We start from the raw sequence: 72,089 nt of genomic DNA, 5'->3' as shown, positions 1-72,089 counted from the left end.
TTGACGCACATCCCTTGCCTGGCGCATGTGCTGAATTTGGTGGTGCAGAAGTTCATTCACAACTACCCCGACATGTCAGAGCTGCTGCATAAAGTGCGGGCCGTCTGTTCGCGCTTCCGGCGTTCACATCCTGCCGCTGCTCGCCTGTCTGAGCTACAGCGTAACTTCGGCCTTCCCGCTCACCGCCTCATATGCGACGTGCCCACCAGGTGGAACTCCACCTTGCACATGCTGGACAGACTGTGCGAGCAGCAGCAGGCCATAGTGGAGTTTCAGCTGCAGCACGCACGGGTCAGTCGCACTGCGAACAGCACCACTTCACCACCAATGACTGTGCCTCCATGTGAGACCTGTGTGCCCTGTTGCGCTGTTTCGAGTACTCCACCAACATGGCCAGTGGCGATGACGCCGTTATCAGCGTTACAATACCACTTCTATGTCTCCTTGAGAAAACACTTAGGGCGATGATGGAAGAGGAGGTGGCCCAGGAGGAGGATTAGGAAGAGGGGTCATTTTTAGCACTTTCAGGCCAGTCTCTTCGAAGTGACTCAGAGGGAGGTTTTTTGCAACAGCAGAGGCCAGGTACAAATGTGGCCAGACAGGGCCCACTACTGGAGGACGAGGAGGACGAGGATGAGGAGGAGGTGGAGGAGGATGAGGATGAAGCATGTTCACAGCGGGCTGGCACCCAACGCAGCTCGGGCCTATCACTGGTGCGTGGCTGGGGGGGAAACACAGGACGATGACGATACGCCTCCCACAGAGGACAGCTTGTCCTTACCTCTGGGCAGCCTGGCACACATGAGCGACTACATGCTGCAGTGCCTGCGCAACGACAGCAGAGTTGCCCACATTTTAACGTGTGCGGACTACTGGGTTGCCACCCTGCTTGATCAACGGTACAAAGACAATGTGCCCACCTTACTTCATGCACTGGAGCGTGATAGTAAGATGCGCGAGTACAAGCGCACGTTGGTAGACGCGCTACTGAGAGCATTCCCAAATGTCACAGGGGAACAAGTGGAAGCCCAAGGCGAAGGCAGAGGAGGAGCAAGAGGTCGCCAACGCAGCTCCTCTGAGGGCAGGGTTAGCATGGCAGAGTTGTGGAAAAGTTTTGTCACCACGCCACAGCTAACTGCACCACCACCTGATACGGAACGTGTTAGCAGGAGGCAACATTTCAATAACATGGTGGAACAGTACCTGTGCACACCCCTCCATGTACTGACTAATGGTTCGGCCCCATTTAACTTCTGGGTCTCCAAATAGTCCACGTGGCCAGAGCTAGCCTTTTATGCCTTGGAGGTGCTGGCCTGCCCGGCGGCCAGCGTTTTGTCTGAACGTGTATTCAGCACGGCAGGGGGCGTCATTACAGACAAACGCAGCCGCCTGTCTACAGCCAATGTGGACAAGCTGACGTTCATAAAAATGAACCAGGCATGGATCCCACAGGACCTATCCATCCCTTGTGCAGATTAGACATTAACTACCTCCCCTTAACAATATATTATTCTACTCCAGGGCACTTCCTCATTCAATCCTATTTTTATTTTCATTTTACTATTATATTGCGGGGCAACCCAAGGTTGAATGAACCTCTCCTCTGTCTGGGTGCCGGGGCCTAAAAATATCTGGCAGTGGCCTGTTCCAGTGGTGGGTGACGTGAAGCCTGATTCTCTGCTGACATGAAGCCTGAATCTCTGTTATGGGACCTCTCTCCTCTGCCTGGGTGCCTGGGCCTAAATATCTGACAATGGACTGTTCCAGTGTTGGGTGACGTAAAGCATGATTCTCTGCTATGACATGCAGACTGATTCTCTGCTGACATGAAGCCAGATTCTCTGCTATGGGACCTCTCTCCTCGGTCTGGGTGCCGGGGCCTAAAAATATCTGATAGTGGCCTGTTCCAGTGGTGGGTGACGTGAAGCCTGATTCTATGCTGACATGAAGCATGAATCTCTGTTATGGGACCTCTCTCCTCTGCCTGGGTGCCTGGGCCTAAATATCTGACAATGGACTGTTCCAGTGTTGGGTGACGTAAAGCATGATTCTCTGCTATGACATGCAGACTGATTCTCTGCTGACATGAAGCCAGATTCTCTGCTATGGGACCTCTCTCCTCTGCCTGGGTGCCTGGGCCTAAATATCTGACAATGGACTGTTCCAGTGTTGGGTGACGTGAAGCCTGATTCTCTGCTATGATATGAAGACTGATTCTCTGCTGACATGAAGCCAGATTCTCTGTTACGGGACCTCTCTCCTCTGACTGGGTGCCTGGGCCTAAATATATGACAATAAACTGTTACAGTGGTGGGTGACGTGAAGCCTGATTCGCTGCTATGACATGCAGACTGATTCTTTGCTGACATGAAGCCAGATTCTCTGTTACGGGACCTCTCTCCTCTGCCTGGGTGCCTGGGCCTAAATATCTGACAATGGACTGTTACAGTGGTGGGTGACGTAAAGCATGATTCTCTGCTATGACATGCAGACTGATTCTCTGCTGACATGAAGCCTGAATCTCTGTTATGGGACCTCTCTCCTCTGCCTGGGTGCCGGGGCCTAAATATATGACAATGGACTGTTATAGTGGTGGGTGACGTGAAGCCAGATTCTCTGCTATGGCATGAAGACTGATTCTCTGCTGACGTGAAGCCAGATTCTCTGCTATGGGACCTCTCTCCAATTGATATTGGTTAATTTTTATTTATTTTATTTTAATTTCTATTCATTTCCCTATCCTCTTTTGTTTGCAGGGGATTTACCTACATTTTGCTGCCTTTTGCAGCCCTCTTGCTCTTTCCTGGGCTGTTTTACAGCCTTTTTAGTGCTGAAAAGTTCGGGTCCCCATTGACTTCAATGGGGTTCGGGTTCGAGACGAAGTTCGGGTCGGGTTCGGATCCCGAACCCAAACATTTCCGGGAAGTTCGGCCGAACTTCTCGAACCCGAACATCCAGGTGTTCGCTCAACTCTAGTCCTGATCTCAACCCGATTGAGATGCTGTGGCATGACCTCAAGAAAGCGATTCCCACCAGACATCCTAAGAATATTGCTGCACTGAAACAGTTCTGTAAAGAGGAATGGTCAAGAATTTCTCCTGACCGTTGTGCACGTCTAATCTGCAACTACTGCCAAAGGAGGTTCACATCCAAGGGTTATTAAATCCAAGGGTTCACATTCTCTTTCCACCTGCACTGTGAATGTTTTCATGGTGTGTTCAATAAAAACATGGTAATATTTAATTATTTGTGTGTTATTAGTTTAAGCAGACTGTGATTGTCTATTGTTGTGGCTTAGATGAAGATCAGATCTCATTTTATGACCAATTTGTGCAGATATCCATATCATTCCAAAGGGTTCACATACTTTTTCTTGCAACTGTGTGTGTGTGTATATATATACACTCACCTAAGGAATTATTAGGAAAACCATACTAATACGGTGTTGGACCCCCTTTTGCCTTCAGAACTGCCTTAATTCTACGTGGCATTGATTCAACAAGGTGCTGATAGCATTCTTTAGAAATGTTGGCCCATCTTGATAGGATAGAATCTTGCAGTTGATGGAGATTTGAGGGATGCACATCCAGGACACGAAGCTCCCGTTCCACCACATCCCAAAGATGCTCTATTGGGTTGAGATCTGGTGACTGTGGGGGCCATTTTAGTACAGTGAACTCATTGTCATGTTCAAGAAACCAATTTGAAATGATTCGAGCTTTGCGACATGGTGCATTGTCCTGCTGGAAGTAGCCATCAGAGGATGGATACATGTTCTCATTCTGCTTACGCCAAATTCGGACTCTACCATTTGAATGTCTCAACAGAAATCGAGACTCATCAGACCAGGCAACATTTTTCCAGTCTTCATCAGTCCAATTTTGGTGAGCTCGTGAAAATTGTAGCCTCTTTTTCCTATTTGTAGTGGAGATGAGTGGTACCCGGTGGGGTCTTCTGCTGTTGTAGCCCATCCGCCTCAAGGTTGTGCGTGTTGTGGCTTCACAAATGCTTTGCTGCATACCTCAGTTGTAACGAGTGGTTATTTCAGTCAACGTTGCTCTTCTATCAGCTTGAATCAGTCGGCCCATTCTCCTCTGACCTCTAGCATCCACAAGTCATTTTTGCCCACAGGACTGCCGCATACTGGATGTTTTTCCCTTTTCACACCATTCTTTGTAAACCCTAGAAATGGTTGTGCGTGAAAATCCGAGTAACTGAGCAGATTCTGAAATACTCAGACCAGCCCGTCTGGCACCAACAACCATGCCACGCTCAAAATTGCTTAAATCACCTTTCTTTCCCATTCTGACATTCAGTTTGGAGTTCAGGAGATTGTCTTGACCAGGACCACCCCCCTAAATTCATTGAAGCAACTGCCATGTGATTGGTTGACTAGATAATTGCATTAATGAGAAATAGAACAGGTGTTCCTAATAATTCTTTAGGTGAGTGTATATATGTATATATATATATATATATATATACAGTACAGACCAAAAGTTTGGACACACCTTCTCATTCAAAGAGTTTTCTTTATTTTCATGACTATGAAGGCATCAAAACTATGAATTAACACGTGGAATTATATACATAACAAACAAGTGTGAAACAACTGAACATATGTCATATTCTAGGTTCTTCAAAGTAGCCACCTTTTGCTTTGATTACTGCTTTGCACACTCTTGGCATTCTCTTGATGAGCTTCAAGAGGTAGTCACCTGAAATGGTCTTCCAACAGTCTTGAAGGAGTTCCCAGAGATGCTTAGCACTTGTTGGCCCTTTTGCCTTCACTTTGCGGTCCAGCTCACCTCAAACCATCTCGATTGGGTTCAAGTCTGGTGACTGTGGAGGCCAGGTCATTTGGCGCAGCACCCCATCACTCTCCTTCATGGTCAAATAGCCCTTACTTTTAAAGTTTTCACAATGTTTCAGTTTACTGACTGACCTTCATTTCTTAAAGGGCTTCTGTCACCCCACTAAAGTCTTTTTTTTTTTTTTGGGCTAGTTAATTTACTTATATTGCGATATATGAAAATATAATGGTCTTACTTACTTTGATTCAGCAGTTTCTTCTAAAAACGAAGTTTTATAATATGTAAATTAGGTCTCTACCAGCAAGTAGGGCGGCTACTTGCTGGTAGCAGCGCCGGAAAACCGCCCACTCGTCGTGTTGATTGACAGGGCCAGCCGGGATCTCCTCCTCCGGCCAGCCCTGTCGGCATTTCAAAAATCGCGCGCCTGTGTTCATTCGGCGCAGGCGCTCTGAGAGGAGGAGGCTCGCCTCCTCAGCACTCCCTCAGTGCGCCTGCGCCGATGACGTCTTCTATTTTGGTGATGTCATCGGCGCAGGCGCACTGAGGGAGTTCTGAGGAGGCGAGCCTCCTCATCTCAGAGCGCCTGCGCCGAATGAACACAGGCGCGCGATTTTTGAAATGCCGACAGGGCTGGCCGGAGGAGAAGATCCCGGCTGGCCCTGTCAATCAACACGACGAGGGGGCGGTTTTCTGCAGCTGCTACCAGCAAGTAGCCGCCCTACTTGCTGGTAGAGACCTAATTTATATATTATAAAACTTTGTTTTTAGAAGAAACTGCTGAATCAAAGTAAGTAAGACCATTATATTTTCATATCGCATTATAAGTAATTTAACTAGCCCAAAAAAAAAAAATGACTTTAGTGGGGTGACAGAAGCCCTTTAAAGTAATGATGGCCACTCGTTTTTCTTTATTTAGCTGCTTTTTTCTTGCCATAATACAAATTCTAACAGTCTATTCAGTAGGACTATCAGCTGTGTATCCACCTGACTTCTCCTCAACGCCACTGATGGTCCCAACCCCATTTATAAGGCAAGAAATCCCACTTATTAAACCTGACAGGGCACACCTATGAAGTGAAAACCATTTCAGGGGACTACCTCTTGAAGCTCATCAAGAGAATGCCAAGAGTGTGCAAAGCAGTAATCAAAGCAAAAGGTGGCTACTTTGAAGAACCTAGAAAATGACATATTTTCAGTTGTTTCACACTTGTTTGTTATGTATATAATTCCACATGTGTTAGTTCATAGTATTGATGCCTTCAGTGTGAATCTATAATTTTCATAGTCATGAAAATAAAGAAAACTCTTTGAATGAGAAGGTGTGTCCAAACTTTTGGTCTGTAATAAATAAATAAATATATATATATATATATATATATATACAGTTGCAAGAAAAAGTATGTGAACCCTTTGGAATGATATGGATATCTGCACAAATTGGTCATAAAATGTGATCTGATCTCCATCTAAGTCACAACAACAGACAATCACAGTCGGCTTAAACTAATAACACACAAAGAATTAAATGTTACCATATTTTTATTGAACACACCATGTAAACATTCACAGTGCAGGTGGAAAAAGTATGTGAACCCTTGGATTTAATAACTGGTTGAACCTCCTTTGGCAGCAATAACTTCAACCAAACGTTTCCTGTAGTTGCAGATCAGACGTGCACAACGGTCAGGAGTAATTCTTGACCATTCCTCTTTACAAAACTGTTTCAGTTCAGCAATATTCTGGGGATGTCTGGTGTGAATCGCTTTCTTGAGGTCATGCCACAGCATCTCAGTCGGGTTGAGGTCAGGACTCTGACCGGGCCACTCCAGAAGGCGCATTTTCTTCTGTTTAAGCCATTCTGTTGTTGATTTACTTCTATGCTTTGGGTCGTTGTCCTGTTGCAACACCCATCTTCTGTTGAGCTTCAGCTGGTGGACAGATGGCCTCAAGTTCTGTTGCAAAATGTCTTGATAAACTTGGGAATTCATTTTTCCTTCGATGATAGCAATCCGTCCAGACCCTGACGCAGCAAAGCAGCCCCAAACCATGATGCCCCCACCACCATACTTCACAGTTGGGATGAGGTTTTGATGTTGGTGTACTGTGCCTCTTTTTCTCCACACATAGTGTTGTGTGTTTCTTCCAAACAACTCAACTTTGGTTTTATCTGTCCACAGAGTATTTTGCCAGTACTTCTGTGGAACATCCATGTGCTCTTGTGCAAACTGTAAACGTGCAGCAATAGGTTTTTTTTGGACAGCAGTGGCTTCCTCTGTGGTATCCTCCCATGAAATCCATTTTTGTTTAGTGTTTTACGTATCGTAGATTTGCTAACAGGGATGTTAACATATGCCAGAGACTTTTGTAAGTCTTTAGCTGACACTCTAGGATTCTTCTTCACCTCATTGAGCAGTCTGCGCTGTGCTCTTGCAGTCATCTTTACAGGATGGCCACTCCTAGGGAGAGTAGCAGCAGTGCTGAACTTTCTCCATTTATAGACACTTTGTCTTACCATGGACTGATGAACAGCAAGGCTTTTGGAGATACTATTATAACCCTTTCCAGCTTTATGCAAGTCAACAATACTTAATAGTAGGTCTTCTGAGAGCTCTTTTGTGCGAGGCATCATTCACATCAGGCAATGCTTCTTGTGAAAAGCAAACCCAGAACTGGTGTGTGTTTTTTATAGGGCAGGGCAGTTGTAACCAACACCGCCAATCTCATCTCATTGATTGGACTCCAGTTAGCTAACACCTCACTCCAATTAGCTATTGGAGATGTCATTAGTCTAGGGGTTCACATACTTTTTCCACCTGAACTGTGAATGTTTACATGGTGTGTTCAATAAAAACATGGTAACATTTAACTCTTTGTGTGTTATTAGTTTAAGCAGACTGTGATTGTCTATTGTTGTGACGTAGATGAAGATCAGATCACATTTTATGACCAATTTGTGCAGAAATCCATGTCATTCCAAAGGGTTCACATACTTTTTCTTGCAACTGTATATACTGTGACTAGTAATGCTTTCTAGTGCAATGTGTTTCTTTTTTTCTATTGTAATACTTTAATTTAAATGTCAGTTCTTTGTTCCTCTGTCCATTGCATCTAGGATTTGCTCCAAACAGCATTTCATTGTATTGTAAATTGTATTCATTGTATTGTACAGTGACAATAAAGGCAACTTATCTTATCTTATCTATACATAGCTATTGGGAAAAGTAACCTCTGTGAGATCCTTTGGAGCTGTGCCTTTTGCTGCTATATGTACTACTACTCGTATCATTAATCCAGGAAAGAAAGACAATTTGTTGCAACCATTGAGCATGGTTATTGACTCCACCATCCATCTTTCAGCCTCTGCATCCCTGTCTTGCACCCAGCCAAACTGTTTACCATCAAAGGCACCACAACTACAGTACAATCAGGCAGGAGCTTTTGACACCAGGGTGTGCCTCGAGTGAAGAAAGGATGCACCCTCTAGTAACTGCAGAGCCCTAGTGGGTGAAAGGGTTAAGCTAGTCACTGTGAACTATGAGTGCTACTACCACCATTTTAGCCACTACCACGTCTTCCATCGCTGTCCCTCTCCGGTTCATTAAACAGTACAGAACTAGTAATATGACTCTGTCCTTGGGCCTTCATCAGGAGTTGTTTTAATCTTAATTGTATCCTCTCTCTACATTTATATTGGAAGTGAGATTACGGTTCCAAGAACGTCTTTTGTCCTCCATACTTGAAATTTCAAAGGCTTTTCCAATGCTAATCACAAAGTTCATTAGAAAAGTATTATTCTGCTGAGGATTAATATTGCATTACATTTCAATTCAATTTGAAGTTTTAGTTTTTGAAAGTTATGGATTTTTGTCATGCTATGAAATTTTCATAAATGCTTCATTATGCACACATTAAAAGAGGAATGAGAGTGATCAGGTGAAGCACATGCATGGAATGCAAAAAAATCTGTAAAAAATAACCAGCGGATTAATTAGGTTTCATACACGGCAGAGCCATGTGCATGAAGCCTGTCTGGAGGTTTGAGATTTATGAGGAGGATTTGAAAATGAAGTAATAAGCAGTAATAAGGCAAATTTTACCATTGTGTACCCAATTTTATTTAATGTTTTTCAGGACTAATACAAATTCTTTGGTTGACTTTGGCTTTATATATTTTTATATATTTTTCATTCAATATCTAAGATCTGTTTTATTTTGCCCAAACATTTTGAAAATCAATTGATGAATGGACAGAAATATGGATGACATCATATTGTGAGATCTTCTTCGTATAATAAGTGCTAAGCTACATGACTTTAGCATGTCATCCTGACATGAGTTATAACAACATGACCCAACAGCTTAAGATGATGCATCTTTACTGAAAAATTGATCATATTATATTCTAGAAGCAAAGCCAAATTAAGGGTGGTGGAGAGCCCTGGGCAAAAAATCTGGTGGGAATATCCTCCATAATTTTAATTTTCATTGAAGGCAACAGTAGCTCAAAAATGGCAAGGGCTACCTGGAGGTTTTCCTACAAGAAACCCAAAATGTATTCAGACCCCTTCAGACTCCAAAACAAATTTAGTCTCTATTACAACAATATTATTTCAGAACCCAGACACCAAAGAGAATTCAGACACTAGGAGATGAGAAGTGCTGCAGAGAAACAGTTGCGGGTACCAATCCTACAGCGCATGCAAGAAGAGGACGGTTTGAAGATGTGTTGGTCACTTCAGATATGAGATCATTCTTGCAGCCAACCCATCGACAGCCGTCTTCCAGATCCAGCCTCAGCGAACGCCTAGACCGACAGATGTCTGACTACATCGGGTTAATGGCCGATGTGAACACTCTGGGAAAGGAGGAACCCCTTGACTACTGGGTGTATAAGCCTGACCTGTGGCCAGAGCTGGCACAATTTGTCTCGGAACTCTTGGCTTGCCCCTCGTCGAGTGTTCTGTCTGAAAGGACGGTCAGCGCAGCAGGGGGGATCATGACCGATAAGCGCACTCGCCTAGCTCACGACAGCGTGGACTAAAAATGAATGAGGCATGGACCTCGGAGTAATTAAACACCTGTGACGACCACGTTTAAATGAATTTCCTCATGCCAGCCCACACATATACGCCACCACCCCGAACAAATAATGGTCCCTGTCTTAGGTAAATACAGCGGCATAAAAGGCCTTTTCTGTCCGTTGAATGCCTAATGTTTTGGGCCTCTGAGGAATTCAACACCTGTGATGACCACATATTTCAACTATTATCATAAAAAAATTTTTTAAAGAGGGGTGATTTCATTAGCAATGTTTTTAATCCAATTTTATATTTTTAGTTCTTTTAAACATATGTATTTGACATGTATTTGTACTGGCCTGTAATAAAATTGATATCCAATGACCGTCTAATACACCTCCAACCACATAATCACTTGATCTTTTATGTACGCTGAATGCCGAATGTTTGGTGCCTGTAATCTAACTGGCCAACAGTAAACTTGTTATACGGTGACCACCTAATGTACCTCCAGCTACATAATCACTTGATGTTTTCTATCCGGTGAATGCATAATTTCTGGGGCCTGTAGTTCACAGGCCTGCAGTAAAATTGATATCCTATGACCATCTAATATACCTCCCGCCACATAATCACTTTATATTTTCTGTCTGTTGAATGCCTAATGTTTGGGGCCTGTACTCCACTGGCCTGCATTAAAATTGATATCCAATGACTATCTAATATACCTCCAGCCACATAATCACTTGATGTTTCCTGTCTACAGTAGTGAATGCCTAATGTTTGGGGCCTGTAGTCCACTGGCCTGCAGTAACATTGATATCCAATGACTGTCTAATATATCTCCAGCCACATAATCACTTGATGTTTTCTGTCCAGTAAATGAATAATTTTGGGGGCCTATAGTCCAATGGCCTGCAGTAAAATTGATATCCATCGACCGTCTAATATACCTTCAACCACATAATCACTTGATTTTTTTCTGTACGGTGAATGCATCATTTTTGGGGCCTGTAATCTAACTGGCCAACATTAAAATTGTTATACGGTGACCGACTAATGTACCTCCAGCCACATTATCAATTGTTCTTTTCTGTACGGTGAATGAATAATTTTTGGGGCCTGTAGTCCACCAGCCTGCAGTAAAATTGATATCTATTGACCGTCTAATATACCTCCAGCCACATAATGACTTGATGTTTTCTGTTCGGTGAATTAATAATTTTTGGGGCCTGTAGTCCACTGGCCTGCAGTATAATTGATATCCATCGACTGTCTAATATACCTCCAGCCACATAAACACTTGATCTTTTATGTACGGTGAATGCATAATGTTTGGGGCCTGTAATCTAACTGGCCAAAAGTAAAAATTTTATACGGGGACCGCCTAATGTACCTGCAGCCACATTATCAATTGTTCATTTCTGTACATTGAATGAATAATTTTTGGGTCCTGTAGTCCACTGGCCTGCATTAAAATTGATATCCATTGACCGTCTAATATACCTCCAGCCACATAATCACTTGATGTTTTCTGTCCAGTGATTGCCTAATGTTTGGGGCCTGTACTTCTGTGGTCTAAAATAAATTTTTTCTAGACTCAAGCAGGGCACATTTTTGACAGTTTCCCTTTAAGACGCATAAAAATGACCCCTGATTAAAATACATATTTTTTGTGGGAATTTTTGCCATTGATCCTCCTCTGGTATGTCAGTGTCCATGTTGTGGGACGATTTGACATGGATGGGGTCGCCTTTGCAGCAGCATCCAATGATTGTCGTCAGCTGGGCCACATGCTGTTTGAGGACATATCACTACTGAGGCCTTCCATTGGCTGCAGCATCACATGCAACCTTGTCCATGTGAAAGGTGACAAATGGAAATTTTTATCCCAATGTTGCTCCTGGTGTAGCAATAAACCTAAAAGGTCAACAGATTTATTTCTAAGAAAATATAACGTGCCTTTCCTTTGAGCTAAGGAGTTTGTTTTGAAGAGCTGAAATTTGCTTTCCAGTTGGAGCTTCTTAAAGGGAACCTGTCACCAGGATTTTGGGACTAGAGCTGAGGACATGGGCTGCTAGATCGCCGCTAGCACATCCACAAAATCCAGTCCCATAGCTCTGTGTGCTTTTATTGTGTCAAGATTTGATAGATATGCAAATTAAACTTAGATGAGTCCTGTCCCTGAGATGAGTCCAGCGTGAAGGAGCCCAGCACCGCCCCGCATCCTCTGAATTTCCTCCTTGCTCCCCGACGTGAAAAAACTAGAGCGGCGTAATCTCGCGATGCGCGAGCTAGCGCATGTGCAGTTCGTTCCCTGAGGCTGATGCCAGCACAGGGAAGGAACACTATGCTGACACTGTGCATGCGATAGCTCACGCATCGCGAGATTACGGCGCTCTAGCTTTGTGACGTCGGGGAGCAAGGAGGAGATTCGGAGGATGCGGGGCGGTTCTGGGCTCCTTCATGCTGGACTCATCTCAGGAACAGGACTCATCTAAGGTTAATTTGCATATCTATTAAATTGTTTTTTTGACACAATAAAAGAACAGAGAGCTACGGTATAGGGACTGGATGTTGTGGATGTGCTAGCGGCGATCTAGCAGCCCATGTCCTCAGCTCTATACCCAAAATCCAGGTGACAGGTTCCCTTTAAAAAGGGCCAATGAGGCAATGATTTGATGATAAATGAACAGGATGGAAGCATCTGGATAGGTAACGTAATCAAGACAGAAAATCATTGAAAGCTAAAAAGTTCATGATCTGTGTGAGATGAGTTGCAGATCCAATTAACAGAAGTAACAAAACACTTCAGATAGACACCTTTAAATGAGACACACTGATGGATACATTAACATGGGATATTCCAGTTTGGAATAATAATACTAACATGGAGCTTGTTCAGTGGAGGTAGCTCTGCAGTTACAAGCTCTGTCTACTACACAATGGGTGGAGCTGTGTAGTTCTGGCAGTCAAATTCTAGTACTGGAGCTTCAACTAAACAGCTAATAGGCAGGGCTGTGGTGTCAGACCCTCAATGATTAGATGTCGATGGCCTATCTAGAGGATAGTCCATCAATATTAAGTTCCTGGACAACCCCTTTAAAGGGAGTCTGTCACCATGAAACTCACTGTTACGCCCTGTGCTATGCCTTGTAGGGCTAGCTCAGCATAATGTAATGATACATCTCACTTAGTGATCTGATGCTTCATTCTGTACAAAAAGTACTTTTAATACATATGCAAATGTAAAATTATGTGCACTGAGGGTGGACCAAATCCAGCATGCTCCTCCTGCTTCCTCTGACATCCCCTCCCCTCGAGGCACACCCCTATGCAGGTTCCTGCATAGTCATTCCCCTGTTCATGTTAATCAGGAATGAGAGGGAGGGACTTTCAGAGGAAGTACTGTAGGAAGATTAAGGGTGCAAAGAGTGGTTTGGACCTTCCCTATGTGCACTTAACTGTTCATTGCCATTAAAATTAAAATTACTGGATTCAAATTACTTTTTTTCCAGAATGAAGCAAGTGAAAGGTTTCATTACATTCAGCTGAGCTAGCCCTACATGACATTGTGTCTGGTTTATCAGTGCATTTGCTGGTGACAGATTTATTTTACTAAAGTTGTAAGAATGGGTGGGCACACTGAAATACAGAGAGTAGGACTAACAGCCAAAAACATATAATTCACATGAAAAAGACCCAAATCAATCGCCATATAAAAGAAATGACACATTCAGCAAAATTGTATACATTGTATTGTAGCCAAAATACAATAACATTTAAAATCTTGTATATAGAAAAATCAAAGTCAAACCAAGCAGAGTGTGTGTGAATCAGTAAAACAATCCAAAGGTCAGGACAGGCAGCACAGGGACAGTACATTGATCTATCATGGGTCAGGTCAGGTGGTAGAGGGTCTGAATCCAGGAGTCAGGCACAAGTCAGTACGGGCAAACAAGCAGATTCTACAGTATGCTTGATCTAGTAAGCTAGTAAACCTATTGCTCAGGCAAAGGAGACAAACATCAAGGTAAATATAGCAGGAGCACATTGGAAAAAGGCAAGGGGGTTTAACTCTTGAAGCACTGCAGAATGAGCTGATGATCAATGAAGAATGTTCTTAAAAAGACACACAGGACAGCCTAGGCCCACTGCCAGAGCACAGGAACAGACACAGGGTGAGAGGAGCGGATGCCTATGCCTGGCCAAAGTAGCTGGGCATCTGCAATCCCTAGCTGCCGACATAACTAGCGGCACAGGGACATTTGCTATGGCAAAAGAATACAGCTATTTATGGCAATGAACTTTCAAGGCTATAATTTTTTTAATTTAGTCTTTATTAAAAAATAGTCAACTGTGTTTCATCTGCAGCTTTCACTACATCTACAAACTACTGCTCTCTGCCTCACATTGAATCCATCAGTGGGCTACTCTGTCTGCTTGATCTTTTGCCCTTATCTCTGAACTTCTGACAGCTCACAAACGCTTACTCACGTCATATTCTTATCAGTTTTATAAGAATTTCACTATAATGGGTAGTGTAGAACGAATCAAATCATCCAAAGTGGAATTCAATCCGAAGTTTAGGAAAAATCACAACTAATCCGAATTTCCTCACGCCTTGTGGTAACAAATATATATATTTTCCCTAAATTGGTATCTACACGTGTTACAAAGTAAAAGTAAGAAGCCCGGGAATGCAAGATCGCCCATAATGTTGTGCAGACAGTGAATCAGCAGTTAGCCAGTCCACAGCCCTTTAAAAGCCTCATCCCGTGCCATTTCTTTGTGAGCTGAGCATAGAAAGAGACATGAGAAGAACTAGGGACAGTTTTGCTAAAAAGCTTTTCATTGTGGATAATTGGATAGGGAGAGAGCAGGGCCAGTACAGGGACAGTGTAGGAAGATTGTAGGGAGAGTTTTTACACACTCTAGGGAGAGCAAAGAAAAAGCATAGGAAGACTGTAGGGACAGGGCAGGGACTCTAATCTAAAGCTGAAGGGATCCATAGGAGACAGCACAGTTTGCATTAATCTCTGTGTAAGGCACAGAGCTATTTAATTGAATGGAGTCCACCTTGTTTAATCGATAAGCACTTCCATTATGCCTTGATTCTCAAATTGAGGTAAATAAGCTTTCTTGTTCTACTGTTTGTAGGGTCTCCTCATTGTTTATTACATAGGAAATTCTATTAGGCCTTGATTCTCTAATTGGGGTGAATAACGTGTCTACTTCTACTGTTAGTGGGGTGTCCACCTTTTTTAATAGATAAGCAATTCTAATACGCCTTGATTCTGAGATTGGGGCAAATAACCTGTCTTATTCTACTGTTATTGGGGTGTCTACCTTGTTTATTACATAGGCAATTCTATTAGGCCTTGACTCTGAGATTGGAGCGAATAACCTGTCTGATTCCACTGTTACTGGAGTGTCTACCTTGTTTATTACATAGGCAATAGCGTTGAGCGTGAATATTCGAATCGCGAATTTTAATCGCGAATATCGCCACTTCGAGAATTTGCAAATGTTTAGTCTATAGTGCAATATATTCGTATTTGCAAATAGTGTTGAATATTCTAATCGCAAATTTATCGCGAATATATTACATTGCCGATTTTTCGCAATCAAGTAAACAGTGACTGGAGATCACGAATTCTCGAATTTGCTAATTTATGGCGAATATTCGGCCAAAAATATCGTAAATTTGAATATTGCCTATGCCGATCATCACTAATAGGCAATTATATTAGGCCTTGATTCTCAAATTGGGGTGAATAAACTGTCTAATTCTACTGTTATTGGGGTGTCCACCTGCCTGTCAGTAACTGCTTCACTGCCAGAAAAGACTTGCCATGTATGTTGCTGCAATGCACAGTGATGTACACGTGACATACACTCTCCTTGCAGTCAGTGGAGGCAAAGTGTCTGAATCGAATTTTTGAAAACTTCGCTCATCTTTAATTGATGGGCAAGAGATCGAGCAGACAGAGTAGCCCCATGTAATGCAGAGAGCAATAGTCTCTATGTAGGTGTACTGAAACATCTTTAACATATACCAATTGAAAGATGATTTGTAGCCCAAAATGAGCACAATGCAATGATTAAAAAATGCCCCAGTGAAATTCATAGCCTTTAAGAGATAATAAGCAAGTGACAGAAAAACACACACTTGATAATTACCTTTTCATTATTAAACCTTATTGCAGTACACTCTTCCTACATTCTAAATATGTTCTATAAACTCTTTTCACATCTCTGGAAAAAGGGACACCTCCTTTTGAGACAGTAGTCAGTACATTTTTATGAGGCTATAATGGATGCAATGCATTAATTAATATAATGTGCGCATAGAAAAAACACAAGAACAGAACCCCCTTCATTAAGTTTCCCAAACCTATAAAACAAAAAGCCTGTCCTCCTAACCGACACCAGGCAACCTGTTCTGTTGGTGAGTTATCTCCACGATATATTTCAAGCAAATGTAAGCAATATTTGACATAGCCAGGCAGATGTGAATCAGCTGCACCTCCAGAAGCCTTGAAGTGGTGCCAGGGAAGGCAAATTAAAATATATAAATCTTAAACCCTACTGGCAGAGCAAGTTAATGGACGCCATATATTTTCATTAAGAAGCCTGCAGGTAGCACAAAGCAAAGAAGGGCTTATGGAAAAGCTGGGCTCCATGTCGGCAATGTATATACCAGCTCTCTCTATACAAAATGAAAGCTCATTGTGGAAATGCATTAGATATGGAAAATAAAAAAGGATAAAAGAATGGAAAAATTGACTGGTAGAAAGGAAAGTACATGCAACTGACTTAAGGGCATTGAACTGAAGGTTAAAATGTTCAACTTGACTATTTATGACAGGCAGAACCGCCACTTGCAGTACACATAGTGAAAGACGAATTACTGTAAGATGAGGGCAGGCAAATGTTTGACTTTTTAGATGTACAAAAGCCTCATTTAGTCTTAATGTGTATAACCGACTGCAAATGTCATATGAAGAATAAGTTAACCGAGGATACATTGTGCAGAAAAAGACGTGAAAATTTAATTTATTCTCTTTGATGCTTGCTGAAATTCGGTTATTGTAATTGGAACAAATATTAAATACACCCTCATCACTTCATACCCACTTGGGGCCCCCTTTATAAACCAGAGTGAGAGCTAATCCGCAGTGCCTCTCACTTCCCATGTAATACATGGACAGTAGTTCATGCGAATGGCCTGTAAAGAGGTAATACTTTTCTCCTCCTCATAGTATTTTTGTGTTCTCCCCCTTACATTTACTGTTGCCCCCACTTTCTGACCCTTTGTCCCTTCCTATAATTTACGCATGCCTTGCCTTTTTCTGAGCTCCTGTATCTGTCACTGCGGACGTGCACAGTTTAACAGATAACACACCAACCAGGCTCTGGACGAGAGACAGGGGAAGGGTCACCTCCTACTTTATCCCTGACCTCTTTCCCTGCAATGCTCAGCCCACAGACAAACCTTGAAGGTAGATTTGCTGTGTCCTCCAGCCTTAACTAACAGAACCCTGAACTCCCTGAGATGGTGAAGTGGGGAGAAAGGAGCAGCCTGCTCGCACAAAACCTGGATGGGATAGATGACATAAACAACCAAACGAAAAGACACTTATCTGCTGAGAGCAGGAACAAACAGCCAACCTTCCCTCCAAACATCCCAGACTATAATGAACAGTATAATCCGCTCAGAGCACTTAGCTGGAGACCATTTAAACTAAAGACTCCACCCAGTGCACCTGATGCGAGGCGGATCCAGCACAGCATCAAAACAAATACTAGACTCGTGCTGCAATCCTGGATGACCTCCGCACATCGTCAGAGTGGGGCATGACAGTACCCCCCCCTTCTACGGGTGACCTCCGGACACCCTGGACCAACCTTATCCGGATGGGACCTATGAAAGGCCCTCACCAGACGGCTGGCGTTGACATCTGACGCCGGAACCCACATCCTCTCCTCAGGACCGTATCACCTCCAGTGAACCAGGTACTGGAGGGAACCCCGCAGAACTCTCGAGTCGAGAATCCTGGAGATCTCGAACTCCAAGTTTCCCTCGACTAGAACAGGAGGAGGAGGCAATGGCGATGGTACCACCGGTTTAAGATATATTTTTAGTAAAGACTTGTGGAAGACATCGTGGATCCTCCAAGTCTGCGGCAGATCAAGTCAAAATGCCACAGGATTGATCACAGCAGAAATCTTATACGGACCAACAAATCTTGGACCCAGTTTCCAAGATGGCATTCTCAACTTGATATTCCTAGTGGACAACCACACCAAATCACCCACACACAGGTCCGGACCAGTCACACGTCTCCTGTCAGCCATTCGTTTATACCTCTCACCCGTCCTCTCCAAATTCCCTTGAATCCCCCGCCAGATAGAGGATAAGGCCGAAGAGAATCTCTCCTCCTCTGGCATCCCGGAGGAACCAGACCCAGAAAAGGTACCAAACTGAGGATGGAAACCGTATGCGCCAAAAAATGGCGACTTACCCGTGGACTCCTGCCTACGGTTATTCAATTCAAATTCTGCTAAGGGCAAGAATGAGGACCAGTCCTCCTGATTCTCAGCCACAAAGCACCTCAAGTAGGTCTCCATGTTTTGATTGGTACGCTCCGTCTGACCATTCGACTGTGGATGAAAGGCCGACGAGAAAGAAAGTTGAATGCCAAGTCGAGAGCAGAACGCCCTCCAAAACCTGGAGACAAACTGCGTGCCCCTATCAGAGACAACATCCGAAGGAATACCGTGCAATTTAACAATATTATCCACAAAAATCTGCGCAAGAGTCTTAGCGTTAGGCAGACTTGTTAGTGGTATAAAGTGAGCCATTTTACTGAAACGATAGACTACCACCAAAATCACTGTTTTCCCGGAGGAACTCGGTAGGTCCATAATAAAGTCCATGGACAAATGTGTCTAAGGACGAGATGGAATAGACAATGGAAGAAGTGAACCAGGCGGTCGAGTATGAGCAACCTTAGACCGAGCGCAGGTTTCACAAGCTGTCACGTAATTCTCGATACTCTTACGCAAACCTGGCCACCAGAACCTCCGGGACACCAGATCACAGGTGGACTTACCACCAGGATGTCCAGGGAGAACAGTATCGTGATGTTTCTTGAACACCTTGTATTGTAGGCCCTCAGGAACAAACAACCTCCCTGGGGGACATGAACCAGGAGCCCCCTCCTGAGCTCCCAACACCTCCATCTCCAATTCAGGGTACAGAGCGGAGACCACCACTCCATCCGCCAAAATCGGCGCTGGATCTTCTGAATCACCTCCCCCAGGGAAACTGCGAGACAAGGCATCTGCCTTGACGTTCTTGACCCCTGGGCGAAAGGTAACCACGAAATTGAACCTGGCAAAAAACAATGACCATCTGGCCTGTCTAGGGTTCAGACGCTTGGCAGATTGCAGGTAAGCCAAATTCTTATGGTCTGTATACACAGTAACGGGGTGAGAAGCCCCCTCTAACCAGTGACGCCATTCTTCAAAGGCCAACTTGATCGCCAACAACTCCCTATCTCCAACATCATAATTCCTCTCGGCGACCGAGAGCTTCCTGGAGAAGAAGGCACACGGGACCCACTTGCCAGGAGAAGGACCCTGCGAAAGCACCGCCCCAACCCCCACCTCTGATGCATCAACCTCGACCACAAATGACTGAGATACATCCGGCTGCACCAGAATGGGAGCAGATGCAAAACGCTCCTTTATAGCCGAAAAGCCCTCCAATGCCTCATCCAACCAGACAGAGACATCAGCGCCCTTCTTGGTCATATCAGTAAGAGGTTTGACTAGCGTGGAATAATTCAAAATAAATTTTCTATAATAATTTGTAAACCCCAAAAATCGCATCAAAGCTTTCTGATTCTCCGGTCGGTCCCACTCCAGAACCACCCGGACCTTTTCGGGGTCCATGCGAAAACCAGAATCAGAAAGCATGTATCCAAAAAATGCAAGCTCTTGCACCGCAAACAAACATTTCTCCAATTTGGCGTATAACTTATTCTCCCGAAGGATCGTCAACACCTGTCTCACATGATCCTGATGGGTCTTCAGATCAGGAGAATAAATTAAAATGTCATCTAGGTAGACTACTACGAACCTCCCCACCAAATAATGAAAAATATCATTGACGAATCGCTGAAGTACCGCTGGCACATTCGTCAACCCAAAAGGCATTACCAGGTTCTCAAAATGACCCTCGTGCGTATTGAAGGCCGTTTTCCACTCATCCCCCTCCTTGATTCTGATCAGATTGTATGCTCCTCTCAAATCCAACTTGGAGAACACCTTGGCTCCAACAATCTGATCAAAAAGATCAGAGATCAAAGGCAGGGGATATGGATCCCGGACTGTAATACGATTCAGCTCCCGGAAATCCAAACACCTTTCTCAGTGATCCATCGTTCTTCTTCACGAAGAACAAACCTACAGCCACTGGAGACTTAGATGGTCTAATATGACCCTTTGCCAAACTCCCGGCGACATACTTTCGCATGACCTCTCTCTCGGGTTGAGAGAGGTTGTAGAGCCGAGACTTAGGCAACTTAGCCCCCGGAATGAGATTCACAGGACAATCATAGTCACGATGAGGGGGCAATTCCTGAGCCCCACCCTCCGAAAACACGTCCGAAAAATCTGAGAGATACTGAGGCAAGGCCGTAACGGACACTTCAGAAATAGATGTGACAAGACAATTATCCGAACAAAACTTGCTCCAACCAATGATTTGTCTCGCCTGCCAGTCTATAATTGGGTTATGTTTAGACAACCATGGCAACCCCAAAACTATTGGAGCTGGCAAATTCTTCATGACGAAACAGGAAAAAATCTCAGCATGTGAATCACCCACCCTAAATGAATATAATGAACAACTTGAGTAAGGCTCCCTTGAGAAAGAGGGGAAGAATCAATGGCAAAAACACGAATCTCGTTCTCTAACGTGCAAATACTTAGTCCCAAACCCTCAAGAAACAGAAAATCAATTAAATTTACCCCAGCACCACAATCAAGAAAAACATCAACAAACACATTTCTAGACTCTAGCGTCACATAGCTGAAAGGAGAAAACGGGAACTGCAGGGGACTTGCATACCAGTCTGCTCTACCACACCATTCATACTACCAAGTGTGACAGAGTTTTTTTTTTCTTTTTTCTTTATCACTTTCCCCTGTGGTTCAACATACGGACAAGAAAAAACAAAATGACCCCTCTTTCCACAATAGAAACATAAATTGTGCGCTTTACGAAAGTCTCTACTATCCGAATGGAAAGATATCTGACCTAACTGCATGGGTTCCTCCACAACCCAGGAATAACAAGCAATATCACCCTGGGCAGCTGGTGAAACAAAACCACACGCGGGAGGAATCCCCTGCACAGAGGGACCCATACACCTCTCTCTGATACGTCTATCCAAACGTATCGCCAAAGACATTGCGTTTTCCAAAGTATCTGGGTATTCATGAAAAGCCAGAGCATCCTTCAACCTTTCAGATAACCCCTGACAAAACTGGCTACGTAACGCGGGGTCGTTCCACCCCGACTCAGTAGCCCACCTCCTAAACTCTGTGCAGTAAACCTCAGCAGTATGTTTACCCTGTAGTAAGTTACGTAATTTTGACTCTGCCATCGAAACTCGATCTGGGTCATCGTAAATCAATCCCAGGGCTTTAAAAAATTCCTCCACCGACCGGAGAGACAGAGAACCGGGCGGCAGGGAAAAAGCCCAGGATTGCGTGTCCCCTTTCAGTAAAGACATGACGATACCCACCCTCTGATCCTCATTACCTGATGAAAATGGGCACAATCGAAAGTACAACTTACATGATTCCTTGAAACGGAAAAAATCATCAGTACCCCCTGCAAATTTCTCCGGAAGAGCGACTTTAGGTTCCCCAACAATTTGACCTGTACCTGAAGCCAACACCCTCTGACACTGTGTGACCACACCACGCAGATCCGCAACCTCCAGGGACAAACCCTGCATGCGGTCAACCAGTGCATCAATTGACGCCATCACATAAACACTGAGAAATGGCGGTCACAGTATGGCGGATTATAATGTCACGGCGGACGTGCACAGTTTAACAGATAACACACCAACCAGGCTCTGGACGAGAGACAGGGGAAGGGTCACCTCCTACTTTATCCCTGACCTCTTTCCCTGCAATGCTCAGCCCACAGACAAACCTTGAAGGTAGATTTGCTGTGTCCTCCAGCCTTAACTAACAGAACCCTGAACTCCCTGAGATGGTGAAGTGGGGAGAAAGGAGCAGCCTGCTCGCACAGAACCTGGATGGGATAGATGACATAAACAACCAAACGAAAAGACACTTATCTGCTGAGAGCAGGAACAAACAGCCAACCTTCCCTCCAAACATCCCAGACTATAATGAACAGTATAATCCGCTCAGAGCACTTAGCTGGAGACCATTTAAACTAAAGACTCCACCCAGTGCACCTGATGCGAGGCGGATCCAGCACAGCATCAAAACAAATACTAGACTCGTGCTGCAATCCTGGCTGACCTCCGCACATCGTCAGAGTGGGGCATGACAGTATCAGGCAGTACTTTTCAATATCATCCTGCAGTGGCGTTTCTGCAGAGGCAAGGACCAATAGGAGTCAGAGGAAGTAGGCAGTAGTGTGGCAGAGGCCTACCTACTGCTTATGCTACAGAGCAGCAACCACTTTAACAACAGCTGGTGGGATGAGACAAGTGGCTGTAGGACACTGAGAACCATCATCATCATGGCCTGAGAGTTTATCTGTCCAGAGTTGAACCAAGCAGTAAACAGAGTGGCTGGCTGTCCCAATGCTTACTACAATGTCTATCCCCCTATGGGACAATTCCAAGAGTATTACTTCTCCTCCAGAGTGCAAAAGTATTTGGTTCTGCAAGTATTTAACACTATTTTATTGGAAGTTACAGATATATTGCAACAAAAGTTAATTCCTGAGATGATACCCCACCATGAGTCCTAATGTGACTCATAGATGGGCAGACAAATTCCCCTATTACTGGTGCAACCCTGCACCTGATGCATAGACATGGGAGGCTATGGTAGACAATAGCTTCTCAAGAACAGGGAGCTTTGGTGCAACTTGAAATGGTGGGATCATGATTGTTGACCCCAGCTTAAAGAGGACCTTTCACCAGAATAAAACATCTAAACTGACTATACAGACGTGTAGAGCGGCGCCCAGGGATCCCCTTGTACTTACTGTTATCCCCGGTCGCCGCTCCGTTCGCCCGGTATAGCCTCCGGTATCTTCATAGTTAGGCTCCACCCAGGGGAACCTGCCGGCGTCTCATTCTCCCATGCTGTAGCGCTGGCCAATCGCAGCACTCAGCTCATAGCCTGAGAGGCTATTTTTTCTCTCATGGCTATGAGTTGAGCGCTGCAATTGGCCAGCGCTACAGCATGGGAGAATGAGACGCCAGCAGGTTCCCCTGGGTGGAGCCTAACTATGAAGATACCGGAGGCTATAACCGGAGAACAAAGCGGCGCCCAGGTATAACAGTAAGTGCAGGGGGATCCCTGGGTGCCGCTCTACGCGTCTGTATAGTCAGTTTACATACTTTATTCTGGTGAAAGGTCTTCTTTAAGGAAAGGTCATGCCATTTGTCATTCAATTAAACCCAACCATAAGGCCAATAAGATAATGTGTTGCATCAAAAAAAGCATAGATGCCCGTGATGAGAACATAGTCCTGACACTTTACAAATGACTAGTCAGACTGTGTACAGTTCTGGGCTCCTATGAACAAGGCAGAGATAGTACAGCTGGAGAGGGTTCAGAGGAGGTCAACTGAAGTAATAACTGGAATGGGTGGACTACAGTACCCTGAAAGATTATCAAAATTAGGGTTATTCACTTTAGTAAAAAGACGACTGAGGGGAGATCTAATTACTATGTATAAATATATCAGGGGTCCCTTCTAGAGTTGTTCCGATACCAAATTTTTGATTCAATTTCGATACCATAAAAAAGTATTGTGATACTCGATACCATTCGATACCACGCGAAAAAATAAACAAAAAAAGCCAGGTGCATTCCGCATTTTAAAAAAATGGCAAATTGCGCAGTTTTATTTATTTTTTTCTGTTCCGGCATTCACCGCATAGATTTTTTTAAATATTTTTATTTATTTATTGTTTATATATTTTATATGTGAAATTGGGAAAGGGGGTGATTTATACTTAATATTTTGTTGGGTTTTTTAAACTTTTTTTTCTTTTTTTTTTACACTTTTTATTTAATAACTATTTCCCCCCTTAGGGGCCAGAACCTGGGATCTTTTCATCCCTTGTCCTATTCACCCTGATAGATCTCTATCAGGGTGAATAGGACCTCACACTGTTCCTGCTGCCCTGTACTCTGTGCACACAGCAGCAGGGAGCTGACTATGGCAGCCAGGACTTCAGTAGCGTCCTGGCTGCCATGTTAACCGATGGCCAAAACCCTATTCCCATCATCTATTTATCCCCAGGACTGTGACGAGGGGACATCCTCTGCGTCTGGAGGAAAGAAGGTTTCTACACAAGCATAGAAAAGGATTCTTTACGGTAAGAGAAGTGAGACTATGGAACTCTCTGCCTGAGGAGGTGGTGATGGTGAGTACAATAAAGGAATTCAAGAGGGGCCTGGATGTATTTCTGGAGTGTAATAATATTACAGGCTATAGCTACTAGAGAGGGGTCGTTGATCCAGGGAGTTATTCTGATTGCCTGATTGGAGTCGGGAAGGAATTTTTTATTCCACTAAAGTGGGAAATTGGCTTCTACCTCACAGTATATATCAGGCTGAACTAGATGGACAGATGTCTTTTTTCAGCCTTATAAATAGTGATGAGCGGCAGGGGCTATATTCGAATTCGCGATATTTCACAAATATTTTGTAGAATATTCGTCATATATTCGCAAATTCGAGATTATTTTATTGAATGCGAAAAATCGGCAATGTAAAAATCGCGGAATGCGAATTCGTAACACGAAATACAGGCGTTGGTCACTTTGGCTACATTTTTCAAGCTGCTAAAAGTTTTATGAGTTTCTCCTGAGACTGGAGAAAATGGTTGGCACGGCAGAACATTACAATAGCTTTATATGCAGATAGAGTGTTCCAAAATATTTGCGATTGCGCTAATCGGCAGTGATTAGAATATTTTTTCGCACTACATGCAACTTCACATTTTAGCAGGTCTGACTACAGATTACAGATTTTTTTTTGTTTCCATTCTGTTTTTTTGCGGTCCGTATACGGAACCATTTATTTTAATGGGTCCGCAAAAAAAATGGAATGTACTTCAAATGCATTCCATTTCCATATTTCCATTTTTCTGTTCCATTCAAAGATTGAACATGTCCTATTATTGTCCGCATAACGGACAAGAATAGTCCTGTTCTATCAGGGGCCAGCTGTTCCGTTCCTCAAAAAACTGAATGCACACGGACGTCATCCGTATTTTTTGCAGATCTGTTTTTTTGGACCACAAAATACTGAAAAAGTCACACGGTCGTGTGCAATAGGCCTAAGTATTGTTGTGAACTTGACATTGCTTTCTTCTCATTGGCCCACAAGCAAGAAGCAGAAAGGAAACGTGTTCAGATGGAAAAAAATTACGAATATTCGATATAACGAATATATAGCACTATATTCTACATATTCGCAAATTCTCAAAGTGGCGATATTCGCGATAAAAATTCGCTATTTGAATATTCGTGCTCAACACTACTTATAAAATATGTTACTATGTTACTATTGTTGACCCCAGCTTAAGGAAAGGTCATGCCATTTGTCATTCAATTAAACGCAACCATAAGTGTTATTCCGATGAGTCTCTCTTACAGGTGACTGGGTAGTACTACAGTAAGCAACCAGCCGCATTGTCCCTAGGCAAAATCTGTTTTTGCCATGGTCTCAAAAGTATGATTGGTGGGGTTCTTAAAGGTATTGCCCTTTGTACAAGGATATAATCAATATTGATGTGCCGATGTAGCAGAGCTGAATATATCATTTGTATTTCTATTCTTGAAAAAGATTTGACCTCTAGCAAATCCAGTTCTTTATTTAGTCCATTTTAAAACATGTAACCTACATACCTACATGTTTTATAACCTACATGTAGGTTGAGTCCAGTCATCCTTAATCATGGTTATCAATTTTCAAAAAACTCACAAAGTTACAATTGATTAGCCTACGATGAATGGAAAAACACTAGTGTTGATCGAGCACCAAAGTGCTCGGGTGCTCTGGTGCTCGAGTAGAACACATTGTGAGCACAATGGAAGTCAATGGGAGAAACCGAGCATTAAACCAGGCACCCCCTGCTCTGAAGAGGGGAGGGTGCCGGGTCCCACTGAGGTCTATGCAGAAGATCGCTGTACAGTGAGGCTATACCCCAGTGTGAGTATTTTTTAGTAATTAAAAAAAATGTATGGCACAAAATAAATGTGTAATTACAAAAAAAAAATATATATATATGTTTGATGATGTCACTTCCTCACACTATAAGTATGTTCAGTTTGCTTTGTTACATTGCTTGAGAAAGGCTTCATGTTGGATCCGAAACGACGCGTCACCACTGGGTGAATAAACAGCTTCTTTTTTTTCATCATACTGGAGTGCTGCTCTGTTTTTTCATTGATATTATCCTGGGACGCTATTCCCATTGGAGCTTGCACCCAATCTTCAACATCTCAAGGTTGGTGCTGCCATTTATTACATTATATATATATATATATATATATATATATTAAAGAGAAATTCCAGCGGGAGCACCATCCAGGAAGCGGGTGCAATGTCCAACAAAGGGTTACGGCAATACCCAATAGTATATAGAAGCGAAGAAGTAGGACTGCACTCCTGAGTAATAGTGAAATTGATAAAACTTTTATTCACCCATAATATGGCAAACTTGCAACGTTTCGGCTCACAAGAATCGCTTGAGGAAGGCTCTTGTGAGCCGAAACGTTGCAAGTTTGCCATATTATGGGTGAATAAAAGTTTTATCAATTTCACATATACACTGCGTGCAGAATTATTAGGCAAATGAGTATTTTGACCACATCATCCTCTTTATGCATGTTGTCTTACTCCAAGCTGTATAGGCTCGAAAGCCTACTACCAATTAAGCATATTAGGTGATGTGCATCTCTGTAATGAGAAGGGGTGTGGTCTAATGACATCAACACCCTATATCAGGTGTGCATAATTATTAGGCAACTTCCTTTCCTTTGGCAAAATGGGTCAAAAGAAGGACTTGACAGGCTCAGAAAAGTCAAAAATAGTGAGATATCTTGCAGAGGGATGCAGCACTCTTAAAATTGCAAAGCTTCTGAAGCGTGATCATCGAACAATCAAGCGTTTCATTAAAAATAGTCAACAGGGTCGCAAGAAGCGTGTGGAAAAACCAAGGCGCAAAATAACTGCCCATGAACTGAGAAAAGTCAAGCGTGCAGCTGCCAAGATGCCACTTGCCACCAGTTTGGCCATATTTCAGAGCTGCAACATCACTGGAGTGCCCAAAAGCACAAGGTGTGCAATACTCAGAGACATGGCCAAGGTAAGAAAGGCTGAAAGACGACCCCCACTGAACAAGACACACAAGCTGAAACGTCAAGACTGATTTTTCTAAGGTTTTATGGACTGATGAAATGAGAGTGAGTCTTGATGGGCCAGATGGATGGGCCCGTGGCTGGATTGGTAAAGGGCAGAGAGCTCCAGTCCGACTCAGACGCCAGCAAGGTGGAGGTGGAGTACTGGTTTGGGCTGGTATCATCAAAGATGAGCTTGTGGGGCCTTTTCGGGTTGAGGATGGAGTCAAGCTCAACTCCCAGTCCTACTGCCAGTTTCTGGAAGACACCTTCTTCAAGCAGTGGTACAGGAAGAAGTCTGCATCCTTCAAGAAAAACATGATTTTCATGCAGGACAATGCTCCATCACACGCGTCCAAGTACTCCACAGCGTGGCTGGCAAGAAAGGGTATAAAAGAAGAAAATCTAATGACATGGCCTCCTTGTTCACCTGATCTGAACCCCATTGAGAACCTGTGGTCCATCATCAAATGTGAGATTTACAAGGAGGGAAAACAGTACACCTCTCTGAACAGTGTCTGGGAGGTTGTGGTTGCTGCTGCACGCAATGTTGATGGTGAACAGATCAAAACACTGACAGAATCCATGGATGGCAGGCTTTTGAGTGTCCTTGCAAAGAAAGGTGGCTATATTGGTCACTGATTTGTTTTTGTTTTGTTTTTGAATGTCAGAAATGTATATTTGTGAATGTTGAGATGTTATATTGGTTTCACTAGTAAAAATAAATAATTGAAATGGGTATATATTTGTTTTTTGTTAAGTTGCCTAATAATTATGCACAGTAATAGTCACCTGCACACACAGATATCCCCCTAAAATAGCTAAAACTAAAAACAAACTAAAAATTACTTCCAAAAATATTCAGCTTTGATATTAATGAGTTTTTTGGGTTCATTGAGAACATGGTTGTTGTTCAATAATAAAATTAATCCTCAAAAATACAACTTGCCTAATAATTCTGCACTCCCTGTATATATATATATATATATATATATATATATATATATAAAATAATCTTTTAGGTAGAGGGAAGAATAAATATAAAAATAAAATAATATGGTTGCATAAGTGTGCACATCCTTAAACTAATACTTTGTTGAAGCACCTTTAGATTTTATTACAGCACTCAGTCTTTTTGGGTATGAGTCTACCAGCATGGCACATTTTGACTTGGCAAGATTTGCCCACTCTTCTTTGCAAAAACACTCCAAATCTGTCAGATTGCGAGGGCATCTCCTGTGCACAGCCCTCTTCAGATCACCCCACAGATTTTCAAATCGGATTCAGGTCTGGGCTCTGGCTGGGCCATTTCAACTTGGTGAAGCCATTCCTTTGTTTATTTGGATGTATGCTTTGGGTCGTTGTCATGCTGAAAGATGAAGTTCCTTTTCATGTTCAGCTTTCTAGCAGAAGCCTGAAGGTTTTGTGCCACTATTGACTGGTATTTGGAACTGTTCATAATTCCCTCAAGCTTAACGCCTTAGTTCCAGCTGAAGAAAAAAAACCCTTGGCATGATGCTGCCACCACCATGCTTCACTGTGGGTATGGTGTTCTTTTGGTGGTGTGCAGTGTTGTTTTTGCGCCAAACATATCTTTTGGAATTACTCCACTTGACGATGACTGTCTTTACTGTGTTCCATGGTATATCTAATGCCTTGGAAATTCTTTTGTACCCTTCTCCTGACTGATACCTTTTAACAATGAGATCCCTCTGATGCTTTGGAAGCTCTCTGTGGACCATGGCTTTTGCTGTGGAATGCAACTAAGAAAATTTCAGGAAAGACCAACTAGAGCAGCTGAACTTTATTTGGGGTTAATCAGAGGCACTTTATTTAATGGCAGGTGTATGCTGACTCCTATTTAACATGATTTTGAATGTGATTGCTCAGTTCTGAACACAGCTACATCCCCAGTTATAAGAGGGTGTGCACACTTATGCAACCACATTATTTTAATTTTTTTTTGTTTTCTTCCCTCCACCTAAAAGATTTCAGTTTGTTTTTCAATTGAGTTGTACAATTTATAGATCACATTAAAGTAGGAAAAAGTTCTAAAATGATTTATCTTTGTCTCTTTTTTTTACATCACATAAACCTGACATTTTAACAGGGGTGTGTATACTTTTTATATCCACTGTGTGTATGTATATAAACAGTACAGACCAAAAGTTTGGACACACCTTCTCATTCAAAGAGTTTTCTTTATTTTCATGACTATGAAGGCATCAAAACTATGAATTAACCACTTAAGGACCACAGGTTTATACCCCCCTAAAGACCAGGCCCTTTTTTACAAATCGGCACTACACTACTTTCACCGTTTATTGCTCGGTCATGCAACTTACCACCCAAATGAATTTTACCTCCTTTTCTTCTCACTAATAGAGCTTTCATTTGGTGGTATTTCATTGCTGCTGACATTTTTACTTTTTTTGTTATTAATCGAAATTTAACGATTTTTTTGCAAAAAAATGACATTTTTCACTTTCAGTTGTAAAATTTTGCAAAAAAAACGAGATCCATATAGAAATTTTGCTCTAAATTTATAGTTCTACATGTCTTTGATAAAAAAAAAATGTTTGGGTAAAAAAAAAATGGTTTGGGTAAAAGTTATAGCGTTTACAAACTATGGTACAAAAATGTGAATTTCCGCTTTTTGAAGCAGCTCTGACTTTCTGAGCACCTGTCATGTTTCCTGAGGTTCTACAATGCCCAGACAGTACAAACACCCCACAAATGACCCCATTTCGGAAAGTACACACCCTAAGGTATTCGCTGATGGGCATAGTGAGTTCATAGAACTTTTTATTTTTTGTCACAAGTTAGCGGAAAATGATGATTTTTTTTTATTTTATTTTTTTTCCTACAAAGTCTCATATTCCACTAACTTGTGACAAAAAATAAAAACTTCTATGAACTCACTATGCCCATCACGAAATACCTTGGGGTCTCTTCTTTCCAAAATGGGGTCACTTGTGGGGTAGTTATACTGCCCTGGCATTCTAGGGGCCCAAATGTGTGGTAAGGAGTTTGAAATCAAATTCTGTAAAAAATGACCAGTGAAATCCGAAAGGTGCTTTTGGAATGTGGGCCCCTTTGCCCACCTAGGCTGCAAAAAAGTGTCACACATCTGGTATCTACGTACTCAGGAGAAGTTGAGGAATGTGTTTTGGGGTGTCATTTTACATATACCCATGCTGGGTGAGATAAATATCTTGGTCAAATGCCAACTTTGTATAAAAAAATGGGAAAAGTTGTCTTTTGCCAAGATATTTCTCTCACCCAGCATGGGTATATGTAAAATGACACCCCAAAACACATTCCCCACCTTCTCCTGAGTACGGCAATACCAGATGTGTGACACTTTTTTGCAGCCTAGGTGGGCAAAGGGGCCCATATTCCAAAGAGCACCTTTCGGATTTCACAGGTCATTTTTTACAGAATTTGATTTCAAACTCCTTACCACACATTCGGGCCCCTAGAATGCCAGGGCAGTATAACTACCCCACAAGTGACCCCATTTTGGAAAGAAGACACCCCAAGGTATTCCGTGAGGGGCATGGCAAGTTCCTAGAATTTTTTATTTTTTGTCACAAGTTAGTGGAAAATGATGATTTTATTTATTTTTATTTTTTTTCATACAAAGTCTCATATTCCACTAACTTGTGACAAAAAATAAAAACTTCCATGAACTCACTATGCCCATCAGCGAATACCTTGGGGTCTCTTCTTTCCAAAATGGGGTCACTTGTGGGGTAGTTATACTGCCCTGGCATTCTAGGGGCCCGAATGTGTGGTAAGGAGTTTGAAATCAAATTCTGTAAAAAATGACCAGTGAAATCCGAAAGGTGCTCTTTGGAATATGGGCCCCTTTGCCCACCTAGGCTGCAAAAAAGTGTCACACATCTGGTATCTCTGTATTCAGGAGAAGTTGAGGAATGTGTTTTGGGGTGTCTTTTTACATATACCCATGCTGGGTGAGATAAATATCTTGGTCAAATGCCAACTTTGTATAAAAAAATGGGAAAAGTTGTCTTTTGCCAAGATATTTCTCTCACCCAGCAGGGGTATATGTAAAATGACACCCCAAAACACATTCCCCACCTTCTCCTGAGTACGGGGATACCAGATGTGTGACACTTTTTTGCAGCCTAGGTGGGCAAAGGGGCCCATATTCCAAAGAGCACCTTTCGGATTTCACAGGTCATTTTTTACAGAATTTGATTTCAAACTCCTTACCACACATTTGGGCCCCTAGAATGCCAGGGCAGTATAACTACCCCACAAGTGACCCCATTTTGGAAAGAAGAGACCCCAAGGTATTCGCTGATGGGCATAGTGAGTTCATGGAAGTTTTTATTTTTTGTCACAAGTTAGTGGAATATGAGACTTTGTATGAAAAAAAAAAAAAAAAAAAAATCAGCATTTTCCACTAACTTGTGACAAAAAATAAAAAATTCTAGGAACTTGCCATGCCCCTCACGGAATACCTTGGGGTGTCTTCTTTCCAAAATGGGGTCACTTGTGGGGTAGTTATACTGCCCTGGCATTTTCCAGGGGCCCTAATGTGTGGTAAGTAGGTAAATGACCTGTGAAATCCTAAAGGTGCTCTTTGGAATATGGGCCCCTTTGCCCACCTAGGCTGCAAAAAAGTGTCACACATGTGGTATCGCCGTATTCAGGAGAAGTTGGGGAATGTGTTTTGGGGTGTCATTTTACATATACCCTTGCTGGGTGAGAGAAATATCTTGGCAAAAGACAACTTTTACCATTTTTTTATACAAAGTTGGCATTTGACCAAGATATTTCTCTCACCCAGCATGGGTATATGTAAAATGACACCCCAAAACACATTCCCCAACTTCTCCTGAGTACGGCGATACCAGATGTGTGACACTTTATTGCAGCCTAGATGCGCAAAGGTGCCCAAATTCCTTTTAGGAGGGCATTTTTAGACATTTGGATACCAGACTTCTTCTCACGCTTTGGGGCCCCTAGAATGCCAGGGCAGTATAAATACCCCACATGTGACCCCATTTTGGAAAGAAGACACCCCAAGGTATTCAATGAGGGGCATGGCGAGTTCATAGAAATTTTTTTTTTTTGGCACAAGTTAGCGGAAATTGATATTTTTAATTTTTTTCTCACAAAGTCTCCCGTTCCGCTAACTTGGGACAAAAATTTCAATCTTTCATGGACTCAATATGCCCCTCACGGAATACCTGGGGGTGTCTTCTTTCCGAAATGGGGTCACATGTGGGGTATTTATACTGCCCTGGCATTCTAGGGGCCCTAAAGCGTGAGAAGAAGTCTGGAATATAAATGTCTAAAAAAATTTACGCATTTGGTTTCCGTGAGGGGTATGGTGAGTTCATGTGAGATTTTATTTTTTGACACAAGTTAGTGGAATATGAGACTTTGTAAGAAAAAAAAAATAATAATTCCGCTAACTTGGGCCAAAAAAATGTCTGAATGGAGCCTTACAGAGGGGTGATCAATGACAGGGGGGGTGATCAATGACAGGGGGGGTGATCAATGAGAGGGGGGTGATCAGGGAGTCTATATGTGGTGATAACCACAGTCATTGATCACGCCCGTGTAAGGCTTCATTCAGACGTCCGTATGCGTTTTGCGGATCCGATCCATCTATCAGTGCATCCGTAAAAATCATGCGGACATCTGAATGGAGCTTTACAGGGGGGTAATCAATGACAGGGGGGTGATCAGGGAGTCTATATGGGGTGATCACCACAGTCATTGATCATGCCCCTGTAAGGCTTCATTCAGACGTCCGGATGCGTTTTGCGGATCCGATCCATCTATCAGTGGATCCGTAAAAATCATGCGGACGTCTGAATGGAGCTTTACAGGGGGGTAATCAATGACAGGGGGGTAATCAATGACAGGGGGGTGATCAGGGAGTCTATATGGGGTGATCACCACAGTCATTGATCACGCCCCTGTAAGGCTTCATTCAGACGTCCGGATGCGTTTTGCGGATCCGATCCATCTATCAGTGGATCCGTAAAAATCATGCGGACATCTGAATGGAGCTTTACAGGGGGGTGATCAATGACAGGGGTGTAATCAATGACAGGGGGGTGATCAGGGAGTCTATATGGGGTGATAACCACAGTCATTGATCACGCCCCTGTAAGGCTTCATTCAGACGTCCGGATGCGTTTTGCGGATCCGATCCATCTATCAGTGCATCCGTAAAAATCATGCGGACATCTGAATGGAGCTTTACAGGGGGGTAATCAATGACAGGGGGGTGATCACCACAGTCATTGATCATGCCCCTGTAAGGCTTCATTCAGACGTCCGGATGCGTTTTGCGGATCCGATCCATCTATCAGTGCATCCGTAAAAATCATGCGGACATCTGAATGGAGCTTTACAGGGGGGTAATCAATGACAGGGGGGTGATCACCACAGTCATTGATCATGCCCCTGTAAGGCTTCATTCAGACGTCCGGAAGCGTTTTGCGGATCCGATCCATCTATCAGTGCATCCGTAAAAATCATGCGGACATCTGAATGGAGCTTTACAGGGGGGTAATCAATGACAGGGGGGTGATCACCACAGTCATTGATCATGCCCCTGTAAGGCTTCATTCAGACGTCCGTATGCGTTTTGCGGATCCGATCCATCTATCAGTGCATCCGTAAAAATCATGCGGACATCTGAATGGAGCTTTACAGGGGGGTGATCAATGACAGGGGGGTGATCAGGGAGTCTATATGGGGTGATCACCACAATCATTGATCATGCCCCTGTAAGGCTTCATTCAGACGTCCGGATGCGTTTTGCGGATCCGATCCATCTATCAGTGCATCCGTAAAAATCATGCGGACATCTGAATGGAGCTTTACAGGGGGGTGATCAGGGAGTCTATATGGGGTGATCACCACAGTCATTGATCATGCCCCTGTAAGGCTTCATTCAGACGTCCGGATGCGTTTTGCGGATCCGATCCATCTATCAGTGGATCCGTAAAAATCATGCGGACGTCTGAATGGAGCTTTACAGGGGGGTGATCAATGACAGGGGGGTAATCAATGACAGGGGGGTGATCAGGGAGTCTATATGGGGTGATCACCACAGTCATTGATCATGCCCCTGTAAGGCTTCATTCAGACGTCCGGATGCGTTTTGCGGATCCGATCCATCTATTAGTGGATCCGTAAAAATCATGCGGACGTCTGAATGGAGCTTTACAGGGGGGTGATCAATGACAGGGGGGTGATCAATGACAGGGGGGTGATCAGGGAGTCTATATGGGGTGATCAGGGGCTAATAAGGGGTTAATAAGTGACGGGGGGGGGGTGTAGTGTAGTGTAGTGGTGCTTGGTGCTACTTTACTGAGCTACCTGTGTCCTCTGGTGGTCGATCCAAACAAAGGGGACCACCAGAGGACCAGGTAGCAGGTATATTAGACGCTGTTATCAAAACAGCGTCTAATATACCTGTTAGGGGTTAAAAAAAACACATCTCCAGCCTGCCAGCGAACGATCGCCGCTGGCAGGCTGGAGATCAACTCTCTTACCTTCCGTTCCTGTGAGCGCGCGCGCCTGTGTGCGCGCGTTCACAGGAAATCTCGGCTCACGCGAGATGACGCCTATTGGCGTTAGCGTAGCCTGGGGGAGCCGCCGCAATGACGCCTTTCGGCGTTACAGTTGCGGGAAGTGGTTAACACATGTGGAATTATATACATAACAAACAAGTGTGAAACAACTGAAAATATGTCATATTCTAGGTTCTTCAAAGTAGCCACCTTTTGCTTTGTTTACTGCTTTGCACCGTCTTGGCATTCTCTTGATGAGCTTCAAGAGGTAGTCCCCTGAAATAGTCTTCCAACAGTCTTGAAGGAGTTCCCAGAGATGCTTAGCACTTGTTGGCCCTTTTGCCTTCACTCTGCGGTCCAGCTCACCCCAAACCATCTCGATTGGGTTCAGGTCCGGTGACTGTGGAGGCCAGATCATCTGGCGCAGCACCCCATCACTCTCCTTCATGGTCAAATAGCCCTTACTTTCAACGTTTTCCCAATTTTTCGGCTGACTGACTGACCTTCATTTCTTAAAGTAATGATGGCCACTCGTTTTTCTTTACTTAGCTGCTTTTTTCTTGCCATAATACAATTTCTTACAGTCTATTCAGTAGGACTATCAGCTGAGTATCCACCTGACTTCTCCTTAATGCAACTGATGGTCCCAACCCCATTTATAAGGCAAGAAATCCCACTTATTAAACCTGACAGGTCACACCTGTGAAGTGAAAACCATTTCAGGGGACTACCTCTTGAAGCTCATCAAGAGAATGCCAAGCGTGTGCAAAGCAGTAACCAAAGCAAAAGGTGGCTACTTTGAACCTAGAATATGACATATTTTCAGTTGTTTCACACTTGTTTGTTATGTATATAATTCCACATGTGTTAATTCATAGTTTTGATGCCTTCAGTGTGAATCTACAATTTTCATAGTCATGAAAATAAAGAAGACTCTTTGAATGAGAAGGTGTGTCCAAACTTTTGGTCTGTACTGTATATATATATATTAAATTTAGCATCTATTTCTGAAAAGTTTCTGCCAGGATTTGAACTCTCAACCTTCTACATTAAAGCCAAGAATCTTAACCACTACACTATACAGCTACATGTTAACATTTGGTGAAATATGAACTGATACTTCTGCTATATAGGAATACTTACTACACGACTACTATGAGGTTTTTCTGACACAGTGTATCATTCATCTGTATAGCTGAGTGGTTAAAGGCCTTGCCTCTAATGTAGAAGGTTGTGATTTTAAACCCCAGCAGAAACTTTTCAGAAATAGAGGCTAAATACAGTGACTGTATTTGTGAGTAATAACCCCCATTCTGATTCTCAACTGTGTCATGTGACCAACTCTCTGATCTCCAACTGACACAGGACAAGACATCAGTTACTTCTCTGTTCATTCCTATGAGACTGACATTGAGGCTCCCATATGAATACATAGAGAAACTGACATTGTGGTCCTTCCTCTGGCGCGTCATGCATAGGATGAACCTGGGACAGGAATTTATTGGATGGGTCAAATTGCTATACAGTGGACCAACGGCCAGAATTAATGTTAATGGGGTGCTTACCCCTGCCGTCTCCCTAAAGCGGGGGACACGACAGGGATGCCCGCTCTCTCCACTCCTCTTTGCAATTTTTATGGAACCCCTTGCCTGCAGGATACGAGCTGAACCTAGTATAGTGGGGTTTGGGGGGAGAGGGACGGACGATAAGATCTGTTTATATGCAGACGACGTATTGCTCTTTCTGAATCACGGATGGAGAAGCGTCCCAGATGTTATGCGGATAACAGAGGAATTTGGTAAAATTGCCGGATATGAGATAAATTGGGTAAAGTCTGTACTCTTCCCCCTGAATCGGATACCCCCCTTGAACGATCTCAGGGTCAGAATTATTGCCCCAACAGACCACTTAGATTATCTAGGGATAAAAATTGGTAGCACCATCAAGGATTACAATATATTAAATGTTACCCCCCTAGTCGGGAAAATAAGGGAAAAAATAAGGGTCTGGCAGAAACTTCCGATCTCGCAGATTAATAGAATTGCGCTGATTAAAATGGTTCTGTTGCCCTGGATATTGTACACGGTTAGTTGCTGCCCTGCCTGGATTGAGGATAGTGTTTTCAATCTGATTGATCAATTGATAAATGACCTGATATGGGGCAGAAAAAGGGTTCGCATTAAGTTACAATACCTGCGAATGGCGGCAAATAACGGTGGCCTCGGTGTGCCTCACTTTCAAATCTATTACTTGTGTTCACAACTACAGTGGTGTATCAATACGGGGGATGGAGTATTATTATCCCATATTCTAGAGCAACGCCAACAGCATACATACAATATATTTAGCATACTGGAATCAGGGCTTCTGGAATGTGCGGATTTTGTCTGTCCCATTGGGGCAGCGCTACAGAAGACCTGGAATAAAATTAAGGTACTTACTCAGGCCCCTCAAGTTCTTGATTTTACCCCGCTATGGGACAACCCTGCGTTAACAGAGTTCTTGGCCCTTAATGAAAACGACTACTGGACTCGGAGAGGTATTACGTTAGTTTCACACATATACACGAAAGGGAAAATTAAATTAATAGGGGAACTGTTTCAGCAGACACCAATAACTGCATTAGAACACTATAGATATTTCCAATTACAACACGCATTAGCATGCACACTTAAAAAAATACCCTTGACAACAACCACTCAGAGGTTTTTATTATTTTGCTATAACATAGTAGGGAATAAAGTTAGGGTCTCATTAATATATAGGAGATTTATCGAGGAATTAAGCACGGTCACTAAATTTAAAAGTATAGATAAATGGAAGGTGGATATAGGGGAATGTAACCCCTTACAATGGCGGGAAATATATCAAAACATTAAGAAGGCTTCCCTCTCACGACAACACCGGTTGACACAATTCAAAATAATACACCGTTTATATGTTACCCCGAGTCTTTTATCTAAAATGTATAGTAACAAGGGACAAGAATTCAGTTGCATGAAATGCTCTCTTGTAGCTGCAGGGTATGTACATATGCTGTGGGATTGCCCAGCTATCAAGACCTTTTGGGACAGTATATTCCAGGAGATGGCGACACTAAGCAGGAATAGCCCCCCTCTAACCATCCAAGTAGTTGTGCTTGGACTTCTCCCCCCCGAGTACAAAAATAAAACTACCAAAAACGAACAGGTCTACTGGCTGAAGGGATTTCTATTGGCTAAGGTAATAATCTTGAGACAATGGGTGAAAGATAGATCGCCAACAATAAATGAATGGCAAAGCTTAATGACAAGAGTAACAAACTTTGAACGTATGAAACGGCGTGGGATGAGCTATATCTCAGAAATAGGTTCATAGACAGGGGAGGTGGCGCGACGAGGTATCCTGACTGGAACTGATGACCCCCCATTCTCTGTGGCCAAGCCCTAATATAAACAAATAAACTCTCCACCACCGTAAAATAATAAAAAATTATAAATAAATAAACATTACAATTAGTCCACACTAAATAGGATTTGTCCCTATGTAGGTTTGTGAAATACCCTGGAGAGGGGCATGAGCGCCCTACCGCCCCTCGTGGCGGCCATACCAGGCCAGGTATGTTGGGAGGGAACGGGGGGGGGGGGGTTCTGGGATTTGGGGGGGGGGTTGGTTTTTGGTTTTGATATGTGCGACAGAGAATTGACAATAATTTAGGGCATCTTTCGATCTAGATGACTCTGTATGTATGTACGTTGCCTAGTACCAAAGTAACACATTGTTTAAATGTACCTGTCAAACGTGTCTATTCTCTGTGACCAGATATCCTTTTTATATTGTTTATATGTAAGAAAAGCAATAAAGATATTTAAATACAAAAAAAAAAGACATTGTGTCCACACATACAGTTGCAAGAAAAAGTATGTGAACCCTTTGGAATTATATGGATTTCTGCACAAATTGGTCATAAAATGTGATCTGATCTTCATCTAAGTCACAACAATAGACAATCACAGTCTGCTTAAATTAATAACACACAAAGAATTAAATGTTCCCTTTTGTTATTAAACACACCATATAAAACATTCACAGTGCAGGTGGAAAAAGTATGTGGACCCTTGGATTTAATAACTGGTTGAACCTCCTTTGGCAGCAATAACTGTAACCAAACGTTTCCTGTAGTTGCAGATCAGACGTGCACAATGGTCAGGAGTAGGGATGAGCGAACCCGAACTGTATAGTTCGGGTTCGTACCGAATTTTGGGGTGTCCGTGACACGGACCCGAACCCGAACATTTTCGTAAAAGTCCGGGTTCGGTGTTCGGCGCTTTCTTGGCGCTTTTTGAAAGGCTGCAAAGCAGCCAATCAACAAGCGTCATACTACTTGGCCCAAGAGGCCATCACAGCCATGCCTACTTTTGGCATGGCTGTGATTGGCCAGTGCACCATGTGACCCAGCCTCTATTTAAGCTGGAGTCACGTAGCGCCGCACGTCACTCTGCTATGATCAGTATAGGGAGAGGTTGCAGCTGCGACGTTAGGGCGAGATTAGGCAGATTAACTCCTCCAAAAGACTTCATTCTGTGATCGATCTGCAGCTGTGGATCATTGAAGTGCTATTATTGACTTGCTCACTTTTTTGAGGCTGCCCAGAGCGTTTTTAGATCACTTTTTTTCTGGGGTGATCGGCGGCCATTTTGTGACTTGTGGTGCGCCAGCACGAGCTATCACCAAGTGTATTTAACCATCGATAGTGTGGTTATTTTGTGCTATATCCTACATCAGCTGCAGGCTGAACCTGTGTCACCGAAGTGCATTTAACTATCAACAGTCTGGTTATTTTTTGGCCATATACTACATCAGCTGCAGGCTGAGCCTGTGTCACCCAAGTGCATTTAACCATCAACAGTCTGATTATTTTTTGGCCATATACTACATCAGCTGCAGGCTGAGCCTGTGTCACCCAAGTGCATTTAACCATCAACAGTGTGGTTATTTTTTGGCCATATTTTACATCAGGGGCAAGTTGAGCCTGTCACCCAGCGCCTAAAAAATAGACCTGACATTTCTATTCAACCAAATCTGCACAGTTTTAGCTGGTCAAGTTATTTGTAGTGACCGTAAAAGCAGACTTTTTGTTCTGGGTTGAAAAAGCATTCCCAAATTTGCCATTCTCAAAATAACTAGTTTGTGGTATTTGAGGCCTACTTGAAATCTATCCCAAAAAGAAAATCTTACATTGAAGGTATTGATAGTGTCATTCAGAAAAACCTAAGACACACGCTAGCGTGCTGATAGAAGTGTCATTCTGTGATTAAACCTATAACTGTCACACAGCGCAAAAAAAAAACAGGTCTCACATCTCTATTCAACCAAATCTGCACAGTTTTAGCTGGTCAAGTTATTTGTAGTGACCGTAAAAGCAGACTTTTTGTTCTGGGTTGAAAAAGCATTCCCAAATTTGCCATTCTCAAAATAACTAGTTTGTGATATTTGAGGCCTACTTGAAATCTATCCCAAAAAGAAAATCTTACATTGAAGGTATTGATAGTGTCATTCAGAAAAACCTAAGACACACGCTAGCGTGCTGATAGAAGTGTCATTCTGTGATTAAACCTATAACTGTCACACAGCGCAAAAAAAAACAGGTCTCACATCTCTATTCAACCAAATCTGCACAGTTTTAGCTGGTCAAGTTATTTGTAGTGACCGTAAAAGCAGACTTTTTGTTCTGGGTTGAAAAAGCATTCCCAAATTTGCAATTCTCAAAATAACTAGTTTGTGGTATTTGAGGCCTACTTGAAATCTATCCCAAAAAGAAATTCTTACATTGAAGGTATTGATAGTGTCATTCAGAAAAACCTAAGACACACGCTAGCGTGCTGATAGAAGTGTCATTCTGTGATTAAACCTATAACTGTCACACAGCGCAAAAAAAAACAGGTCTCACATCTCTATTCAACCAAATCTGCACAGTTTTAGCTGGTCAAGTTATTTGTAGTGACCGTAAAAGCAGACTTTTTGTTCTGGGTTGAAAAAGCATTCCCAAATTTGCCATTCTCAAAATAACTAGTTTGTGGTATTTGAGGCCTACTTGAAATCTATCCCAAAAAGAAAATCTTACATTGAAGGTATTGATAGTGTCATTCAGAAAAACCTAAGACACACGCTAGCGTGCTGATAGAAGTGTCATTCTGTGATTAAACCTATAACTGTCACACAGCGCAAAAAAAAACAGGTCTCACATCTCTATTCAACCAAATCTGCACAGTTTTAGCTGGTCAAGTTATTTGTAGTGACCGTAAAAGCAGACTTTTTGTTCTGGGTTGAAAAAGCATTCCCAAATTTGCCATTCTCAAAATTGTGGTGAACGGGAACAATGAGGAAAACATCTAATAAGGGACGCGGACGTGGACATGGTCATGGTGGTATTAGTGGACCCTCTGGTGCTGGGAGAGGACGTGGCCGCTCTGCCACAGCCACACGTCCTAGTGAACCAACTACCTCAGGTCCCAGTAGCCAGCAGAATTTACAGCGATATTTGGTTGGGCCCAATGCCGTTCTAAGGATGGTAAGGCCTGAGCAGGTACAGGCATTAGTCAATTGGGTGGCCGACAGTGGATCCAGCACGTTCACATTATCTCCCACCCAGTCTTCTGCAGAAAGCGCACAGATGGCGCATGAAAACCAAGCCCATCGGTCTGTCACATCACCCCCATGCATATCAGGGAAACTGTCTGAGCCTTAAGTTATGCAGCAGTCTCTTATGCTGTTTGAAGACTCTGCTGCCAGGGTTTCCCAAGGGCATCCACCTAGCCCTTCCCCAGGGGTGGAAGAGATAGAATGCACTAACGCACAACCACTTATTTTTCCTGATGATGAGGACATGGGAATACCACCTCAGCACGTCTCTGATGATGACGAAACACAGGTGCCAACTGCTGCGTCTTTCTGCAGTGTGCAGACTGAACAGGAGGTCAGGGATCAAGACTGGGTGGAAGACGATGCAGGGGACGATGAGGTCCTAGACCCCACATGGAATGAAGGTCATGCCACTGACTTTCACAGTTCGGAGGAAGAGGCAGTGGTGAGACCGAGCCAACAGCGTAGCAAAAGAGGGAGCAGTGGGCAAAATCAGAACACCCGCCGCCAAGAGACTCCGCCTGCTACTGACCGCCGCCATCTGGGACCGAGCACCCCAAAGGCAGCTTCAAGGAGTTCCCTGGCATGGCACTTTTTCAAATAATGTGCTGACGACAAGACCCGAGTGGTTTGCACGCTGTGCCATCAGAGCCTGAAGCGAGGCATTAACGTTCTGAACCTTAGCACAACCTGCATGACCAGGCACCTGCATGCAAAGCATGAACTGCAGTGGAGTAAACACCTTAAAAACAAGGAAGTCACTCAGGCTCCCCCTGCTACCTCTTCTGCTGCTGCCGCCTCGGCCTCTTCTGCTGCTGCTGCCGCCGCCTCGGCCTCTTCCTCCGCCTCTGGAGGAACGTTGGCACCTGCCGCCCAGCAAACATGGGATGTACCACCAACACCACCACCTGCGTCACCAAGCATCTCAACCATGTCACACGGCAGCGTTCAGCTCTCCATCTCACAAACATTTTAGAGAAAGCGTAAATTCTCACCTAGCCACCCTCGATCCCTGGCCCTGAATGACAGCATTTCTAAACTACTGGCCTATGAAATGCTGTCATTTAGGCTGGTGGACACACACAGCTTCAAACAGCTCATGTCACTTGCTGTCCCACAGTATGTTGTTCCCAGCCGCCACTACTTCTCCAAGAGAGCCGTGTCTTCCCTGCACAAACAAGTGTCCGATAAAATCAAGTGTGCACTGCGCAACGCCATCTGTGGTAAGGTCCACCTAACCACAGATACGTGGACCAGTAAGCACGGCCAGGGACGCTATATCTCCCTAACTGCACACTGGGTAAATGTAGTGGCGGCTGGGCCCCAGGCGGAGAGCTATTTGGCGCACGTCCTTCCGCCGCCAAGGATCGCAGGGCAACATTCTTTGCCTCCTGTCTCCTCCTCCTCCTACTCAGCTTCCTCCTCCTCTTCTTCCACCTGCTCATTTAGTCAGCCACACACCTTCACCACCAACTTCAGCACAGCACGGGGTAAACGTCAGCAGGCCATTCTGAAACTCATATGTTTGGGGGACAGGCCCCACACCGCACAGGAGTTGTGGCGGGGTATAGAACAACAGACCGACGAGTGGTTGCTGCCGGTGAGCCTCAAGCCCGGCCTGGTGGTGTGCGATAATGGGCGAAATCTCGTTGCAGCTCTGGGACTAGCCGGTTTGACGCACATCCCTTGCCTGGCGCATGTGCTGAATTTGGTGGTGCAGAAGTTCATTCGCAACTACCCCGACATGTCAGAGCTGCTGCATAAAGTGCGGGCCGTCTGTTCGCGCTTCCGGCGTTCACACCCTGCCGCTGCTCGCCTGTCTGCGCTACAGCGTAACTTCGGCCTTCCCGCTCACCGCCTCATATGCGACGTGCCCACCAGGTGGAACTCCACCTTGCATATGCTGGACAGACTGTGCGAGCAGCAGCAGGCCATAGTGGAGTTTCAGCTGCAGCACGCACGGGTCAGTCGCACTGCGGATCAGACCCACTTCACCACCAATGACTGGGCCTCCATGCGAGACCTGTGTGCCCTGTTGCGCTGTTTCGAGTACTCCACCAACATGGCCAGTGGCGATGACGCCGTTATCAGCGTTGCAATACCACTTCTATGTCTCCTTGAGAAAACACTTAGGGCGATGATGGAAGAGGAGGTGGCCCAGGAGGAAGAGGAGGAAGAGGGGTCATTTTTAGCACTTTCAGGCCAGTCTCTTCAAAGTGACTCAGAGGGAGGTTTTTTGCAACACCAGAGGCCAGGTACAAATGTGGCCAGACAGGGCCCACTACTGGAGGACGAGGAGGACGAGGATGAGGAGGAGGTGTAGGAGGATGAGGATGAAGCATGTTCACAGCGGGGTGGCACCCAAAGCAGCTCGGGCCCATCACTGGTGCGTGGCTGGGGGGAAACACAGGACGATGACGATACGCCTCCCACAGAGGACAGCTTGTCCTTACCTCTGGGCAGCCTGGCACACATGAGCGACTACATGCTGCAGTGCCTGCGCAACGACAGCAGAGTTGCCCACATTTTAACGTGTGCGGTTGCCACCCTGCTGGATCCCCGGTACAAAGACAATGTGCCCACCTTACTTCCTACACTGGAGCGTGATAGGAAGATGCGCGAGTACAAGCGCACGTTGGTAGACGCGCTACTGAGAGCATTCCCAAATGTCACAGGGGAACCAGTGGAAGCCCAAGGCGAAGGCAGAGGAGGAGCAAGAGGTCGCCAACGCAGCTGTGTCACGCCCAGCTCCTCTGAGGGCAGGGTTAGCATGGCAGAGATGTGGAAAAGTTTTGTCAACACGCCACAGCTAAGTGCACCACCACCTGATACGGAACGTGTTAGCAGGAGGCAACATTTCACTAACATGGTGGAACAGTACCTGTGCACACCCCTCCACGTACTGACTGATGGTTCGGCCCCATTCAACTTCTGGGTCTCCAAATTGTCCATGTGGCCAGAGCTAGCCTTTTATGCCTTGGAGGTGCTGGCCTGCCTGGTGGCCAGCGTTTTGTCTGAACGTGTATTCAGCACGGCAGGGGGCGTCATTACAGACAAACGCAGCCGCCTGTCTACAGCCAATGTGGACAAGCTGACGTTCATAAAAATGAACCAGGCATGGATCCCACAGGACCTGTCCATCCCTTGTGCAGATTAGATATTAACTACCTCCCCTTAACAATATATTATTCTACTCCAGGGCACTTCCTCATTCAATACTATTTTTAATTTCATTTTACCATTATATTGCGGGGCAACCCAAAGTTGAATGAACCTCACCTCTGTCTGGGTGCCGGGACCTAAATGTGTGACAGTGGCCTGTTCCAGTGGTGGGTGACGTGAAGCCTGATTCTCTGATATGACATGAATACAGATTCTGCGCTGACATAAGGCCAGATTCTCTGTTACGGGACCTCTCTCCTCTGCCTGGGTGCCTGGGCCTAAATGTGTGACAGTGGCCTGTCCCAGTGGTGGCTGACGTAAAGCCTGATTTTATCTCAAGACACGGAGGCTCATATTGCGTTAACTTCCTTTACTGATACCACAGCAGCAAAGAAGAAAATCCATAGAATTAACATATCACCATGGCAACAAGCCTGCCCCCTTCCCTAGACCCTATATAATGTCCATACAGAGGGCAGAACCTCCTCTTTCTTTGCTGCTGCCACAGATAAGTACACCATACTCTGCAGGTTTCCTTTATCTGTTACAGTTTAGAATATATATATATTTATATTTCTTTCAGGTGTTTTCTGGTTAGTCAGATATTTTCTGTCTTTGTTGTTTTACTGCCTATTCTTCTGGCATTATTTGCCTATTCTTTTTGTTTGCAGCATTCTACCTTGCCTCTGGCATTACTTTGCCTTTGCTTATATTCCCGTTTTTTCACTTCCCCCTCCTTTTTGGAGTTTGTTCTTTCCCCCGTTATCCCTCCCGTCCGTTCCGTTTACCCCCTCTTCCCCCTCTCTTTCCCTTGGCTCACCGCCATTACTGGTAGTCCCGTTCTCTCGTTCCTCACCTCGGCCGAAGTCTCGCGAGACTTCGGCCGCGCGCGCGCTCACGTCATCTCGGCCGTGCGTTTTTCGCGCCTCTCTCTGCCCCAGCTCTCCTCTCGTCCTGCGGACACGCCCACTTCCGCCTTGTCTGCTCTGGACGGCTCCGGCGCTGCTGCACGGATCCCTGCGCTCCTCTGGCTCTGCCATTTAGTTAAGTCTCCAGCTTACCATATCCCCTCCCTTATCCAGCGGCAACTCGCCCCTGGAAAGGCTATTTTTGCTTCATACCATGTCTCTTCCCAGCAGGAACCCCATCCATGAGGAGGACTCTGACCCTGAGTCTCCCACTCCTATTCCTCCCCAGGATACCCCTGCTCCTCAAATTAGTCAGGCAGAAACGCTGCAGCGCTCTGTTTCTGAGGCCATTTTTTCGGCCATGGGCTCCATGTCCCAGTCCCTGTCTAAGTCTATTTCGGATGCCATTAAGGCTATTCCCCTGGGGCCCAGTGGGACGACCCCGATCCCTCCAGCCGCTCCTCATGCCTCCGGAACCACTAAGACTGGTGTGTCATTTGCCACCACAGATAGCGCACGTATTTCGCGCAAAAGAGCCTTATCCCGCCAGGCTGAAAAGGCGAGGAATTGGAAGTGCGCTAGAGCACAAATGAGTTCTGAGTCCGACTCCGAGTTCGGCTCAGATGAGGAGGCCAGATCACAGGACCATGAGGTCCAGTATGATGATATGTACCTGCCAGAACCGCACCATTCCGCCCCCACCCCTTCTTGCTCTGCAGCAGGCACGTCCATGACTGAGACCTCTCAGGTGCCCTGTTCCGTTCTCACGGACCCATCAGGCGAGCCTCTATTTGACCCCGACTCCCTACACCACCCCAGGTCGGCGGAATGGCTCCCATTGGACCACGTTGCCCGTTACTTGGAGGCTCGGGTCCGTTGCCCTCTGAGTAAGGAGGCACGGAATAAATTGAGGGCTGAATGCCCCAGGCCTATATTGGCCAACAAATTGTGCGACACCCCAGTGGTCGATCCCAAGATGACCCAATTCCTGGCAAAATCAGGATGGAACCCCCGCAAGGGCCTTGAATTCGCACTCAAAGCCTGCCAAGACAGGCTCCTTGACATGTTTGGGCCTCTCGCCAAAATATTCGAGATGGCTGAGACCGCTAGAGCGGCTAATGAATCAGTCGATCCTGAGGAGCTTAGAGGCTGGATCCAGCGAGCTATTTGTCTCGCTGGTAATGTTAATGCATCCCTGTCAATCGAGCGCCGCAAGGCTATTTTGTTTAAAATAGAACCCAAGCTCACCAATCTGGCCCTCACTGAATCTGGCCCAGACGCTCAGGGTTTACTTTTCGGCGATTCCTTTATTAAGGAACTAGGCCGTTTCGTTGGGGCATTCACTGCCCTGGATAAGGCCCAATCGTCCATGCGTAGGGTGTTCCAGGGCCGTGTCTCTTCCAGGGCCGGCAGCTCCAGGGGCCGTCTGTCCGGCCGCTCCGCATCACAGACCCGCTCGGGTCGAGGCTCCTTCGCTCACCGATCCTTCACCCAGAGGTCGACCTTCCCGGACTCAAGACAACCGTCCGGTTTCTTCCCGTCCCGTGGAAATCCCAGCCGTCGCGGCTTCAGAGGAAGTTTCGGATCACGACGACCTTTCGGTAAGTCTCCTATCTCCCCCTTCTTCGCAGGGTTGTGTAGGGGGCAGACTCCGTCACTATTTCCAGACCTGGACCCACATCACCTCCGACAATTGGGTCCTGTCCACAGTGTTGGGGTTCTCCATAGAACTAGTGGGCCCCCTATCCAGTCTGGCCCCTCCCTTCCCTCACCCTTTGTCTGGCATGACCCAATCCTGCATAGACGCGGAGCTATCAGAGCTTCTCAGAAAGAACGCCATCGAACGTTCCCCGATTCCAGAGTCTACCTTGCTAAGCAACATCTTTTTAGTTCGGAAAAAGGACGGCCAGATGCGTCCAGTGATCAACTTACGCCCCTTGAACCAGTTCGTCCGGTACCGTCACTTCAAGATGGAGGGCATCCATCTGCTCCAAGATCTCCTGCTCCCAGGAGACTGGATGACCAAACTCGACCTCAAGGACGCGTACCTTACAGTTCCGGTAGCGGAACCTTCTCGGGATCTCCTTGGCTTCCGATGGAACAACGAGATCTGGCGATTTACGTGCCTCCCTTTCGGCCTATCGTCGGCGCCATGGTGCTTTACCAAGCTCATGAGACCTGCCATGGCTTGGCTCCGCAGCCGCGGGATAAGATTGATCGTGTATCTAGACGACATCCTCATTTTGGCCCAGGATCCCAATACTCTCTTACGTCATTTGGAAATGTCTATCGACCTTCTCTCCCGTCTAGGATTCCTTATCAACTACGAGAAGTCGATCCTCACTCCCTCCAGGAATATGGAGTTTCTAGGTTTTACAGTGGACTCCGTGCAAGAGACTCTCAGCCTGCCTACCACAAAGATCCGATCCATTCGCAAGGAGTTGCGCAGGACTTTGACCATGAACCACCTCTCCCTCCGCCATCTCTCTCGGATCATCGGGCTGCTCTCCTCCTCGATTCAGGCGGTGTTCCCCGCCCCTCTACATTACCGGGCGCTCCAACGCCTGAAGACGGCACATCTACATGCGGGTGCATCCTACGCCGACATGATATCCCTCGACCAGGAGACCAGGGACGAGCTACACTGGTGGATCCACAATCTTTCGGCCTGGAACGGGAAGGCGATTTGTGGACCCCGTCCGGACTTCACGGTGGACTCGGACGCCAGCCTTTTGGGTTGGGGGGCACACTGCGAGGGTGTTTCCACCGGAGGGCGTTGGTCGGAGGAAGAATCTACTCTCCACATCAATGCCCTGGAACTTTTGGCGGGCTCCTTTGCCATCCGCAGCTTTGCCAAAGGCATCGCCCATGCCTGCATAAGATTACGGATGGACAATATCTCCGCAGTCCGGTATGTGAATTCCATGGGGGGCACTCGTTCCCCCATGCTCTCCTTCCTAGCCAAGGAATTTTGGACGTTCTGCCTCCATCAGGACATTACCATCGTAGCAGAGTACCTCCCGGGACTACGCAATGTCCAAGCAGACTGGAGTTCTCGCCATCTTTCAGACTCGAGCGACTGGAAATTGGACGCTCAGGTTTTCGCCTCCGTTGCATCTCGCTGGGGTCCCTTCTGTATAGACCTGTTTGCCTCCCGCCTGAACAGACAAATCTCCAGATTCTTCAGCTGGCGCCCGGATCTAGAAGCAGAAGCTGTAGACGCCTTTCTTCAGGATTGGTCCGGTCCACTGCACTACGCATTTCCACCCTTCTCCATGATTCCGCGGGTCCTCATCCAGGTCCGACACCAAGAGGCGGAGTTGACCCTCATAGTCCCCTTCTGGCGATCTCAGGCATGGTTACCTCCATTACTGGAGCTCCTCATTCTTCCTCCCATTCTACTGCCGCAGTTCACAACGCTTCTAGTGGACCCAGCGGGTCGTCCCCACCCGCTCCTGCTGGACGGATCTCTTCGTCTTCTAGCTTGCAGAGTTTCAGGGTCTCCCAGCAAGGCAATCTCCTTTCGGACGCAGCTAGAAGATTACTGGACGACTCGTGGGCTCCCGGCACTAGACGGGCCTACAGAGCAGCCTGGAGAACCTGGGCAGACTGGTGCCTGGCTCGAAGTGTGGATCCCATTTCAGCACCTGTGACGGACATTCTCAATTTTCTTACCTCCCTCTTCGAGGAGGGCAAGGCCTACAGAACCATCAACCTGTTCAGATCGGCCATCTCTTCCCAACACCTAGGTTTTGACGGTCGTACGGCGGGCCAACACCCATTGGTCTGCCGCCTACTTAAGGGTTCTAGGCTTTCTCGCCCTCCTAGACCGCGTTTTTCCGCCACATGGGATGTCTCCCTTGTTTTGTCCTTCTTTTCTGCCTGGCCGGCCAATTCGGACCTTTTCCTTGCGCCAGTTGTCGGCCAAGTTGGTCACCCTCTTATGCCTCATTTCCTGTAAGAGAGTTTCCGACGTTCGGGCTCTGGACCACGATGCCAGATCCTTTTTCCCTGAGGGTGTCATTTTTAATATCACCCGCAGGACCAAGACTTCTATTCGTTCGGTCTTTTATCCAAGTTTCCCTTCGGTTCCAGCACTCTGCCCAGTGGCGTGCCTTCAAGAATATGAGGCTCGGACCATCCAACACTGATCTCCAGAGTTTCCTCATTTATTTTTATCTTATCGTCGTCCGTTTGCTCCTGTGACTACCGTTACGCTGGCACGTTGGGTTAAGTGGACCATGTCCCTGGCAGGAGTGGACACCTCCGTCTTCACGGCCCATTCCACGCGTGGAGCCTCATCCACTTCTATGCTCGTGTCTGGGGCCAAACTGGGGGACATCATGAGGACGGCGGATTGGTCCAGGGTCTCTACTTTCAGGGAGTATTATTTTCGCCCGCAACAACAACAACATGTATTTACTTCAGTTATTGCACAGCTTTGAACTCGCAATATGAGCCTCCGTGTCTTGAGATAAAATTGCATGATTTTCCTATTTTATGACGTAAAGTCATGATTTTATGAAAGACACGGAGGCGAGTATTGCCCTCCCTTTTTCTTCCCACCCAGTTGGAATTTAATTAATTATATTGCCGTTGATTGTCTTTATTACTTGACATGGTATTGTTTTTTCTATTACTTGGTATCCAAGTGACAACTTTGAACTACCTAATATTACCGTCATGTACTCCATTTTCTTCCAGGGTGAATACCTCCCATGTGCTGATGTTCCAGTCTCTGGGTGAAGACCTGTTCTGCTGCGCCTGGAGTGTTCCAGTGGTTTGTTCTCCGGTTCCGGTTTCAGCTCCGTGGTCCGAAGTTACGTTGAAGTTGTTCCTGTTATGTTCCGGTTGGTGTGGCATCTGCCAAGAAAGAGGAGGTTCTGCCCTCTGTATGGACATTATATAGGGTCTAGGAAAGGGGGCAGGCTTGTTGCCATGGTGATATGTTAATTCTATGGATTTTCTTCTTTGCTGCTGTGGTATCAGTAAAGGAAGTTAACGCAATACTCGCCTCCGTGTCTTTCATAAAATCATGACTTTACGTCATAAAATAGGAAAATCATGCAATTCTCTGCTATGACATGAAGACAGATTCTGCGCTGACATAAGGCCAGATTCTCTGTTACGGGACCGCTCTCCTCTGTCTGGGTGCCGGGGCCTAAATGTGTGACAGTGGCCTGTTCCAGTGGTGGGTGACGTGAAGCCTGATTCTCTGCTATGACATGAATACAGATTCTGCGCTGACATAAGGCCAGATTCTCTGTTACGGGACCTCTCTCCTCTGCCTGGGTGCCTGGGCCTAAATGTGTGACAGTGGCCTGTTCCAGTGGTGGGTGACGTGAAGCCTGATTCTCTGCTATGACATGAAGACAGATTCTGCGCTGACATAAGGCCAGATTCTCTGTTACGGGACCTCTCTCCTCTGCCTGGGTGCCTGGGCCTAAATGTGTGACAGTGGCCTGTTCCAGTGTTGGGTGACGTGAAGCCTGATTCTCTGCTATGACATGAATACAGATTCTGCGCTGACATAAGGCCAGATTCTCTGTTACGGGACCGCTCTCCTCTGTCTGGGTGCCGGGGCCTAAATGTGTGACAGTGGCCTGTTCCAGTGGTGGGTGACGTGAAGCCTGATTCTCTGCTATGACATGAATACAGATTCTGCGCTGACATAAGGCCAGATTCTCTGTTACGGGACCTCTCTCCTCTGCCTGGGTGCCTGGGCCTAAATGTGTGACAGTGGCCTGTTCCAGTGGTGGGTGACGTGAAGCCTGATTCTCTGCTATGACATGAATACAGATTCTGCGCTGACATAAGGCCAGATTCTCTGTTACGGGACCGCTCTCCTCTGTCTGGGTGCCGGGGCCTAAATGTGTGACAGTGGCCTGTTCCAGTGGTGGGTGACGTGAAGCCTGATTCTCTGCTATGACATGAATACAGATTCTGCGCTGACATAAGGCCAGATTTTCTGTTACGGGACCTCTCTCCTCTGCCTGGGTGCCTGGGCCTAAATGTGTGACAGTGGCCTGTTCCAGTGGTGGGTGACGTGAAGCCTGATTCTCTGCTATGACATGAAGACAGATTCTGCGCTGACATAAGGCCAGATTCTCTGTTACGGGACCTCTCTCCTCTGCCTGGGTGCCTGGGCCTAAATGTGTGACAGTTGCCTGTTCCAGTGGTGGGTGACGTGAAGCCTGATTCTCTGCTATGATATGAAGACAGATTCTGCGCTGACATAAGGCCAGATTCTCTGTTACGGGACCGCTCTCCTCTGTCTGGGTGCCGGGGCCTAAATGTGTGACAGTGGCCTGTTCCAGTGGTGGGTGACGTGAAGCCTGATTCTCTGCTATGACATGAATACAGATTCTGCGCTGACATAAGGCCAGATTCTCTGTTACGGGACCGCTCTCCTCTGTCTGGGTGCCGGGGCCTAAATGTGTGACAGTGGCCTGTTACAGTGGTGGGTGACGTGAAGCCTGATTCTCTGCTATGACATGAAGACAGATTCTGCGCTGACATAAGGCCAGATTCTCTGTTACGGGACCACTCTCCTCTGTCTGGTTGCCGGGGCCTAAATGTGTGACAGTGGCCTGTTCCAGTGGTGGGTGACGTGAAGCCTGATTCTCTGCTATGACATGAAGACTGATTCTGCGCTGACATAAGGCCAGATTCTCTGTTACGGGACCTCTCTCCTCTGCCTGGGTGCCTGGGCCTAAATGTGTGACAGTGGCCTGTTCCAGTGGTGGGTGACGTGAAGCCTGATTCTCTGCTATGACATGAAGACAGATTCTGCGCTGACATAAGGCCAGATTCTCTGTTACGGGACCTCTCTCCTCTGCCTGGGTGCCTGGGCCTAAATGTGTGACAGTGGCCTGTTCCAGTGGTGGGTGACATGAAGCCTGATTCTCTGCTATGACATGAAAACAGATTCTGCGCTGACATAAGGCCAGATTCTCTGTTACGGGACCGCTCTCCTCTGTCTGGGTGCCGGGGCCTAAATGTGTGACAGTGGCCTGTTTCAGTGGTGGGTGACGTGAAGCCTGATTCTCTGCTATGACATAAAGACAGATTCTGCGCTGACATAAGGCCAGATTCTCTGTTACGGGACCACTCTCCTCTGTCTGGTTGCCGGGGCCTAAATGTGTGACAGTGGCCTGTTCCAGTGGTGGGTGACGTGAAGCCTGATTCTCTGCTATGACATGAAGACTGATTCTGCGCTGACATGAAGCCAGATTCTCTGCTATGGCATGAAGAGACTGATTCTCTGCTGACATGAAGCCAGATTCTTTGCTATGGCATGAAGAGACTGATTCTCTGCTGACGTGAAGCCAGATTCTCTGCTATGGGACCTCTGTCTAATTGATATTGGTTCATTTTTATTTTTTTAATTTTAATTTTAATTCATTTCCCTATCCACATTTGTTTGCAGGGGATTTACCTACATGTTGCTTCCTTTTGCAGCCCTCTAGCTCTTACAGCCTTTTTAGTGCCCAAAAGTTCGGTCCCCATTGACTTCAATGGGGTTCGGGTTCGGGACGAAGTTCGGTACGAGTTCGGATCCCGAACCCGAACATTTACGGGAAGTTCGGCAGAACTTCTCGAACCCGAACTTCCAGGTGTTCGCTCAACTCTAGTCAGGAGTAAATCTTGACCATTCCTCTTTACAGAACTATTTCAGATCAGCAATATTCTTGGGATGTCTGGTGTGAATTGCTTTCTTGAGGTCATGCCACAGCATCTCAATCGGGTTGAGGTCAGGACTCTGATAGGGCCACTCCAGAAGGCGTATTTTCTTCTGTTTAAGCCATTCTGTTGTTGATTTATTTCTATGCTTTGGGTCGTTGTCCTGTTGCAACACCCATCTTCTGTTGAGCTTCAGCTGGTGGACAGATGGCCTTAAGTTCTCCTGCAAAATGTCTTGATAAACTTGGGAATTCATTTTTCCTTCGATGATAGCAATCCGTCCATGCCCTGACACAGCTAAGCAGCCCCAAACCATGATGCCCCCACCACCATACTTCACAGTTAGGATGAGGTTTTGATGTTGGTGTGCTGTGCCTATTTTTCTCCACACATAGTGTTGTGTGTTTCTTCCAAACAAATCAACTTTGGTTTTATCTGTCCACAGAATATTTTGCCAGTACTGATGTGGAACATCCAGGTGCTTTTGTGCAAACTGTAAATGTGCAGCAATGGGTTTTTTTGGACAGCAGTGGCTTCCTCTGTGGTATCCGCCCATGAAATCTATTCTTGTTTACTGTTTTACATATCGTAGATTCGCTAACAGGGTTGTTAGCATATGCCAGAGACTTTTGTAAGCCTTTAGCTGACACTCTAGGATTCTTCTTCACCTCATTGAGCAGTCTGCGCTGTGCTCTTGCAGTCATCTTTACAGGACGGCCACTCCTAGGGAGAGTAGCATCACTGCTGAACTTTCTCCATTTATAGACAATTTGTCTTACCGTGGACTGATGAACAGCAAGGCTTTTGGAGATACTTTTATAACCCTTTCCAGCTTTATGCTAGTCAACAATTCTTAATCGTAGGTCAATGCTTCTTTTGAAAAGCAAACCCAGAACTGGTGTGTGTTTTTATAGGGCAGGGCAGCTGTAACCAACACCTCTAATCTCATCTCATTGATTGGACTCCACTTGGCTGACACCGCACTACAATTAGCTCTTTGAGATGTCATTAGTCTAGGGGTTCACATACTTTTTCCACCTGCACTGTGAATGTTTTCATGGTGTGTTCAATAAAAACATGGTAACATATAATTCTTTGTGTGTTATTAGTTTAAGCAGACTGTGATTATCTATTGTTGTGACTTAGCTGAAGATCAGATCACATTTTATGACCAATTTGTGCAGAAATCCATATCTTTCCAAAGGGTTCGCATACTTTTTCTTGCAACTGTAAGATGCTGTGTTATTTGGAAAGTCTGATTGGTCACATTACACAACTGAGAAGCAGAAGGGAGATAGCTCACAAATACAGACCCTGGTAAGAAGTTTACCTTCACTAAGGATTACATCACATACCTTTCTAACAAATATCAGAGAATAACATTTTTTGCAGGAGTGCTTCTTTAAAGATTACTCAATTTCTGTAAATTCAATTTGGGTCTGATTTGACAGATTCAACTGTCCAGTTTGATTTAGATGCAAATCGATTCTACCCGAATCAAAAATTTTCAATTCCCATAAAACGCTGCAGTGACATTCTGGTTTCTCAAAACCACTTAAAATACTCAAATCATCTAAAATTCAGATTTTATAGAATCAGAATTTTTTTAAACATTTGGGTCAAATTCGATTCTATAGAATCAATTCACTAATCTCTCCTTTTGCTGTCTTGGTGTTGAAGAACTTGGAAGGGTTGGATCCAGTCCTAGGAGACCCCAGAGTATCATAAACATCTTTCCTGGGCAATTGGGGCACTTTGATTCCAGCAAAATGAATTATGGTTGAATCAAACTGTTAGTCTGGCGACCCGTAAAACAATTGGTTTTAATAAAATGTTCTAGTTGTCTAGAACATTTAGCCCTTTTTTGGATACAATCCATGCTCAATGTGCTAACAGTTATTCATCTCAGTCATGATTAATTTCCCTTCATAAGCCGCTATGCGGGCTTCATTCTTTTTCCTTACGCATGATTTTATATTGTGAATTTTAAATAGCTGACACAACATTGCAATTAGTTAATTGGCTTCCTTAATTACTGTATGTCAGAGGCGTAAGATTCCTTCTTGTTTTTCCACACCATATGTAAAAGTTTACGCAAAACAACACATACTGTTACAGTAAATAAGAAAAGTACTGTCATTAAGATAAACCCACAGCTTTTAAGTAATGATGTCAGATGAGTTAAAAAATGTAACTAAAATATAAAATAGTGGAAAAAATATACAAAATGAGGAGGCTTGACAAGTTTTTTTAAAGTTCTTTGATAAGACCGAATGATGAGAATAAAGGGATGTGTGATATTTACGGTAAACTTTACTTTCTTTCAAATTTTGTACTAAATTTTGTATATATTTTTCAAATAAATATTTATGCCAATTAAAATCAGACTGCGTTCTTTAACATTTTGCACTACCTTGTAAGTTTTTTACATAAAAAATATAAAGTGAAAAAAAAAATACAAAATGAGGAGGCTTAACAAACTATGTTTAAGTACTTTGATAAGAACTAATGATGACAATAAAGGGACATGTGATATTTACGGTAGACTTTACTTTCTTTCAAATTTTGTATTTAATTTTGTAAATATTTTTAAATAAATATTTATGCCAATTAAAATCAGACTACGTTCTTTAACATTTTGCACTACTTTGTAAGTTTTGTACATAAAAAAATATAAAAATTGAAAAAAAAAATACAAAATGAGGAGGCTTAACAAACTATGTTTAAGTACTTTGATAAGACCTAATGATGAGAATAAAGGGATGTGTGATATTTACGGCAGACTTTACTTTCTTTCAAATTTTGTATTTTATTTTGTATATTTTTTAAAATAGATATTTATGCCAATTAAAATCAGAGTGCGTTCTTTAACATTTGCATTGTTATTTTGTCATTTTTTGCATAAATAAATATAAACAATGTGGAAAAAATATGCAAAATGAGGAGGAGGCTTAAAGGGGTTTTGTCATCTTGCTAATTCATCCTCACCTGCAGCCAGCTCTGCTGTTCACTTCCTGGATTCATGCTTCTAAATCTGGACAGGCTTAGGCAGTTTGAGTGAAGCCTTGCCACGCCTCTTTCTGACATCACACTCCTTGTGTGCTCGTTCATGTCTCTCCTACGGCCACCGCTTCTCTGCGCAAAGCTTATTTCTTTAGTGCCGTGTCTCATTCAGAGCCACGCTGCATACAGGGCATGCGCAACTCTGTATGAGATGTGGCACTGAAGAAATAAGCCTTCGGCAGGCAAGTGGTGGCCATATCTATGGGATACCATATGACAACAATGAGGTAGGAGGGAAAGAATTTTATCAAGAAGGGTGGGAATTTGCCAATGCAATATTTTTACAATTATTACATCATTAACAGATTAAACATTGATCATTGTGATGGGAATACCCCTTTAAAGAACTATGGTAAAGTGCTTTGATTAGAACTAATGATGAGAATAAAAAAACGTGATATTTACAGTAGACTTTCTTTCCAATTTTATATTTTATTTTGTAATTTTTTTAAATAAATATTTATATCAATCAAACTCAGACTTTACTTTCTTTAACATTTTGCATTATTTTATTTTGCATTTTTTTTTGCTTCATAAAAATTTATTTCCATTGCAACCGGACTTTAGGCATAGGCGATACAGAATCTCACTTTGAGCACATGAATTCCACAGTCAGTTTTTTTGTCTTTCTACTCAATCATTTTTATGACGTTACTTATTTGGGTTCACCCAATGTGGAGACACACAATCTGGGGTGTTCTTGGAGTGGTTTCTTCACATAATTACTTTTAAGTGAAGATGTGATAACCATTTGGGAATTCTAGGAGATGGGAATCTGCACTTTACTCCTTAATGCTGCTAATTTAGCTAAGGCAACTATAATGATAACTCATGACAATTCTATTTTGTAGTCATGCCCCCAAGAATTGGGGAGACAGTACCCTATTTTAAACTAAAGGTAATACGATTTTTTTTATTTTTTTTATTAGATTTTTTGGCCAAGTTTTAAAATTATCCACAGGATACAAGATAAGAAGCCTGACTAATAGAATTCCACTGAGAATAGGGTTTTCCCATATGAATGGAACAGCAGTTGAGCATATGCACTGCCACTTCACTCATCTCTATGGACTTGCCAAAGAGAAGATAAGTACAGCTTGCTGCAATCTCTAGCAGTCCCATATAGATGAATCTCGTATGCTCCAGTCATAAGGGGAGACACAGAACCTCATTCTTATGAGATCCCAGTAGTCAGAGTCTTAAGATAAGTTTAAAACTTGGCACAAAATCCATTTAACTCCTTAAAGAGCATGTGTCAAGATGAACCATTTTAAACCAGTCATAAAGCCTAATAGGGCTGAAGCTGCTGATTTAAACCATGCATTTGTTATGCACTAAGGGTGAGTCCCAAGTTCCTCTGTGCACCCTTCTGTCCTCCTCCTGTCTCTTCTGCCAGCCCCTCCTTTTCCTTCTTGATTGATAAGACCAGGTTCCTACATAGTTCTCTTGGTCATGTCAATCAAGAAAGAGGACCTAGAATAGGCAAGGGAGAAAGGGTGCACATAGTGACTTGGTCCCGCACTTGGAGCACTTAGCTGTTCATTTACATATGCATTAAAAGGTATTTTTTATCCATAATGAAGCAACCAATCTGCATAACAAAGCAAGCTTTTAACTAGCAGTATCAGTCATAACAGACATTGAGCTTTAATAGAGTTGTTTCTGCTGATAGCTGCTCTTTAAGGACTTTTTAATTATTATTTTTTTACTGCCTGACTTCCAAAATCCATACTTTTTTCCTTCCACATTTCTATATGAGGGCTTTATTTTTTTTGTGGGGGGGGGGGGGGGGGGGGGATAGGGGAAAATTACTTTCTAATGACACCATTGTTTTTGAAAGCTGAAAATAATTCAATAAAAAGTGGAATTATAAAAAAAAGCTATTCCGCCATTGTTGTATGGATTTTTGTATTTATGGCGTTCAATGGGTAATAAAAATATCATGTTACCTTAATTCTACAGGTGAGTACAATTACAGTGATACCAAGTTTAAAATTACATAAAAATAAATACAAAAAATCTTTACAACTTTAACAAAAAACAGATGAGGCGGCCCAAAAAAATTACAACCCCTTCCCGACATCTGCCATACTGTACATGTACAACACAGCAGGAAGGGAGTTCAGTAGGGACCCAGCATTGGTGAAAATACAGATGCCGGCTCATTAAACCCTTCTATGCTGCGGTCAATGCTGACTGCAGCATGTACGGGGTTTGCAGAGGGAGGGGAATCCCTCTCTGACCCCATAGGGTCCCCGCACTGACTGCTCTGTCTGGAACTCTATATCTGGCATGGCAGCTAATGCCTTCCACAGGCATTGGAGCCTGCCTGCTACGGAATCTGGGTCTCATAGGCACTTTCTCAGTGTAAAACACTGACAGGTGATACATTGTATAAGGAATCAGACCCCCATAAGTTAATGTCCAACAGTGGGACAAAAATAAATGATAAAAAAAGGAAAAAAGCGTGTTTTTTTATAAATAATAAATAAAAACGCCACCAAAACAGCCATTTTTGGTCTCTTTGCCTTACAAAAAATGTAGTAGCGAGCAATCAAAAAGTACTATGTACCCCAAAATGTTACCACTGAAAAAATATGTCTCTCAGAAAATGGCATCACAAAAACAGCATTTTTTTTAAAGATTGCAACAAAAATAAAGGAGTCATATTAAGTATTACGGCATCCGTAATGACCGGCTGTATAAAAGTATCACATTATCTACCCAATCAGATGAACTCCATAAAAAAAAGATGTAAAAAAAGCTTTAATAGCATAGTAGCAAGCGATCAAAAAGTACTATGTAGCCCAAAATGGTACCAATGAAAACTTCAACTCGTCCTGCAAAAAATAAGCCCCCACACAAGACGATTGGCAGAAATATTTGTAAAAAAATCGCTCTGAGAGAATGAGGGCACAAAAATAGGATTTTTTAAAAAAATGCTATGTGTAAAAGTGGCAAAACATAAAAAACTACACAAAATTGGTATCCCTGAAATTAAAATGTATGGTTGTCATAAAATGGCTGCACTGGTCTCCAGAAGCTGATCAACAGCAATATGGTGCCAGGAAACCATTCCACCAAAATCTGCCCTCCTTCTCTTCTGATTCCTACCATGTGCCCAAACAGCAATTTACGACTACATATGGGGTGCTGCCATGTTCAGGAGAAAATGCTTAACAAGATTTGGTGTGCTTTTTCTCCTGTTACCCCTTGTGAAAATGAAAAATGGGGAGCTTATGCAACAATTTATTGGAAGAAATTTAAATTTAAATTTTTACAGCAAAGTGTTTTTAAATACTATGAAACGTCTAAGGGTATAAGTGGTGCTCCTGACCTGCCGTGTGCCCATACAGCAGTTTATAACCACGTATGGGGTGTTTATGTAAACTGCAGAATCAGGGTAATAAATATTGATGTTTGTTTTGCAGTTAACCCTTACCATGTTACAGAAAAAATTGATTAAAAAGGAAAATCTGCAAAAAATTTGAAAGTTTAAATTTTCACTTCCATTTACCTTTAATTCTTGTGAAATATGTAAAAGGTTAACAAAGTTTGTAAAATGAGTTTTGAATAACGTGAATAACATGAGGAGTGTAGTTTCTAAAATGGGGTCATTCTACAAGTAAGCCCCACAAAGTGAACAATCTGTTCTCATTTGTTTTAGTCTGAAAAAGGGCTTTTGTCCTGAAAGAGCTAGTTGTAGATGTGAGGCTGGCTTAGCTGTTTTATAACTTTGCTACATAAGCATTTTTAAAAGGCAAGAGAACATCTCTGCCAATCTGCTGTGTGAAAATAATGCAGCACTCATATGGACTCTGTGTTCTCCCAACTGTTCACCTACTTGCTGTGCAGGAGCAAGAAATTATACTTATAGGTACTACTGTCCAAATTCACCTGAAGAAAGATTGTCAGTAGCAAGAACAGACAACACCTTTATCAGTATTATTTCCCTTCAACTTCAGATAAACTAAAGAGACCTCCAAAGTAACATTCAACTAAACGTGAGACAGGATATAAGAACCTGGATACTATGTTATCACATTCACAACTAGCTACTTCAGGACAAAAGCCCTTTATCCGACTAAAACAGATGAAAGCAGCTTTTCTAATTGCAAGACCTTAGGGGGAACCTCTGTTTGGATACTATTTCTATTATGGAGACCAGTTGTTATACATGATTTTAGTAGGCAAGAGAAGGCACCTCTTGATTTCTGGGGAAAAAAAAATGCAAATTATCATGGCCAACACCTGCTGGCATCAGAAAAGCTAATTTAAATATGTTTCCCAGAAACCCAGAGGGGTATTGCCTGGTCTACAATACTGCACACACCTACTCGGCATACTAGGGGTTCTCGATAATGAGAAAGAGTACCCTTAGACAACACATATTTGTGTGTACTAGCCACAAAAATAATTAAAAACCCCACAAAAAAAATGCGACAATTTAGAGATGAATGCACATTTGAAAATTCTGTTTGTTTCAAGTTGAATGAGTGTTTGAGAAATTGGTTGCTATTAGAGTTGAGCGAACACCTGGATGTTCGGGTTCGAGAAGTTCGGCCGAACTTCCCGGAAATGTTCGGGTTCGGGATTCGAACCCGAACCGAACTTCATCCCGAACCTGAACCACATTGAAGTCAATGGGGACCCGAACTTTTGGGCACTAAAAAGGCTGTAAAACAGCCCAGGAAAGAGCTAGAGGGCTGCAAAAGGCAGCAACATGTAGGTAAATCCCCTGCAAACAAATGTGGATAGGGAAATGAATTAAAATAAAAATTAAAAAAATAATAATGACCCAATATCAATTGGACAGAGGTCCCATAGCAGAGAATCTGGCTTCACGTCAGCAGAGAATCAGTCTCTTCATGCCATAGCAAAGAATCTGGCTTCATGTCAGCACAGAATCAGTCTCTTCATGCCATAGCAGAGAATCTGGCTTCATGTCAGCACAGAATCAGTCTTCATGTCATAGCAGAGAATCAGGCTTCACGTCACCCACCACTGGAACAGGCCACTGTCACACATTTAGGCCCAGGCACCCAGGCAGAGGAGAGAGGTCCCGTAACAGAGAATCTGGCCTTATGTCAGCACAGAATCTGTCTTCATGTCATAGCAGAGAATCAGGCTTCACGTCACCCACCACTGGAACAGGCCACTGTCACACATTTAGGCCCCGGCACCCAGACAGAGGAGAGCGGTCCCGTAACAGAGAATCTGGCCTTATGTCAGCGCAGAATCTGTCTTCATGTCATAGCAGAGAATCAAGCTTCACGTCACCCACCACTGGAACAGGCCACTGTCACACATTTAGGCCCAGGCACCCAAGCAGAGGAGAGAGGTCCCGTAACAGAGAATCTGGCCTTATGTCAGCACAGAATCTGTCTTCATGTCATAGCAGAGAATCAGGCTTCACGTCACCCACCACTGGAACAGGCCACTGTCACACATTTAGGCCCCGGCACCCAGGCAGAGGAGAGAGGTCCCGTAACAGAGAATCTGGCCTGATGTCAGCACAGAATCTGTCTTCATGTCATAGCAGAGAATCAGGCTTCACGTCACCCACCACTGGAACAGGCCACTGTCACACATTTAGGCCCCGGCACCCAGACAGAGGAGAGCGGTCCCGTAACAGAGAATCTGGCATTATGTCAGCGCAGAATCTGTCTTCATGTCATAGCAGAGAATCAAGCTTCACGTTACCCACCACTGGAACAGGCCACTGTCACACATTTAGGCCCAGGTACCCAGGCAGAGGAGAGAGGTCCCGTAACAGAGAATCTGGCCTGATGTCAGCACAGAATCTGTCTTCATGTCATAGCAGAGAATCAGGCTTCACGTCACCCACCACTGGAACAGGCCACTGTCACACATTTAGGCCCTGGCACCCAGGCAGAGGAGAGAGGTCCCGTAACAGAGAATCTGGCCTGATGTCAGCACAGAATCTGTCTTCATGTCATAGCAGAGAATCAGGCTTCACGTCACCCACCACTGGAACAGGCCACTGTCACACATTTAGGCCCCGGCACCCAGACAGAGGAGAGCGGTCCCGTAAAAGAGAATCTGGCCTTATGTCAGCGCAGAATCCGTCTGTGCACACTTGATTTTATCGGACACTTGTTTGTGCAGGGAAGGCACGGCTCTCTTGGAGAAGTAGTGGCAGCTGGGAACAACATACTGTGGGACAGCAAGTGACATGAGCTGTTTGAAGCTGTGTGTGTCCACCAGCCTAAATGACAGCATTTCATAGGCCAGTAGTTTAGAAATGCTGGCATTCAGGGCCAGGGATCGAGGGTGGCTAGGTGGGAATTTACGCATTCTCTCAAATGTTTGTGAGATGGAGAGCTGAACGCTGCCGTGTGACATGGTTGAGATGCTTGGTGACGCAGGTGGTGGTGTTGGTGGTACATCCCATGTTTGCTGGGCGGCAGGTGCCAACGTTCCTCCAGAGGCAGAGGAAGAGGCCGAGGCGGCGGCAGCAGCAGCAGAAGAGGCCGAGGCGGCGGCAGCAGCAGAAGAGGCCGAGGCGGCAGCAGCAGAAGAGGTAGCAGGGGGAACCTGAGTGACTTCCTTGTTTTTAAGGTGTTTACTCCACTGCAGTTCATGCTTTGCATGCAGGTGCCTGGTCATGCAGGTTGTGCTAAGGTTCAGAACGCTAATGCCTCGCTTCAGGCTCTGATGGCACAGCGTGCAAACCACTCGGGTCTTGTCGTCAGCACATTGTTTGAAGAAGTGCCATGCCAGGGAACTCCTTGAAGCTGCCTTTGGGGTGCTCGGTCCCAGATGGCGGCGGTCAGTAGCAGGCGGAGTCTCTTGGCGGCGGGTGTTCTGATTTTGCCCACTGCTCCCTCTTTTGCTACGCTGTTGGCTCAGTCTCACCACTGCCTCTTCCTCCGAACTGTGAAAGTCAGAGGCACGACCTTCATTCCATGTGGGGTCTAGGACCTCATCGTCCCCTGCATCGTCTTCCACCCAGTCTTGATCCCTGACCTCCTGTTCAGTCTGCACACTGCAGAAAGACGCAGCAGTTGGCACCTGTGTTTCGTCATCATCAGAGACGTGCTGAGGTGGTATTCCCATGTCCTCATCATCAGGAAACATAAGTGGTTGTGCGTTAGTGCATTCTATCTCTTCCACCCCTGGGGAAGGGCTAGGTGGATGCCCTTGGGAAACCCTGGCAGCAGAGTCTTCAAACAGCATAAGAGACTGCTGCATAACTTGAGGCTCAGACAGTTTCCCTGATATGCATGGGGGTGATGTGACAGACTGATGGGCTTGGTTTTCATGCGCCATCTGTGCGCTTTCTGCAGAAGACTGGGTGGGAGATAATGTGAACGTGCTGGATCCACTGTCGGCCACCCAATTGACTAATGCCTGTACCTGCTCAGGCCTTACCATCCTTAGAACGGCATTGGGCCCCACCAAATATCGCTGTAAATTCTGCTGGCTACTGGGACCTGAGGTAGTTGGTTCACTAGGACGTGTGGCTGTGGCAGAACGGCCACGTCGTCTCCCAGCACCAGAGGGTCCACTAACACCACCACGACCATGTCCACGTCCGCGACCGCGTCCCTTATTAGATGTTTTCCTCATTGTTCCCTTTCACCACAATTTTGAGAATGACAAATTTGGGAATAGTTTTTCAACCCCAAAAAAAATGTGCTTTTACGGTCACTAGAAATAACTTGACCAGCTAAAACAGTACAGATTTGGTTGAATAGAAATGTGAGGCCTGTTTTTTTTTGCGCTGTGTGACAGGTATAGGTTTAATCACAGAATCAGACTTCTATCTGCACGGTAGCGTGTGTCTTAGGTTTTTCTGAATGACACTATCAGTACCTTCAATGTAAGATATCCTTTTTGGGATAGATTTCAAGTAGGCCTCAAATACCAGAAACTAGTTATTTTGAGAATGGCAAATTTGGGAATAGTTTTTCAACCCAGAAAAAAAAAAGTGCTTTTACGGTCACTAGAAATAACTTGACCAGCTAAAACAGTACAGATTTGGTTGAATAGAAATGTGAGGCCTTTTTTTTTTTTGCGCTGTGTGACAGGTATAGGTTTAATCACAGAATCAGACTTCTATCTGCACGATAGCGTGTGTCTTAGGTTTTTCTGAATGACACTATCAGTACCTTCAATGTAAGATATCCTTTTTGGGATAGATTTTAAGTAGGCCTCAAATACCAGAAACTAGTTATTTTGAGAATGGCAAATTTGGGAATAGTTTTTCAACCCAGAAAAAAAAATGTGCTTTTACGGTCACTAGAAATAACTTGACCAGCTAAAACAGTACAGATTTGGTTGAATAGAAATATGAGGCCTTTTTTTTTTTGCGCTGTGTGACAGGTATAGGTTTAATCACAGAATCAGACTTCTATCTGCACGGTAGCGTGTGTCTTAGGTTTTTCTGAATGACACTATCAGTACCTTTAATGTAATATATCCTTTTTGGGATAGATTTCAAGTAGGCTTCAAATACCAGAAACTAGTTATTTTGAGAATGGCAAATTTGGGAATAGTTTTTCAACCCAGAAAAAAAAAAGTGCTTTTACGGTCACTAGAAATAACTTGACCAGCTAAAACAGTACAGATTTGGTTGAATAGAAATGTGAGGCTTGTTTTTTTTTACGCTGTGTGACAGGTATAGGTTTAATCACAGAATCAGACTTCTATCTGCACGGTAGCGTGTGTCTTAGGTTTTTCTGAATGACACTATCAGCACCTTCAATGTAAGATATCCTTTTTGGGATAGGTTTCAAGTAGGCCTCAAATACCAGAAACTAGTTATTTTGAGAATGGCAAATTTGGGAATAGTTTTTCAACCCAGAAAAAAAAATGTGCTTTTACGGTCACTAGAAATAACTTGACCAGCTAAAACAGTACAGATTTGGTTGAATAGAAATGTGAGGCCTTTTTTTTTTTTGCGCTGTGTGACAGGTATAGGTTTAATCACAGAATCAGACTTCTATCTGCACGATAGCGTGTGTCTTAGGTTTTTCTGAATGACACTATCAGTACCTTCAATGTAAGATATCCTTTTTGGGATAGATTTTAAGTAGGCCTCAAATACCAGAAACTAGTTATTTTGAGAATGGCAAATTTGGGAATAGTTTTTCAACCCAGAAAAAAAAATGTGCTTTTACGGTCACTAGAAATAACTTGACCAGCTAAAACAGTACAGATTTGGTTGAATAGAAATATGAGGCCTTTTTTTTTTTGCGCTGTGTGACAGGTATAGGTTTAATCACAGAATCAGACTTCTATCTGCACGGTAGCGTGTGTCTTAGGTTTTTCTGAATGACACTATCAGTACCTTTAATGTAATATATCCTTTTTGGGATAGATTTCAAGTAGGCTTCAAATACCAGAAACTAGTTATTTTGAGAATGGCAAATTTGGGAATAGTTTTTCAACCCAGAAAAAAAAAAGTGCTTTTACGGTCACTAGAAATAACTTGACCAGCTAAAACAGTACAGATTTGGTTGAATAGAAATGTGAGGCTTGTTTTTTTTTACGCTGTGTGACAGGTATAGGTTTAATCACAGAATCAGACTTCTATCTGCACGGTAGCGTGTGTCTTAGGTTTTTCTGAATGACACTATCAGCACCTTCAATGTAAGATATCCTTTTTGGGATAGGTTTCAAGTAGGCCTCAAATACCAGAAACTAGTTATTTTGAGAATGGCAAATTTGGGAATAGTTTTTCAACCCAGAAAAAAAAATGTGCTTTTACGGTCACTACAAATAACTTGACCAGCTAAAACAGTACAGATTTGGTTGAATAGAGATGTGAGGCCTGTTTTTTTTTTTGCGCTGTGTGACAGGTATAGGTTTAATCACAGAATCAGACTTCTATCTGCACGGTAGCGTGTGTCTTAGGTTTTTCTGAATGACACTATCAGCACCTTTAATGTAAGATATCCTTTTTGGGATAGATTTCAAGTAGGCCTCACCTGAAACCGTCCACCACCCATTTCAAATACTTAGGGGTTTACATGGCCTCCTCGCCAAAGGAATTATATGACTTAAACTTCACACCCCTCTTAACTAGCTTAAAAAAAGACCTAACGGAATGGAATGATTTATTCATCTCCTGGATGGGGAGGGTCAATATAATCAAGATGATAGCCCTCACTAAAGTACTGTACTTCCTACAAAGTATCCCTCTAAACATTCCCAAAAATTTCTTCATAACACTAAAGAGAATAATACTTTCATTTATATGGAAGAAAGGTCAACACAGAACTGCTTATAACATTTTAACAAAACCCAAAAAAACAGGGGGTCTTGGCCTGCCAGACTTTGAAAAATACCGAGATGCAGCGACCATATCTAGAATCCTAGAATGGAACATTAGACCAATTAGGAAACCATGGGTAGACCTGGAGGAGAGTTGTGCGTGGTGCCCGCTCAACCAGGTTACATGGAAAACGCTTATAATAGCGACCTATACAGAGAAACCAAAAAGTCTCCCTACACGAACAATACAATAAAAATCTGGCAGAGAAAGCAAAAAAAGGCCAAAATATTACCCCTGACCCCGGTAATCTCCCACTCCTCACATTAATACCTAAAAAATTTAGATCTATTAGAAATAAACTACTCAAGTGGAAACCAGGGCGTGATACCACTTTGAAAGAGGTACTAAATGGGGAAAACCTTATGAGCTGGGATTTATGCAAAAACTCAAATATAATTCCTAAATTAACAGAAAAAGAACACTCCAAACTATATAAACATATTTCAACATTAAATACCAAAGTCAACCAACTTTCCCACTTCAAAGGTATTACCAAGATGATATTGACAAAAAGTCCTTCCCCCCACTCTATTTCCATCATTTATTCAATACTCATTGAAGGAATTCCCACACCACCATATATTGATAGTTGGGTAAAAGAATTAGGCAAACCCCTAAACGAAAGGGAAAAGGATTTGATTTTAACATCATGCATTCCTAAGGTTACCTCAGTGAGGTTACAAGAATCACATTACAAGTTGCTTTCTAGATGGTACAGAACACCGGTACTCTTAAACAGGTTCAATAGCAACATACCTTCGAAATGCTGGAGATGTGAGGACCAGGAGGGCTCCCTTTCCCATATTTGGGTACACTGTGACAAAATTGCACCATTATGGGAGAAATTTAATCTCATCCTGTCTGAATTCTACAGCTACCCTGTTAAATTAGATAGAGAACTGATTTTACTAGGCTTAGTTAAACAAGATAATCGCATAATGAGGGATAGACTTTTCCCCTTTCTAATTACTTCTTTTAAAGCCCTGATCCCGAAGTATTGGATGAGTACAGACATTCCGACAATTAAAGAGTGGCTTTCAGATATCAATCTGATAAATAGTTTCGAAAAAATTAAATGGTCATCTCTAGGGAACTATAAAAAATACCTGGAAATCTGGTCGAAGTGGAATAGCTTCATCTCTTCGGAGAAAATCAATGTATATTTAGATTGACAGGTCTTTACTAGTAAAAGATTCTTGTTATCAGAATTTACGTGACATGTGACATTACTTTTTGGTTTTTTCGTTTTCTGTTTTTGTTTTTTGTTTGTTATATCGATCTTCCCTCCCCTTTCTCCCCCTCCCTCTTCCCCCTCCTTTCCTACCCCTTCTTACCATGGATAAGCATACAACACACTTATTAGTACTAGAAAAAGGAGGAATATGAAGATCTACGTATAAGCTTTCAAATATCAAAAACCTTACTGATATGCTATATGATTATCTTGCCTTAAAATCTGCTTTGCAGTCTAAAGTAGTAATGAATATCATACTGAAAATCTTTTTGTAAACATTTATTTTGAATGTCATGCTTTTCCATTATTATGTTATTAAAACATTGTTCTTTTTGGAAAAAATTATTTTAAATAAACTTAAATTTACAAGATTTCAAGTAGGCCTCATATACCAGAAACTAGTTATTTTGAGAATGGCAAATTTGGGAATAGTTTTTCAACCCAGAACAAAAAGTGTGCTTTTACGGTCACTACAAATAACTTGACCAGCTAAAACAGTACAGATTTGGTTGAATAGAAATGTCAGGTCTATTTTTTAGGCGCTGGGTGACAGGCTCAACTTGCCCCTGATGTAGTATATGGCCAAAAAATAACCACACTGTTGATGGTTAAATGCACTTGGGTGACACAGGCTCAGCCTGCACCAGATGTAGTATATGGCCAAAAAATAATCAGACTGTTGATGGTTAAATGCACTTCGGTGACACAGGCTCAGCCTGCAGCTGATGTAGGATATAGCACAAAATAACCACACTATTGATGGTTAAATACACTTGGTGATAGCTTGTGCTGGGGCACCACAAGTCACAAAATGGCCGCCGATCACCCCAGAAAAAAAGTGATCTAAAAACGCTCTGGGCAGCCTCAAAAAAGTGAGCAAGTCAATATTAGCACTTCAATGATCCACAGCTGCAGATCGATCACAGAATGAAGTCTTTTGGAGGAGTTAATCTGCCTAATCTCACCCTAACGTCGTAGCAGCAACCTCTCCCTATGCTTCAATCAGCAGAGTGACGTGCAGCGCAACGTGACCCAAGCTTATATAGAGGCTGGGTCACATGCTGCACTGGCCAATCACAGCCATGCCAATAGTAGGCAAGGCTGTGATGGCCTCTTGGGGCAAGTAGTATGACGCTTGTTGATTGGCTGCTTTGCAGCCTTTCAAAAAGCGCCAAGAAAGCGCCGAACACCGAACCCGAACACGGACTTTTACGAAAATGTTCGGGTTCGGGTCCGTGTCACGGACACCCCAAAATTCGGTACGAACCCGAACTATACAGTTCGAACTATACAGTTCGGGTTCGCTCATCCCTAGTTGCTATGCTTGCATCTCTACATATTGTTTCTTTGGAAGAGAGACATGCAAGCCAGACTTCTAGCCAAAAGAAAACTGTCTAATACCAGATATCTAGTTCTTTCTGGGTAACTACCCTTTAAAACAGCTGAGCAAAGAAACTTTGCTTGGCTGCCTGAGAGGTCTTGGTTGGGATACTTTTTCTATTATGGAGAGTGCCAAGTATGCAAGTATCGAAAGCCATTCAATGTTACTCTGGTTTCTGGAAGAAATTTTATGAAAATTAGCACATCTTACATCTTCTGGCATCAGATAGGCTTAGGAAAGCTAATTTAAATATTTTTACCAGAAACCCTGAGGGGCGTTGACTGGCCTACAATACCCCACACACATACTACGCATACTAGGCGTTCTCCATAAGATTAGAAAGGACAATTTGCCTCCCAAATAAAACAAGCCTTTATACAAGCTTTGTGAACAGAAATATAATAATGGTATGGCTTTTGGAGTCCTGGAGTGTAGAACAAAGACTCAAAAATGTCCGCTCTGGGAAGGAATTAAAGGAATTAATGTAACCTTGATCTTTCTTTAATTGCCGGTAATTGATTTTTTTATTCTTGCAGTTATAAAAGTTTTTTTGGAAGATGGTCAAAATCATTTAGATTTTTTAATTTTTTTTTAACTATTTCTTTCACATTGTGTATAATTAAAAACTGAAAACTAAACATTGTGATTTAGCTGAGTTCAGAAATGTGCCAATGCGCCTGCCTTGAGTATCTGTTTGGAATACATTCTTTTCGATGAAGTCAGGAGTTTTAGGTAATCATATGCAAATTAGTACTTAGGGTGTTTACATTTTTTTTTTTATTCAACTTGCACGTGCACTGAGGTAATTGTAGCATTAAATCTCTGCTGTGAGGGTTTTTATTCATGTGTCAATTAAGCTTTCGCTGTGTATTTGTCATGTTATGAATTAGCCTGAGCTACTGCAGAAAAATGAAAAACGCAAGACAGGCTGTATTCACTGCATCTTATTCTTTACTTGTAGGCAGTTGCATAATACTTTTATAAATGAGTAGGTGGAATGTCAGCCTATAGACCAAGAATTAGTCCTACGTGTGTCACTTTTTTTATACTATCAACCAATTCCTAATTTAAAAAAATTGGAAAATATGAGTTAAAAGAGATATAGGTTTCAAATACAGAAGAGTTTCCGGTTTTATGGAAAGAAAATTCAAAGGAGACACAAACAGACACATGAAATAATTACCACCATCCCCTAAACTCATTCATTTAAAAAAAAATATTCTTATATTTCCTCATATTGAAACTGTAACCTGTTTTTAGATGTAAGAAATCCAGTTCTGCCCACCATCCTGGTTGCACAAATCACAGATGGCAGCTCATGTAACTATATCTTCATTGGTGGCTTGGCCAGACATCGCATAGGGAGGTGTGACTAGAGTATAAGACAAATAAAAACTACACAGGAGAGGCAGAGACTGTGCACTATACAGCAGCATGCAGCAAGTAGCAGGCAGTGTGCAAAATATGGATTGAATGGTCATCAACAGGAAGAAGCCACCTGTAGGACGTTGGTAGACAACTACATCTGATCTTCTGATTAAACCCAGGAGCTGAAAACCCATTCTAAATATTTCCAGCTAACATGGATTGTTGTTTTTTTTTACAGAGGGCCTGATATATTGCAGTACACCATGCACCTGTGTCAGATAGGCATGCCCAAGACATGGATTCAGCCCTTAAAAGAAAACAAGAATGGTTCAGTTTAATGCCATCTATACTTGCCTATTGAGAAGCAACATCAGATGGACTGGGAATGGTTGGCCCCATGTTCAACTTAAAGGGGCTGTACTCTATGACTCATTAAGGTATAAGTGTTATATCACTAGCCTGTGCTGCCACTCCATCTATCTCTGCGCACAGGCTCTGCTCCACTTAACCTCTTTCTCCTGCTTCGGTAGCCCAGACTGTTCTTTTGTGCCGGGCCCAGTCACCAGAGTTGTCTGTCTTGTCTCCCTGGCAGGCTGTGGCCTGCTACTTGATGGCTAATGGCTAGTCCTCTTCTTTCTGCCCATACAGCGCACAGGAACACCCTCTGGCTCCTAAAGGGCCACCCCCTCGTATTATAATTCACAATAGCCTATGGCTGGCCACTTTCAGGTACTGAAGTCCCATTCCCCTATGGAAGGGTTTTTATTTATTTACTCACTGACATATTCCGCAGCACGTTACAGACATTATCATTGCATGTTGTCTCCAATGGGGCTCACAATCTAAGTTCCCTATCAGAATGTCTTTGGAGTGTGGGAGGAAACCAGAGTACCCAGAGGAAACCCAGAAAAACACGGGGAGAACATACAAAATCCATGCAGATGTTGTCCTTGATCAGATGAAAACCTTGGACCTCAGTGCTGCAAGGCACCAGTGCTAACCAGTGAGCCAAGCTATTTCCCTGCAATGGTGTCTTGTATTAATTTCCATGTTTCGACTCCTGCCTGTTTCCTGGATATTACCCTCCTCGGCTTGGACTGACCTTTACCTGACCTTTGTATTAACCATTCGCTACCTGCCCTGACCTCAGAAGGTTTTTTGTATTGCTCATACTTTTCCTGCACTACCTTTCACTTGTCCCTGACTATGGTTTTTGCCTTACCCCTCAAAATGCAGGGGGAGATTTATCAAGACCTGTGCTTTCTGCAAGTCTTGTCATAAATTAGGCACATCCTCCAGCAGTCTGTGCAGCCTA

At 43.9% G+C, this 72,089-nt stretch overlaps 1 long non-coding RNA gene across 1 annotated transcript; it reads right to left on the bottom strand.

The window, feature by feature from the left end:
* Positions 1-37,589: 37,589 nt before the first annotated feature.
* On the bottom strand, positions 37,590-41,249 carry LOC120991839. The gene is made up of 3 exons (XR_005776832.1): positions 41,237-41,249; positions 38,197-38,198; positions 37,590-37,735 (listed from the first exon to the last, which is right to left on the bottom strand). It is a non-coding gene; the product is annotated as an uncharacterized LOC120991839 (long non-coding RNA).
* Between the last annotated feature and the right edge of the window lie 30,840 nt (positions 41,250-72,089).

Source organism: Bufo bufo, chromosome 2 (assembly GCF_905171765.1).
Source record: "Bufo bufo chromosome 2, aBufBuf1.1, whole genome shotgun sequence".
NCBI lineage: Eukaryota > Metazoa > Chordata > Amphibia > Anura > Bufonidae > Bufo > Bufo bufo.
The sequence above is the reverse complement of the archived record's forward strand: the minus strand, read 5'-3'. Positions and strand labels throughout refer to the sequence as shown.